The following is a 71,199-nucleotide window of genomic DNA, read 5'->3' on the forward strand; positions in this document are numbered from 1 at the left end:
TCTCCCCATGACTGCACACAGCTAGCTCAGGTCCCACTAATGGAGAAAACAGCATTGGTCCTGGACGAGCCAAAAGACCCACACCCTTTTCCTTTGAACAGTGTGCAATCAAGGTATTTCCAGCATTTTTCCATGTTTAGTACAATCTCCAAGACAGAGGAAAGTGTCTGTACTATATCAGGTATCCTGATCCCTTCTGTTGCTGTTAAACCATCACTTGGCTCTAGTTCCTTACTTTTTATGTTCAGCATAGCTCAAGGCTTCACTTTGCAGTTCTTGAAGTTTGTTCAGCTGTTTGTCATCCACAGTCTCCTCCCCTTCTGACAAGCAACCATCTATCTTTCCTTCCTTATTGAGAAAAACCCTGTACTTTCCTTTCTTACTTACGATCTTTTACTATCTTTAGCAGTAATGACTTACAAGCAGGAAAATTATTCAAAGCTGCAATATTTATGAAGTCAGAGACAGTCTGAAATTTTGAGATAATTTGAATGAAAGTTAGATTTTATATTCAACACACCCGGGAGGAATAACCATTATCCATTTTTTGCTGCATCAGAACCAACTGCAGATTTGTCCTCACCACACAAAAAAGCAGATGATGGATGGCACGATTCCTTGTGATCAGTGTCACCCCAATGGATGCCCCAGACAGTGCAATAGTTGTTCTGCAAGGGAATTTTGAGGACAGCCTTATTAATTTGTACCAGCATAAATGGAAGTGACATAGCTATTTTTCTTTCTTTGGAGATGAGGTATACTAAAGAACATGCATGAAGATGAGTTCACTTCATTACATCACTAAAAGTGTTTTCAAATGTTTTGTGAAAGGTGTGCAAGCATCCAGGGGACACTGCACACAGCAGCAACTCACATGTATTTCAAGATGTTCAGTAAGCTTTGCTACCTTGCCTGGGATGAGTGGAAGGGAGCCTGAGACTGTTTTCTCCCCCAAAAGGATGCCAGCTCTAAAGGTGGACAAGCTCTAAAGGTGGGACAAGCAGAAGCTGTTTGGTATGTGTATGTGTATGTGTATGTTCTGTGCACAGGCAGGAGAACTCAGTCCTCTGATGGGAGCTGCTGGACTGTGGACCTTCCCTTGCTGAAACAGGTGTCTCAGAAATGCCACCTAGCCAGATGCCAGCTGAATAATGCCTGGTGCCTCTCTTCCCTCCTGTCTGCCACTGCTGAGAAGCTCCTTGTTTCAGCCTGGGATGGCAAAGAATGGGAGAAACTGCTTTCGAACTGTTTAGTACCAGTGATGGTAACCTTTGACCTTACTGAATAGCAGAGCTTTTGACCTTTCATTTGTTAAATAATGCAACCACTTACTTCCCGATCCTTATCAGTGTTTAGTAATTGGGGTCAAGACAAAGGGGAGCAGAGTTACCCACCAGACTTTACTGAACCAGGAAGAATTTCCTTAAGCTATAGATATTCTTTTTGATAATCTTCTGTCAGGGCAGGTAAAGACTAGAGACTAGGTGGCTTGGAAGATCCATAACAGGCTAAAGAGCCTCTCAGCTGTTAGCATCTGGTTTGAATCCAGCTGTGGTTGACAGTGGCAGAAATTCATTATGGTCTTGGGTTGCCTCTCTGACTCATGTGAAATGAGTCTGGCTTGCAGTTCCGCTGCTCACTGGACAGTCGCGGCCCTAACGTAAAATACTAACACACACTTCTAGAGAAATCAGTGATTAAATGAGTCTACAAAGCCTGAAAATTCCTATTCCATTGAGCAAAACAGGCACAGGTAGGTGGCAGCATGGACAAAAATTCTGCGGTCACTCCTGTGTGTTCTGCCTGATTCCCGTCAAAGAGAAGGTGGTTAATCTTCAGGAATCTGAGTTGCCTTTTGTACAGGGTAAGCAAAGCTAATGGGTCAGTTTGTGTGCTGTACAGCCCATTAAACGTCTCACTTGACAAAAAATCAGGTGACAACTGTTACAGGCAGCAGTCCCAGGATCAGTGTTTTCCTTACAAGTGAACAGGAAACGGATGAAAAAGAAAGAATTTATTACTTTACAATGGATTTAAATGTAAGTGCATGCACATATTTATTTATATAACACACATATATAAAGGCTTAAATTTCCTGAAGACGTCAAACAGAAATTCTATTTGTCTAAGCAGCTGCACAATCTCATTACTATTTATTGTATTTTGTGTTAAGCCAGACAGCAAGATTTTTAGGGCAGGAGCTGTTTCCTGGATGTCTGTGATTCAGCAAAATAAGCTGCCAAAGAGCAATCCAAATGCTGTAATTTATAAATAAGCCATTTATTTATAGAGGTACATGAGCTAGATAAGAGCACAGAATCATGGAATGTTAAGGGATTGGAATGGACCTTAAAGATCATTTCGTCCCAGCACCCCCTGCTATGGGCAGGGGCACCTCCCACTAGACCAGGTTGCTCAAGGCCTTACCCAACCTGGCTTTGAACATTGTCAGGAGTGGGGGATCCACAGCCTCCCTGGGCAACCTGTTCCAGTGTCTCACCATGCTCACAGTAAAGAATTTCTTCCTAATATCTAACATAAATTCCTTCTCTTTCACTTTGTACCTGACACTCCTTATCTTATCATTATGGTTCCAGATGAAGAGTCCCTCTCTGGCTTCCCTGTTAGTAGAAGGTTAGTAGAAGGTTGCTATGAAGTCTCCATAAAAGTCTCCTTCTCCAAGCTGAAGATCCCAACTTTCTCAGCCTGTCTTCATCAGGGAGATGCTTCAGCCCTCATCAATTTCATGGCCCTCCCCAGGATGACCAAGAGTGACATTATAAGCAGTGAGCTTCAGAAGGATTTTTCTCCTGTTGTCCATGTAAGAAATAAAGCAAATGGAGCCCTTTGTGATATCCTGGTGAAGGCGCAATGCAATTGTATGCCCGCCTGCGTTTTGGACTTTGGATTTAGGCCTCTCGAAACTGAGGAACACAGCGCAGGCAGACACGCATAACCGCATCCTTATTGGGCTGCTGCTCGTCAGCGTCTCTGCGCCCCGGGCGGGGTGGGCTGAGCACGGCACCTCCGGCGCCGCCCGCCTCGTCCGTCGCTGCTGCGGCGGAAGCGCGGGGTGACCCCGGGCGGGCCGCGGTCTCCCGGCAACGGGGACGCGGAGCGCGATGGAGGCGCTGTCGCTGCCCGCGGCGCTGGCGCTGGTGGCCGGCGGCGGCGCGGGGCTCAGCCCGGAGCGGCGGGCGGCGCTGGGCGCCTCGCTGCCGCTGGTGCAGCGCGACTACCGCTTCGAGCGGGTCTGGTTCTGGGGCTGCATCCAGGGCGTGCGCGGCGCCTACTACATCGCCGAGGGGCTGGGCCCCGACCGCGCCGCGCCCCGCAGCCGCCTGTACAGGTGCGGGGGCCGCCCCGGGCGGCAGGGACCGGCCGGGCCTAGCTGGGGCTGTGCGAGTCGGGGGGTGCTGTCCGGATCTGGGGAGGGAGTCTCAGGGAATGCCCTCGGGGGCCTGGCGAAGTTGCTTCGAGCCCCGTTCTTTACCGGGCTCGGCCCTGATTCGTGCTTGTCATTGGCAGCTTGAACTGCTTGGACTGGAGCCTCCTGACGCCAGCCACCAAGGAGATGCTTGCACTGGCTGAGCAGCTGAAGGGCCGCTTTCAGGGGGATCCTTCTTTTGAGTACAGCTTGGCTGAGATAAACGCAGAAGCTGCTGCAAGACTGGTTCAAAGTGGTAAGGAGGTAAATCCAGCAAAACGTTTTCGAACTCTGTTTGCAACATTTGTTCCACTCACACTGCACAGGTGGTGGCTTCTCCTCACTTGTAATGAACAGCATGAGCGTGTGGTCAGGCAAAGGATACACAATTTCCTCTTGGTTAGAGCACACGGCTTATAACACCAAGGTTGCAGTTTCAATCACTGTATGGGCTGTTAACTTAAGAGTTGAATTTGATGATACTTATGGGTCCCTTCCAATTCAGAATATTCTGTAACTCTGTAATCCCTTGCTGTCATTGTGTAGCAACAGCTTTTTGATTGAACTCTTCAGTTTTTTTCAGTTCAATAGGCCTCAGAAATAGTAAATATCCCTTATGCTTTATTATGCACAACTAGTACAGATCCTCACTGCAGTTTCTGAAGCTTTAATAGTAACTGCAGGCAGCATTTTTTATAAATGAATAAGTAAGTAGGTGAATAGAGGAGGGAGGAAAGAACAGATGAAGGGATGGATAGTTAGATCTCTGGAAAGTCTAAACTGTCTGCTCCTAACCATGTTTTCTGTCCTATCTTATTAAATGTCTTTTGAGATCCTCTTAGTGCCATTGGACTCCAAGACGATAAGTCTATTGTATCACTTCAAGTTTATTTTCAGAAATGAAAACAAGAAAAGCCCTGCCTTTAAAATTTCCCTATTTTTCTTCAAAGCCTGTGATCAAGGAGGAGGCCCGCCTCATAGCTACGATAGAACAGATAGACAGAGCAGTTGGTATTGTCCCCCGGGGGGCATTTGTGAAGACTCCTCTTGGGTCTGTGCATGAAAACAGGCACTTTGAAGGTAAATTCTGATTGTCTTTATCAGGATCAACTGTACTTTGATCATAAAGGCTTTAAATTAAGATGACTTTCTCTAACTGATGTTTTGATTTCAGTTGGGGTTTTTTTCCCCCCTTGGATAAGATGAACAGGCAGGAGAGAATCCAGTGCAACTAATGTTCAGGTGTATGATTCATCTCTGGAAGGTGGGAAGTCAATAATAGTTCTGAGTCATTAAACTGAGTAATTTGTCTGTATAAACTGTAGTTTATGGTGTGTTTAGCAATTGTAGAAGTAGTGAATTGTCCATTTAGATATAAGATATGACCAAATGGGCACAGAAAGCTGTCCTCAAGTCAGTACCCATTGGTCATCTGGGGCTGCAGTCAGTATGGTCTGCAATCCACAGCATCAAGGAGTGCTGACACCTGTTTCTGACAAGCCTTCTGTGGAGTCTATTGGAGAAAGATTGTGATTTTGTTCTGGGCTGTGGGCATTAGAGGCACTCGACAGTATAATGAATGTTACCCTTGTTCCTTCATGTATGTATTAATGTTCACCAATGGCTGTTTGCAGGTCTGTCTTTGGTGGAGGCAAAAAAGTTAAGTTCCTATTTCCATTTCACTGAGCCTGCTAACCTGAAGAATAAAACCCTGCTGGAAAAGGCTGACCTGGACCCATCCACCGACTTTCTAGATTCTCTGGAGCATGATATCCCACGAGGTAAAGGTAGCAAAATCGAGAGATGCAATGAGAGGGAAGGCAATAGGGAAGTTTGAGTAGCCTTGGAAACACTGAGGGGTTTGTTGTGGGTTACTGTAGAGGTAGTATGAGAAGCTTCTGTGAATCTGTAAATGAACTTTATCCTTTACTAAATATTGTAGTTACTTTCTGTTTTAAGCAATTCTAAATGCTTAAAACGGAAAGATGTAAGTGCACCAGGGCTTTCACATGCTCTTAACAGGTCTGGCCACACTCTGCCTCAGTGCCATATTCCCTCCTGACTTCTGTAAAGCCTGTGACAACTGGTGACCCTAGGGGGAGAGATAACTCCACCAGTGATAGAGAGAATTTATGTGGTTTGAAGTATTTCACACCTCTTGTTCCACCCAGTATTTCTCTTCTTTATCTAAATGGGCTCTCATTAACACCAAGCTGATAACTCGAAGAGGCTGAATTCAAATGTTGCTTGGATAAACTGCGTTGGAATAGTCTGTACTGTGGCAGGATTATACATCGTGAAAGGAGAAAAAAATACAGGCATACTGGATTGTATCTTCGGTTTACATCTCTACTGTTCTGCTGAACAACTGCAAATATATTTAAAGTCTCTTCTAGCGATCCCTCTGGCAAGATATTTCTCTAAAGAGATGGAAGCAGCTTGTTATTTGTTTCTATCTGGTCTTGCTGATTTGCTGCATTTTTTTTTTTTTTTTTTTTTTTTTATTGGACCAAGTGTTTTCATGTCCTCTGTCTAGGGAGATTCTAGGGAAACAATTCAAACTTAGATTTTTTATTTTATTCCTGTCCAGGAGTAGTAGGATAGGATACTAGGTGACCTGTGTCAGATGGAATTGAGTGGATGGGCAGTGAATTGCCAGTGCTGTAAATAGCTTTTCAGATTCTCTCTCCCTCCCTTCCTCTCTCTTCTTACCCCCTCCTCCCAATCGTCCCTTGGGCAAAAAAAAGAACTGGGAATGTGAGCTCCTGCCTGAATTCTGAACATTTTTAACAGAGCATAAACCGCTAAAATCTAAACCACTCTTCAACTTACTGGGAGTGTCCTTATGCAGTCGTTTTCCAGAGGTGTAGTCTGGAACAGACTGCACATTTTTACATACCCTGGCTCACTGAGGTGGCCCTTTTGACTCAAAGCAGAATTGCAAGAGGGATTAGATCCTAGATATCTCCTAAGAAAATTTTAGCTGCATTTTTGTATGGTAGTTTGGGTTGTGCTACTGTTTGCCTTCCCACTGGTCCCCCCTCTTTTATCCTCCCTCCCTCGTGGTAGGGAGACACACCATGTGTTAGACATGAAGATGGTGACTTTGTTAAAATCTTCAAATGAAGTTCCACTTGTAGCTGTATTTTACCTGGTATCAAATAGAAAGTGAGGCTCAACTGTGCCATTGTTGTGATTGTGTTCCTGTGGCATATTGATGTCTGTGTAAGCATGAATCTTTACCCCCTTCCCAGGTGGATGTTGCTATTAGTGTAGATTTCAGTACCCTTAAAAAAGTTGCCTCTGAAAGACTACCTGAGCTAAAGTGCAGCTGAGTGCTTCTTAATGTGAGAGAAAATTCTTCATGGTCTTGTGCAGCTCTGCCTGCTTTGTCCTGAATTCGGGGATGAGGTGAAGGAGGTGAGGGAGGTAAGACAGGAATTGGTTACAGGATCAGCAAGGCATGAAGCCTCTCTAATTGCATTCTATCACATGCAGATAGGAGCTATGACATTAAAGGAAGATCAACCCAGGCTCCTTTAACAAGCCTCAGTTTGCCTAAAAGTAGTGGTTGCTTGTGAAAATGTGCAGAAAAAAAACAGGACACACACAGGCTTTCTGCTGATTTTATCAGCATGGCTTTGCCAGAGTCACTCCTGGTTGTGAGATATTCAGACTCTGGTTCTCAGATTACTTTCCTTGAGCTCTGACAGTGCATGTTGGTCCTGACAGAGCAGAAAAAGTAGACAGTGCTTTTTCTATTTACTGACATGTTCATAGCTCTGTCAAATCCCCTCATTTTGACCCAAAGGTTTTCTTCCCTTTCCTGGTTAGATCCTGTATTGTCAGAGCAGAAGTAGGAATTCTCAAATTTATTGCATCTAGAATTGTGACTGAAGCTAGAATTGTCTCTTTTCTCAATAAATAAATAAGAAGTGATCTGGGGGTAAGTGACATTGGAGTGAAGCTCCCAGCTTGCATTGGCTAAATTCCCCAATCATCTTAAAAGACCTAAAGAACAGAACTGAGAGATTAAGGGCTGATTTTAACCTGTCTAAAAGTAACAACTCTGTTGGAATAGTTTTCTCTATTAATTGGATACTTAGCATCTGTGATGGCTGTCAAGGGGGTAACTGTCATAAGATATATGGTGTGTCATTATAGGAGAGCAGAGGTGTCTTACAGAATGGAAAGTTGGAGGCAGAGAGAACATTTTATATGACAGCTGAGAGGTGGGAAGAAAGGAAGTTAAAACTGGGTTGAATAAAGGCAACAATGGTAAAAGCAGAGTTTAGTGCAAAATTGAAAAACTTGGAGTTTTGTAGCAAAACTGTCTGCCATTCTTATCTTTACCAGTGATATCTGTGGTGTTTGCAGGTTCCAGATTCTGTCTGTGTGTCTATCAGGTTATCTGTGCACTTTAAAAGTTCAGAATATGTTGCTGTTCCTCCTTTAATCATTCTGGTGTCTCAGCTCCCACAGACAAGTGACTGACTTAGTTTTTTTTTTTTTTTTTTTTTTTTTTTTTTTTTTTTTTTTTTTATTATGCATTTTTAAAAATTATTCTAGAGAAAAGTGGGAAATGAGAACCTTGTCTCGACAGCGTGAACACGGAGGGGTTGTGATACAGATCTTCTGTCACCACAGTATCAGATCATGTAATGCTTCATCCTGATCCAAATGGCCAGCTGGCCAGAACGTTGCATGCTGGGATCTGTAGGTTTTGCTGGCCATATGTCTGCATTAAAGATAAGCTTGTTTGCTCTAGTCTAAGCAGACAATCTGCTCAACTTTATGCAGAATTAGATGTGGCCTTTCAGCTGCTGGCACATTGCCAGTGTTGTCCTTTCTGCTGCATGGAGTTTGGAACCCTGGACATAGTATTTCAGGAGCTAGGGCTGTGGTAACTACATCTGCTTGTAGATAATGGAATGGCAAAGCAAATAGCAATAATTCCTAGCATGCCTACAGTATTTTCACTTAATGACTTATGTTGTGAAGATATGAAATAATAGACACATTTCAGGCATGGGGAATAATGGGGGAAGTGAAAATGGAGGGGGAAAGTTGATTTCACTGTGACCCTGGTATCAGATCAGACTATGCTCCATTCTGCAAGGATAAGGAAAGAGGATGAGTGAAAACCTGAGGTAGGAGTGTAGAATGGAAAGCTTGGAAGGAAGTGAGACAAGGGATGGAGAATTCAGTTCTTTGCCACTTTCAAACTGCAATTCAGAAAAGCAATAGCTTGACTCTCAGGGTTTGTTACAGATTACTGAATCAGATCACTTTGAAATGTAGATAAGGGATACCAACAGAACATTGCTAAAAACTGATGTAGGCAGGGAGGTATGTCTAGATAGGAAAAGATATGAGTGGAAATAGGATTTATATGAGAAGACTCTTCAAAAGTCATGACCCCCAGTCATTAAATAGCTGCCTTTAGCTGAAAACCTACCACAGTTCACTTGTAGATTAAGAGTAGAAATTAGAATTTTAAAAAGGACATATAAAAGGAAATGCAGAAGGTTTGGAATGATTAATGATTGATACAAATTGGAATTTATAATGAGTAGAGAGTGACATAGGGAGGCAGAATAACTGGAGTAGTCCGTGACAATGGTAAGGCAGATATTTTTTTAAACTATATTGAGGAGAAAAGAAAGTATAGTAAAGGTACTGGAAACTGTCACTAAATGGTAATGGTAAAAAGGCTGATAAGCATGTGGAAGGGCAGAAGAGCTCAATTTTTTTTCTGGTTTCTTTTTGGAAAGAATATGGACTTGCATCAAGCAAAGACAATAAAATACTGTTTCAGGCAGTTTTCAGACTGTTTGCTAAGAGAGGGTAGAGTTAAACAACATTTACCATGGATCAAAAACATTAAAATGGTGGAGTCAGATAAGTTATTTCTGAAATTATTATCTCAGGAGACTTGTGGCATAATAATCTTTAATAAATCCTGGCATTGCAGAATTATTCTCCTAAATTTAATCTTCCTTAGCAGTTATGATTCAGAATTCAGTGAAGTGGGTGTATTTCTGGGAGAGGTCAGAAAGGGACCAGTGCCAATATTGATATTCTTCAACTTATTTATAAATGATATAAAAATAAAGGGTTGGTGGAGAGACAAATAATGACAAGGGCAGGATAGATACAGACAACTGGAAAACTGGGCTTACTTAAATACAGTACATTTTGGTGTACATACCTGCAAAGTCACATGAGGAAAGTAAGGACTGTAAGTCAGACTTTGGGAATTGTATTCTAGAAACTGTGGCTTTGAAAGGAAATCCAGGCACAACTCACTGAACATCAGCTCCCAGGCTGATTCTGAGACTTAAAAGGGTGACTTGATCTGCAGATACATAAACAAGGGTGTAGCAACTAGGAACAGGGGGGTGATTTTACTTTTGCATATACTGCTAGTGGAATCATAATTGGATTACTGCACACTGAAAAACTGGAGAGTTGCAGAAAAGAGTCAAAAAATTATTCAAAGGCTGGTGAGAGACATAAACAGTTCAATCTGTTTATCTTGAGGAAAAGCCTGTGAGAATGGCTGTATTACACTGTGTAAATACTCTGTGGAGTTTAAGTATTAGGTACTGAAGATCTATTTATTATAGTAGAGAAAGGCAGAACAGGAATCAGCAGCTAAAAATTATATGCAGAACTAAAATGAACAATGAGATAAAATTTCTAAGAGTGAAAAGATTACCAGTTAGCAAGGGTAATGGATGAGCCTATGTCTCTTGGTATCTTAATATCATGCTGGATGTCTTCCTGGGAATTGTGTTTCAGTCAAATGCAAATACAAGTTGATAGTTCCAGATATGCGTAAGTGACTTCAGTTTAATGCCAGTGGTATGCAGGAGTCCAGATTCCTGGTATGCCTGGCCATAAACTTGATGGCAGCCATGGAGGGTGATGTTCAGCTTGGACTTCTTCATTGTCAATGACAGTAACACAAAGGTGACAAAGGGTTCCAAGAGTAAGTCAGCTCATTTCAGCTGGCATTGCTTTCTGAACTATGATATGTGAGGACTCAAAAGAGGGCTGAGGAGATTCCTGGCTTACTGCTATTGTGGATCTTTATTGCTGGGAGATTTTATAGCATCAGTCCAAATGGGTATACAGTGGCAGGGTGAATCAGTGAGTCTTGTCTACTTTCCATTTCAAGATGAAAATAAGGGTAGAAGAAATGCCTAGACCAAAGATCATTCCAGCTCTTTTACCATTTGACTGTGGAGAAATTAACAGCCACTTGGATTGTAGCTTTTTCTTCACCCAAAAGTGCAGTGGTTTTGGAGCACTCCCTATACAGCATTACAGACAAAGGGATTTGTGGCCATTTCTTTGGCTGAAAAAACTTGGAGCACGAGCTTTTCTGTAAGCTCGCTGAACAGTAGCCTCGGTTAGAACACTAACCTCCTGTCATCTGAGGTTCATTAGCACGGTCTTTATCGGTTTAGCAAAAGCTGGTGCCTAATGGGTCCTTGAAGATGGAGGGGCTGCATTTCTAAGTGGAAGATAGTTTCCGTGGCTGTTCTCAAGGGCCATTTTGGTAGCCCCATCATGGCTGTCCCAAAAGTCAGGGTGCAGGAAGGAAGAAGGCCAGGAGGCACGACCCTGTTTTATCTCCATACATTAACACAGCTAATTAACTTGCTTTCGATCCCCCTCCCCCCTCCCTCCTCCCTTCAAGGCGATTAATCCCCTATCAGCCTCCGTCTCCAGCCATTTGAAGAGTCTGTGTCTGCAGAGGTATTTACAGCCCCCAGCCAGCCACCAGAGGCAAGGGCCCTTTATCAGGACTCTAAGACAAATGGCTGCCTATCTCCCTAGTGGCCTTGCAAAATCCACCGAAGTGCTATGCTGTGCTGGCCACCTACTTTCACCCAGCCTCCCTTCTCCACTAACATTTCACAGATGTGACCTGAGCCCTCCCCTTTCATTGCTTAACAATAAGCAGCACCTCCCCAGCTCTGTGAAAGCCGAGAGCAAGAGCACTTTACTCCTTAGCCTGCCAAGAGCCACACGGGGACAAGGCTTTTCAAGCTGTCTCACTGAAATCCAAACTAAAAGACCCATAATAAATGAGAAGGCAGTACTTGATGTTTGCAAGGATAAAAAGAGAGTGAAAATATAGACTGAAATACCTAGCATGGCTCACAGCTATCCTCATTCCTTGTTATAGGAGATGTGATCCTTAGACTTGGTGAATGTGTGAAACTGAGCTACAGAATCCCATGGAGTTGCCTGACATTAATACAAGTCATTTTGACAAACAAGCTTTAAAATACAGTGGTAGAGAATGAGAAAACCAGATGAGTGTGCATCAGAACAGTAGGATTTCTGATCTGAAAAGCGAACCCAGTAGCTGGCTTAGTGGATTTTTGGTAAAAGCATTGGTACCTGAATTTCTCTGTTCAAACTGAAGTCGGCCATCCTTAGGAGTAATTCCAGGATGACTCTAGCTGCTGCCTTCCAGCAGGGTGCACTATGGTGCCAGCATTGTCAGTGCTGAGCACAGAAAAGGAAACCACAAAAAAGTAAAATGGGAAAAAAATCACCAGGAGAAGCATCAAATCAAGGCAAAGGTATGTCCTGAGTTTCCAGAGTGTGTGTGGCATACTGGCCTCCTGAACTGTAGGTATAGAGAAGATATTCTCTCCCTTTCAAGCTTAGCCAATATCTGGAATGGTCACTAGGCTTTTCAATGGCTTTCTCAGCATCCGTACAGATCACACGCATGCGAATGGACATAGACAATATATAAGCATGTCCCCTACATTCTTTAAAAGTAGGGTCACTCTTATTTTTTACCAGTGATGTGTAGAGGCTGTTAAGGCCATTCCTGCAGTGACCCAAGAAAGTTGCCTAGGAGCAAGATAAGATGCTGTCCCTTCTACAAACTGGGGTGCTGCCAGCTCAGGAGTTCGAGATCAGACTGGAACCTCTCTTGTGGCAGCATGGCAGGAGGACTCCCGGGCCAGCTAGTATTAGAGCTTATGACTGGCTGATCATGGTCTGCTTGGATTACTGGAAAGGAGCCTGTTTTCCTTGGGCTTTGTGTCTATGGGTAATAAAGCAGTGCATTCACTGCTTTTGGGTCCTGGGTCTATATCACCTCAGAGTTTTGTTTAGTCAGACCTCAGATGAGTTTATACTGGAACAGGGCTGCCCATCAACTGAGAGCTGTGGTGGAGTCCTTCACTTTCCAGACTGCTGTAGGGAAAGAATGAGGACAGAAGCAGAGTCTTCGTAGTAACTTTCCAGGGTTGAAAAGGGTTTTATTTAAAGGCTTTTTTCCTCCTCAGTGAAAGAAATCATGACCCACCCTGTCTCCATTTAAGCTTCTGGTTCCTTGGACATAAAAAGGAGATGAACTTCTTGCTAAAATGATGGGAAATGCTGGTAAAACCTCACAGAACCAGAAGCTGCAGGTTTATCACCACATCAGTCTGCCTTGGCCTAACCTTTTCTCTAGGGAATGATGAAAAATTACTTGTGGGGGAAATCCTAGGACAGTTTGTGTTTTACTGAAGTCAGAACGAGGTCAGTTTTTGCTAGGAGTGATCTGTTTCTGAAGGGGCTCCAAGGAGTGGCAGCTCCTGCCTGTGCAGTCATTAGCATTGGTGCCAGCCCTGCATATAGCTTTGCTTTGCTATTTGCTGCCCATTTGGCTCCAGAGATTTTGATGGGAAGAAGCCAGTTAACATCATCTTGTTTTACTGTACACAAATATCATATGGATTGAAAATATGCATGCTGAAGGGATGTGTGGCAGTGAGTAAAGGGAAAAGGACAAGGGACAGTTCATCTTCGGGTATATTTGTACAGCAGTTATGCTGAGCAGAAATAGCTAGGCTATCACAGTCATTAAAAGATGCTTAGCCTTTAGTGTTCAGAATTAGCACTGCAGTGTGCTATGTGGAAATTCTCAGTGTGACATTATTCTCAAAAACTGGTAAACTCTTCGGATAATTTGGTCCAGAATTCGTATCTAGTTTAGTACAAAAACATCAACAGTTTATAATCCGTGCCATCTGTTCCTCATCCCAAGATCTTTTAACTAGCCTTGCTAATTTGATGATGAGGTAAGAACTACAACTGGGGGACTGACGGGGCTTGTGGACTTGCCCCTCCTGCAGGAGAGTGAACTGGATGTGCTCTAAGCATTTGGTGGGTTTTGAATCCCAGCATCGACTCCTTTGTGTTTTCTCAGAATTCAGAGATCAATGTGAGGTTCTTTGCCCCTAATCCAGCCCCTGTTCATCATTATCACCTCCTCAAAGTGGCCAGTGCTTTGTTACCAGGAGAGGAAAAATCTTACAAGGTGGCCATAATCTCCTCTGAGAGTCAGACAGATATTCTCCCGTGGGTAAGAAAGTGACAGTGACCAAAAGCTCTAGGGGAAGCAGGCTAGAACAAAGCTGCCCATTGCATCCTTTCATCAAACTGTTAATCTTTCTTTCAAAGACATCACATTTGTTTGGTGACAAAAGCCCCAAAGAAGCTGAATTGAGCCTGAAATCCTGTAGCAAGATTTAGAGGAAGCGTCTTTCATTCAGAGCAGGGAGGGGCGAGAGACTCCTTTTTCTTCCCACCAACCAATGGGCTCAGAGAAACCCACGAAGGTGACGGATTAATGCAGGGGCTCCCCAGGTAGATGCTACGTGACTCCTGGCACGCTCCAAAAACGTTTCCACAGCGACCAGCTGAACAAGAAATATGGAGTGTGATGAGACCCAGCATAAACTTGTGCTTTGGAAGGAGGTGATTTGCCATTCTGAGAGATTTCTAAATTTACTGCAGAAAACCCAAGATTCAGTGATCTGTACTGTAGTTGTCAGAATACAAATAGCATGGATTTTAATCAGTTTTCCCTACACCTTATAAGTTTTGATTGCATATGGTTTTGCTGTATCCTCTAGTGCACAGCCCTATTCCAAGTCTTTATTCTAATGCTGTGCAGTCTGCATCTTTCTCTTAATTAGAATCTTTTTGTTTTGTTTTGTTTTGTTTTATCAGGTGGATTTAGGACTAAAGGGCAAACTAACAGGGCTATAAAGGAGGCTCTAATTTGGTGTGTATTACTTCAGTGCTAGCTTTTTCAGTCCTTCCCATCCTCTGGTGCTCATTTATTTCTGTGTATTGTCCCTTCTTTTGTGTTGGCATTGCTGGCTGTGCAGATTCCAGCTGGAAAAATAATGTTGTTTCTCTCTAGTATATTTTCAGCCAGATTATTTCCCCTACCTGACTCACTAAGCAGTAAATAAACACTTTTGTGGTCTCTATGATGGAAAAATGATGAGGGTGGGAATAAGGATTTGAGGGCAGAGGCTGCTTCAGCTGGATTAAGCAGCACTATTGTCAAATGCCTAAATATGGCCTGAATTTCATTTTTACTTGGAGGTACCTGAATACTGTGTATCTGGGACAGCACTGCAATCCCTGGTTCTTCATTGTCAGCAGGAAACAGGTTCTTCATGTGTAAATAGAAGATCTGGACCTGTCAAAATAATTTCTACTGAAGAGGCATCCCCAGTGGGAGAGGATAATGGAGAGGAAAAGCCTCTAAAGTATGACCATTTTACTTTGGTTTTTGGGCATGGTGGTATTTGTATGTCAAGGACATGGCAAGCATTAGGACCATGCAAGAGCCACTTGGCAGCATCTGACTGTTAACTGTGCTTTCTTGGCTCTGGAGGCTTTTAAAAATAGTACTGAACCTGCAACCAGTCTGTGTTTTTATTTAATTATTATTAAATAGTTATATGGGGAATTGGAAATATTGACAGCAGTGTTAACATATGGGCTGCAGGTGGTGTGTCAAGCAAATGGAAGAGATTTAGTTTGCAGCCAGTAAGTGGCACGAAGGAGTTTGGGCCCCACATAGGACTGTTTGGATGTGTCCTTATGGCTGGTAGGCTATGCGTGAAATATCTGTGTGGCACAATTTATTGAGAGCCAAAGCATGGTGACCTTTCCTTACAGCTGCTCTGGTTTGCAATTTGTCTTTGTTCCCTACAGACAACAAATTAGAAGTAGGAAGCTCTTCCTTGTGTAGGATTTTCTGTTGGAGGGAAATGGCAGCTAAATCCCACGGGTGTCGTGCAGCTTTGTCAGCTCTAAGTGCTTGGGGTCACGCAGCCAAGCAGTGGCTGCTTTTGCAGAGGGAAATGGTTATGTTGCCCCTCTCTGGGTGTTAATATTTGTCCTATGACTCCATACTTGACTCTCACTCAGGACTAACTGCAGCAATAGATGTTGTAACCTGCTCTTGTGGCACCATAATGTGTTAATGGTAAGTACAACCACACTGTGGCTGCTTTTCCCTTGAGACATCTCCTCCTTTGAAGAAGAATTGATAATGTCACTTTTATGACCCTCTGTGAGCTTTTGTGATGTGGAGCCTCTCTATCAGGCTGTCTAGCTCTTAAAGCTGTTTCTTCTCAAGCTTGCACTGAAATGAGGCATTGCTGAATCACCTCCAAAGCAGCAGTGTTATGAGAGGTCATACTGCAAGTGGACCAGTTAAAGCAGGAAAGTTCTTCTGCAAACAGCCCTCTTGGAAGGGTTTTGTTTAAAAGCTCATGTCTCACGCACCCTATTGCTTTTGTGGATTACAAGATTCAGCCCATAGCTGAGGCAGACATGGGGGATAAGACAGGGATTTCTATTGGCGACTGGAAAGGAAGAAGAAGCTGAGAAGGAGGTTGACTTTTGAAATTCAGCCCTGGTGTTCTGGCAGCTGTTGAAGGGCCATAAAAAAGGCAGTGGTTTAACATGGGGTGAACATCAGGATCTTCAAAGCACTTTCTTGTTTGGGAAAGATGTAAGGGACTCCTTAGAATTCCTGCCTGTGTTTGGAGGGGTGGAGGCTGCAGCCTGATCCAAAGAGGGAATAGGAAGCTCCAGATCTTCATCCAGCGGATACTTTTCCCATGCTCTTTCCTCCCACACAGCAGCTCCCTCCCTTCCCTTCTGGAGCAGCAACAGGCAATAGTTTTAGCACAGAAAGCCTGCTTGGCTTTCTTAAGGTTGCTGGGTGCAGCTTAAATATTAACTTGCTCTTTTAAGAAATGTATTTTGAACTTTGGGAACCTCACCAGAGCAGTGTTACTGGTAGGAATCTCTCGTGTGAGGGCAATGACCACTTCCCTGGACTCAGTGAGCTTTACATGATGTGTGAAGTTAACTCTGCTGCCTGATTTAGAGACAGCACACACGGAGACGCAAGTTAAAATCAGTATTTAACTCTAGGAAATCCAACCTTAACTTGCTGTCTCCTAGTTTTAGTTGTATTCTCTCCAATGCAAATAATAATATTTTAAAATCTTTTTTTCTTGACAACTTTTATCTAGGAATCTTGGTGTACCTTACAAACTGATGCTTTGAGCTTCCCAGTCTCTCAGTAAGAGACATATTGTCTGACATAGGGACTGCCATGGAATATTCTCAGCCAGTGATGAAAAGGATTTGGACCCAGCAGTCTAATTCTACATTTTTATAGTAATACAGACCTGAAGCTATCTATGTGATGGCTTTACCCCAGCAACCATCTGTAATAGCACAAAAGTTTAAAAAACAAAAGAGAAAAAAAAAAGGATGAAAGTAGCATTTAATTTTCATAGTTCTCATTCCTTTTTATATTGCATTATTAAATGCATTTATAAGACTTTCTCTTAAGGAAAAAAAGGTGGCATATTTATTTTAAGCTATTAATGCATACTGTTCATTAGTTACTGTTTAAAGTACTTCTAGAGTGATTTATGACATCAATATTTCAAACTCCTACAAAAAAGGTGGGCCCTCCCAAAAAAAAGCATATTGTTTGAGTATAGTGAGGGTTGAGCTGTGATAGAAGGTAACACAAGTGTCCTGTATCTTTCTGAGAGAACAACTTTCTCCATGTCACACAAGTTCAAAATTTGTTTCATGCAGCATTTCCTCAAATACAGCTGATGTGGTGAGGTATGGGGAAAAAAAAAAGTAATGAGATAACAGGTTCTAATTTTTTCACTTTATTACAAAATCCAAAGAACCCAGAGACGTTCCAGAACTTCAATGCAATCTCTTCTTAGAAGATACACCTGCACTGTGTATCAAATGCAGTTTCTGAATGGGTTTTGTGTGTTGCAAAAGTCCGGTCTGGAAAAGTATATTGAAAAAATCACCTTTGATGATTAGGTTAGAAAAATGTCTCTAGTGATCCAGATAGTAGAAGGTGGAAGGTGGCACTGCTGCTACTCTTTGGCTCTGCAGCATAAAGAGCAGCTCTAGGACAAATCATCATTCTGGCTGAATACAGGATGCCAGTGAAAATGACATTACAGTTCCAGACAGCTTCTTGTAATTTTTTCCTGTTCTCAACCTATGTTGTGCCAGTCCAGATGCGACTTGTTTTTGTTCAGGCCTTCATTTCACAGGAAGGCTTATGCAGCATCAGCAAAACTTTACTGTTCATATTTGTGTAGAACTACATGCAGAATGAAGGGCCAGAGAAGAGCTGGAAAGTGTAACAATAATAATTAATATTCCCCAAAGGTCTCACATTTATGAAATGACAAATTCGAGCCCTTTGAGAGCTGGCAGCTTGGACAGATGATAGGGAAATGTAGAAACTGCACATCATAGCCTTCAGAGATGTAGCATGAAAGTGAATGGAGCCATCTTCAATTGTATCTGTCCATTTCTGCCAGGTGTGAAGGTGCATGGGAAGTTCCTTTAATCAGCAGAGTTAACTGCTGAATACTCTGCTAAGATTGATAAGCCTGTGTGTTGCGGGGTAAATGTTTTGAGGAGATCATGGATGCATGTACTCTATTGCCCCAGAGCACAGATATGGGGATTTAATTAAGTTGATTTACTCTACCTCCTCTGTGAATTTATCCAACAGAAAGATGTCTAAATCCAGATACAGTTCCTAACACGATTGAAAACCCTGTTTTCCCTCTTACCTTTCCCAGCAGTCATGCTCCAGGCATATTTTTTTTTGTTCTGTGTAAATGGTTTGGGTTAGAGGGTTCATCTGTGTAGGTGAACATATATAAACAAGCTATCACATGTACCCAGGTTGTTAGATGCCTCCAGTATGTTGAAAAGCATTAACAAATTAGATAATCCCTAAAGGTTTTCACCACCCAGCAAGGCAAGGCATAGTCCTATTCTTGATAATTTGCTTCTCAGAGGACTAGTCCTAAATCAAAAAAAAAAAAAAAAGAGTTCCTCATTGCATTACCTTTTTGTCAGAGAAACTTTACGAAAAGTTTACAGCATGTCACCATCCCCTTCCCCACAAACCAGTGTGTAAAGCTGCAGCAAGTACCATCAGTATTTGGAGGAAAGACTTGTAGGTTATTTATACAAATTCAAGCTGAAGAACCATGTGCTGGGAGCAGTCATTCAAAGGAGAAATTTAGAGTCACTATTACATTCAGACCTATTCGCCTGCTACTTGTTGATCAACACTCCTATGAATGGTCATGCTAATGTCACTAGCAAATGCTGAAAACTTTTAGAGACAAAGTTCAAGAAACTGAAAGCTTGTCCTTTGACAGCAAATGGCTGTAGTGCTTCAGTCACTGCATGATTTGCCTTCTAGCAAAGTCTTCCTCATCTGGGCTTCCTTGCTATCCAAGTGATGGAATTTCTTAAGAACATGCAGATCCCCTCAGTCAGGATTTATAATCCCAGTGGCTGAACCATAATAGGCATTTTTACTCCAGGTATGAAAAAGATCCAGGCCAGTTTGTGTCCATATGAGTGGCACTGGAGAGACTGGATGGGAGATGGGGTTGCCTTGTATGTGAAACCACTGCTTGTGAAGATATTAGCTCATGTTGTATGTAGGACTTGTGTAAAGAATGTCAGTGCAAGGAAGGTGAAAAGATGGCACACACCTGTATTGACCGTCCAATATTAACTAGTCCTCTGCTTTACTGCAACCCCAGTTGTTTGTCTTTAGTGGAAATGTGGAGGAGAGTGAGTCTGAAGTAAGTTCTCCAAAGCAGAAATCTCCCAAAAAAGACTGTGAATGTCTGTTTTGTACTTCTGTCCAGCAGCTCAAGTCAGTCTGTCAGAAAGGAGGTAGTTATTCTTGCTGTTCACTGAGTTCCACATTTGCACATGACTGAAGAGGGTACTTTGAAAGGTGGCAGATCAGAGATGACACAAGACTTGCATATTATAGTATAACAAACATGTAGAACTTGCTACTGAAAGAGGCAGAGGAAACAGTAGTGGCCAAGAAACTTTTGAGAAGTACAGAAATATTAAGAGTTAGGTAACAGGTGAGCAGCACAACTCAACACCTGGTTTTACAGGGTTTTGAACTGTATTGTTTCTTTCTGACTCTGCAGCCACCATATAAACATTTCCCCTCAACTTCCTTCCTTCCTTCAGTTACTGTAGTTTGCCATGAACTGCACATGAGACAACATCTACTGTGAAGGGAGCATACAAGAGCCCAAGGCTGCATGAACGTGGATTGCCCAGCTAGTTGCTGCTGCCTTGTAGCTGCCAGGCAGGCCTGACAGCCTGTGCTTCATTGCAGCTGCTAGCAGACCAAAGCTCCAGGAGCTTCAGTCAGCCCTTGGGCCACATCCCAGGGAGACCTGCTGTAGGAACCTGGGGTGTTAAAGCCCTTCAGCCCTTTGTCGGATGTGACTAAGATTGGCCAAGAGTCACGAGTGAGTGGGAGCGGGAGGACACGCAGCTGACAGCAATCACAGAAGTCCTTCCCCAGGCTAACCGTGACATGAGTAAGCATGAATCATAGCATAAATTGATGAGCCTAAAATTAATGAGCCTAAAATTATCTACACAGATGAATACTGCCTAAATAGCCCAACACATTATGTGCTTTCTGCTTATTCCGGAATTGGCAGATTTTGGCTTTGGGTACAGATAGGCTGACTGCTTGACTCTAGGCCAATTGTAACCTGACAGTTCCAACCACATTTTTTAAATTTGGGCCTGCTCCTGTTTTTTTTAGATGGAGATTCAGGAGGACCCTTCTTCCCTACATTGTAGCCTCTAGGTATTATTGATTTGGTGCCGAAGCTGGTATTTTCTTCTCCTGGCAGCTCCTTGCCCTCCAGCACTGAATCCAAGCTGATACTTCAGCCCCCTCCCTCTGGCACAATTCCCAAGCTGTCATGTCAGATGCAAAATAAATACTCAGAGGCTCTGAGATCCTTGTATCAAGAAGAAACTGCATTTTCACACTGGCTCTGAACTTCTTCTGTGGAGCCAAAACAAAATTAATGTGGAAACTAATCCCTTTGCCCCTACCACGCACATCCTCTTCAACAGTGGAGCCAAGAAAGACTGAAGAGAATTAACCTTTTCCATATATTTCTCAGATAGGAAATACCCTACTTTTCATTTTCTCTTTTTTTTTTCCAGTTGCTGCATCAGAGAAACCAGTCTTCCCTGAAGGAGGAAAGCACCTTCTTTCTCTTCCCACTACTAATGCTAGAAGTTTATTTTAAGGACAAATTTCATTCCTATGCAGGATTGCTATAGCTCATCTTGGCTCTCTATAGCTCTTAGCTACACCAAGTAGGTGGCAGAGCTTGTTGGAGTAACTGCTGCCCACTCAGATACAGCCAAGAATAGCTGCAGCCTCTCCTGGGGATCAGCTAAACCAGTCTGGAGTTTGAGGGTCCCTTCCTGTGATGCATGTGACATTACCACCATAGCCATGGGAATATGCTACTATGTGAACCCAGACAGACATCTGGAAATGAGGGCAACCTGCAGTGCTAAGCTGACAAAAGGAAAACAGGGCATCAAGGTTTATGTTCTCCACTCTTTTCAGGTGTCACAAACCCCAGTGCAGCCTCGTGCACTGTTAACTGGTCAGGCAGAACCCATGGCAGCCCTTCTCTCAGCTTAGGTTAACTTGCTGCAGGAGCCCTGCCTCTTTCTCTTTTCCAGTGATTCACTTGCACATCTCTCACACAGGCTCCTGGAGTATCCAGCTGGAGAAGGGAGGCACTGTGGTGGTGCTGCGGAGCCTGCTGTGGCTGGGACTGACATTCTATCATGTCCCAATGACCAAGCAATTTGGCTACGTCTACTTTGGCACTGGTGAGAAGAATCTCGATCTGCCCTTCATGCTGTGACTCTTGTGTCTGGGAGAAGGACTCAAGAACTAGAGAAGATCTACATTTTATACTTAGGAAATTTTGTTTACTGCTTGTTCTAATAAAAATGTGAAACCTCTGCACTTTGAGCAGGATTCTTTTGTGCCTGGATGTTGGCCCTGATTATTTTCCTAAGACTTCATTGTATGCAATCCTCCCTGAACTCCAGATGGAATTCGGAGAATCACAGAATATTCCGAGTTGGAAGGGACTCACAAGGCTCGTCGAGTCCAGCTCTTAAGTGAATGGCCCATATGGGGATTGAACACAACCTTGGCATTATTAGCACCAAGCTCTCCCTGTAATGTGTCACTGAGGATCTTTAGATAGTAACAAATGGCATTTTCTTCCCTGACAGGCAAGCTCTAGGTCAGAAATCAAACCTAGGCCATCTGTCTGGTTACAAAAGCACCTTGCTTACACAAGAACTAATTTGGAAACGTGAATGAATACCTGCTGTCATCCATGAATGACAAAAGCAGAGGGAGTCAGGGCAGAAAGCTGATGTATACTGTAAGAGATCTGTATTAAAACCTGAACTCTAGAAAGGCATATTGAAGAGAGTATTTTGCTTTTCAGATGTTAAGTTTTCACCAAAATTAGAGGGGTCTTTCCAGCTCATGTCACTAAACTATAGGAAAAAAAATAGCTGTAGGCATCACCTGGTCTTGAAAAATGTGCTTTTTTAGGTTCATCTCAAGACAATGGTTTAATCCAGTGACTTTTCCTTTAGCAAAGCTCACTGAGCAGAGCTACCTGAGCTAGAAGACAGAGTAACTTCTGTATGTATGAGAATAAAGAAAAATATTTTCCTTTCTGAAAGGCTGTAGCTTTCAAAGCTTTATAAAACAGATACAGTCAGCCAGAGATTTTATCTCAGTATGAAGTGTTGGCTATGTCTCCCAAAGCAAAAAATCTTGGCCAGCTCAAGGGACTGAATCTAGGGCTTTTATTTCACAAAATAAGGCTAAAAAGAACCATTTAAATCTAATTTGATTTCCTGGATAATACAGGTTTATCCTTACCTTTTTTTTCCTGTCCATGCTGATGGTATTAGCAGATGACTCTGATAAAAGCAATACAAGGTTAACTGGCATAGTAGTACATAAAAATTTTGTATTGATTTGTTGCCCCCCAAAAATACCAAAGAAATGGAGCCAAAACAATAATGACCACGATAAATTTAATGAGCCTTTCATACCAGGCCCATAATTAGCAATGATCAGTAGGTGGAAGATCTGTATGTGTACTACAGAGGGAGAGAAATGATGCCACCTTTTAGTTACAGGATGGATAATCAGTTCCAAACTATCCCAGGAAGCAATCATATCACTGACATAGAAGATTTATGAAAAATTTATTTGCCAGGGGAAAAAAGAACAGGCGGTCATCAAGGATGTCAACATTGTGTATTTGCCAGATTCAGGAGTGAAGCACAAGCCAGGAATTCTTAAGGGGACATGTAAGACACACACCTGTTTGCGGCTGCCACAGGTGTTCTGCTGAAAATTATGGATAGTACAGATGATAATAATAAAAAAATTAATTTCAGTAGTCAGTAACAATTTCTGTTACTGCTGAGAAAATACAGTGCTGCAGAAAATTTTTTCTTCCATCTGTGTCACAGGTACAAAAGCCCAAATGAGGCAAATCTGAGTGAAACACACATTTATGGGGAAACACCCCACTGCTGGGAGGAGAAGTAAACATCATTTTCCAAACCCATTTGTGGAACATAAAGAAACAAAAGCCTACAGATCCTTTCTGGCGTTGAGGTAAAAGTCTTTGACCCTTGCTTTCATCAAATCATCCTGCACACTTTGCTTTGATGGCTCTTGTATTCTCCTAGAGGAAAAGATCACAGCTGGACACAATATAGAGTACTAAAGACAATTTTGGAATAAGAAAATTGGAGATATTGACAAACTTGGAAAAAAACCCAGCAGAACAGTGGACAACATGTGCTTACTGACTATGCTAGTTCTGGCCACTAGTGGTTTAAACACAGAGGCTTTTGTGTATATTTGATATTATCCTTCAGCAAAGGGTGTCCAACTGGAAAGGGCTTTTTGCACCACTTAGGGCCCCTCTTCCAAATGGGCTTTGCAGATCTGATGGGCCAGCGGGTCAGGTACCTGTCAAAACAACACAAACACATTTCAGTTTGAGACTGATCACTGAGAAAATGTTCCAGCTGAAGCAGAAGCAGAGCACTATAGCCTTTGCCTCCCTAACATGCCTCTTTATAAAAGGAATAACCATGAGCAGAGCTCCCTCAATTCAGAAGGGACCACTGGAAAGAAATTTTTGTTTGTTTTGGAATTTCTAACTCATCTCTCTACTGAACCAACTGGCACCTGCTTGACTTCCAGTTTCACAAAACAAATCAGGTGTAATCTCCAGGCTGCTGGCAAATTGTCCACCTGCAGCTAAACTGGAGTGTCAAATCCCTTCATTGCAACTAAGTCCAAGACTGAATGCATCCAGCCTCTAGGGGAAGTGTTATTTCAACAGCTGGTCTCAATAAGGTAAACTAATTACAAAGGCAAAATTCTGTGAGAAAGCTTCTAAATACGAATAAATTTACTTTGGGAGGATAATTAGTTATTACTTCTGCATGCAATGGGTTTTTGGCCTAGTCTTGTATTTTTATACGTCCATATTTGCTCTAATGTTCTCTGTACAATACTATTAGAGCTTCCTTGTGCAGGAAGTCAGCACCTACAGTGTAAGAGGTATTAAAATGGAATTATCATTACAACTACAAATCTCTGTGAAGAGCAGAGTCTGGCAAATATCCTCTGCTTTTTACCATTTGAAGTTTTAGACTTGGCTTTGCAAACACACAGGGGATTTCAGATCCAGAATCAGTTACTGGAAATCTTACCCTGTGGCTGGGTGGCCTGGAGTTTTGTTAGGCTTTAAATCTTTTGCTACCAGTAGAGAGGGGAATAGAGGTCCTTAGAGAAAGAGGAGTCTTTTCAGACAATAAAGATCCAAAGTAAAACCTTAGCATAATCTGCACAAACAATGCTCCAACAAATTAGAATTTGGAACAGACTGATAAACTTTGTCCAGCGATGTTTGCACGCCTCTGTTGAGTAATCCCATGGTCTTAATGTAACCTCAATCACTCATCCTCCCCACAAAAAGCTTTGTTACCTTTTATTTACATCGTGCAAATTTGAGATATTAAGAACTTTGGACAGAGACATTTGTTTGAAGGCATTTGGCACATTCCTGAGAACTACAAAGAAAGCCTGCTATACCAGGCAGCTACAGACTGCAGAACAGCAGCCCATTTAGCACTTTTCTTCCTCAGTACTCCCTAACAGCACAAACTGAAAAATTAATCACATGTGGAGCTTTCTGCCTCTGAAATCAAGCCACTTTCAAAATACTTTGCTTTGAGGAGTTTATGACAGTTAAAACACCTAGAAGCACCAGCAGGAGGGGTCTGGATGATGACACATAGCAAGATTCAGCCACTTGTTTTCCTTTATGTGCATTAAACTCATCCCTTCTGACCAGTAATGCTATGCTAGTGCATTAGTGGAATCCCTTACATAACAGCCTCGGGACAGGAAGTAGGAGAGACTTTCCTGTCTCTAATTTCACATGCAAGGGGAGTTCAGAGAGACCAAATGCAGGTCCTCAGTGTGGAATCTGGCAAAGGACCATGGCAAGGCAGCTCCTCTGGGAGAAGATGTAGAGGAATTAGATGAGCACATGAGCTAGGTCCTCCTTTTCATATTCCCCTTGCGACAAGGGGGGTGCTGTAGCACAAATTTTGGTATTGCAAGACTACACTTACAGAAAAGGAGGGAAAAAATCCCAAATTGTTTTAATGCATCAATGTGCCAAGTGCAATTCTGGTCACGTGTCCACATGATTACGGGAAAGTGCTCCTGTGATAATAAATGATCTCACTGGGAGAGTAGTGAATGTGTGAATGTGAGATACACATCAATGCTGTATGCAGGTTTAGACAGACAGTGGCTTTTTAAGAAATCCCTCTGTTTCTGTGTGGGGGCTGGAAGTGCACACCCCAATTCTGCATAGGAAGGAGGATTTAGTAATGGCCTGATTTTAAAGCTTTTGTTATTTCTCTTTTGAGCAGGTCTAATCCAGCCCTCTGGTCCAGGCTTTTGGCTTCCTTTGGGGACTGCAGGCTGGGGCTTTTCATTGTTAGCTGAAACAGACATTTGGACGCTTTCCCTTCCTGGAGCACATTTGCGTTTAGGGCTTTTAATACTTGCTTTGTCCCAAACTCAAACTTGTCCTATTTTGTTTGCTGCTTTTTTTTTTTTTTTTTTTTTTTACCTTGATTCAGCAGTGCAAAAGCCTGATGCCTGAGAGCAGTCAGTCTACAAAGTTCCTTCTCCTCTTTGACTAACTCCATTTCCTACTGATTTCACAGATTTGGTTTTGTTTTTTTTTTTTTTTCCTGTGAGTAAAAACAATCCACAAAACTCACAGAGGAGAGCTTCAAAGCTCAGCACACAGGACTTTCTTGCAAACTCTGCCATCCATGTAAGGTAGGATACACCCTTTTCTTGCCAAGTGCCCCTACTTTTCATTGTATCAAATAAAGTTTGTCTTGGGGAGTTTTTATCACCTACAAACACACACTGGCAGAGTGTTTGAATTTTCTCAAGTGCTGAAGGTTGTCAAGACAGACTCTTCAGGTGGATGCCAAATATGGCTGATCCACAGTGTCCTAATGTGTCACTTCAGTGTGCAGAGCACCCACTCTAGGCAAAGGGGGACATAACTGCCAGTCTTGGGAATTGTGACTCACCTCAGGGCTCTGCTTGCCCCCTTGACTATGGTAGGGTCCTGAGCAAGAGCAAGAATTCATAGACTTCAAGTCCACAAATGAGTAATTTATGAAAAAAAAAAAAAAAAAAAAGTGATAGGAACCCTGGTGGGATTTCCCTGATGGGAAATGGCAAGATACAATCAGGATGGAAACAACGGTGGTTAATTGACCCGCAGTCATTTTAATAGCCTAAAATCTCTGTAGCATGTGGAAGTCTGTTTTCATGGACTCTATTCAGTGGGCAGGCCTTCCCACTTGGAGGTTGCCACTTTAGACCTAGGAGCAGGCACAAGGCTTTCATGTGCAGGATAAGGGAAATGGGAAAACCACACATACAGCTCAAGCAAAGGCCATGTTGGTACAGTTCAAGTCTGAACTTCTGAACCCACACTGAATTTTTTCAATATGGCTTTTGTTTGGATTAAGAGCAGAAGGCAGAGGGCTACAGACTGCAGGAAGCACTCGATCAAAGTGCTGGCAAGACTGCCTCCTCCCTGCCACATCCCTTCCCATGACACCTCTTGGCTTTGCTCACCTGCAGCCCCTCTGGCTCTTCGCTTTTGAATACACATGCTATGCACAACACAGTTCCCATGCAGATGAGAGGAACCACATGCTGCTGGAGCGAAATGCTGACAGTAGGGAAACCAGATTCTGCTCCCAGGGACTAGAGGTGTCCACAGAGCCTGAGAACTTTGTAATTCTTGAGGAATTTGTAGGGAGCCTCCCTCTTGCTTAACAGAACAACTCCTCCAGTTCAGGTGATGGAGGTGGGATTGACTTGGATACTATCTGTGCCAAGTTATGCTCTTCCAGTAGGAAGCTGGAAATGGAGTGGCAGCTGAGAACTCAAAATCAAGTACTCCATAATCTTACAGCACCTCTTGCTGACAGACCCCAGTCAGAGAACCTGTGATATCCCCTAGTCCTTTTGGATAGGGAACAACTTCACAGTGTTGTGTTTTAACCAATACTTTGGACCTGCCAGAAGAACATGAGTGCTATATTCATATTAAAAGAGCATCTAGATGCTGGCTTGAATTCAGGGACTGTTCTGGATAGACTATTAGTCCACATTTTCCATGCAAAAACTTCCATGCTGAAAAGAAAACTGCTGAGCTATTCAGGTTTCCATTACTGAAAGGAAGACGTTTGACCTACAGCTGAGCTTGACTGTTTCCCAAATGGTTCTGGTGTGTGGTGGCCTGCACACACATGACTCTGGAGTATGGGAACAGTCTGTCAGCCTACACAAGGCTGGTGAAATCCCTTAGAACTTCCTCAGCCTCGCATGCTAGTGAAAATATTTTGTTGCTGTAGCACTTAAGTGGAACATGCCAGGCTGGAGCATGAACAAATGCAGAAATAACAGCAGGAAATTTTGAAAGGGAGAATACAGGCTGAGGATGAGGGAACAATCCTTGGCTGCGTGACAAATTTGCTTGTGGAATGATCCCCTGGAAAGAGTGAAAGCCCCAGACTGGGCCAAACATGAGGAAAATGAACTGTAGAGAGTAATTCTGCATTGACAGGGCAATCTTCATTTGTTTTCAATGTCCAACTTCTGCAGACAAATGATACGTAAGAGGAGGTGAGGACACGAGACTCAAGAGTTCATGGATGATGTGGGTTACTCCCATGGCCATTTCTTCCAAAGAACCATAGCTAGTAAAGCAGTTAAGTGGTAACATTCATGAGCTATCACTGTCAAAAACAAATCAGGCAGAAAGCAAAAAGGCAAAGAACTGAATTCTAAGAAATGAGAAATATCATGGCAAGTCTCACCTGGACAGTGTCCCAACTGCAGGGGATAGAAGAGGGAGATTTGGAATGCTCCCCAGTTGAATTCTGACCACAAGGTGTTCTTATATATCTCCTACCACCCTCAGCTTAGCTGACCACAAAGCTTAGCATTTCACTTTCATCTTATGCCTTCTTCTGCAGTTCCCAATCTCCTCCTCTGTGTTACATTACATCATGGATGAATGTTCCATACTATGCTAGACAGCTGTATAACCAAGTACAAGACAGGATTTGCCTGTCAGATATTCTCAAAGCATTCTGCTCTTCTTGAATTCCAGTAGTGGAAACAGGATAAGGAGATGGAGTGGGTAGAGGAAGGCCAGCTGCCAAATGACCCAGTGCAAAGCAGGGAAATCCTTATCTCTTCGCAGAGAAATCTGGGGCATGTAGAAGGGAATGTCCAAAGTTTGTACAATTGAGATAGTACAACCAGTTCAGAAAACAGAACAGGAATTCTGCTTTTTGGAAAACATCACTGAATAAGCAACAGAAGAGCACCTTCTTGAGAGGCAGAGGGATTTTGCATGATAAATCCACACTTCACAACACTAAATCAATGGCATGTCAGCACCCCTGACCCTTGTTAAAACAAGGCAGTTTGCTGATAGTTCCATATGGTGGCATGATACCTTTTAATCCCAGCTAGGTGCTAGCCAGTGCATGCCAGACTCTTTGGATTTGAAGCAGGCTCACTTTAATCAGGGTGACAGTGACATGGGCCAAACATTCTGGCCAAGACAACCACAACCGCAGTAAAAATATAGCTGAGGAACAGCTTTTTTTTCAGTGCTTTCGAAAGTATACATTAATGCAGCTCCTCAGCTCTTTATGTACTTCCTTAGTACATTTGCCCAGGAGCTGTAGAGTTCCTCCTGTGTAGCTGGCCTGTACATTGTCTAAGGGACACATCAGTTTTTCATCAGGCTCATTCATCCCTCTTTCAGCAACAAATGAAGCTGCTCTCAAAAATACTGACACAGCCTTGGAAGAAGCCTGGCCAGCACTGACCAGAACTTTGCAAGACAGGAAAAAATGAAAGGGATTGCTCATCCAAATGAAGTAATCTGCCTTCAGCCAGACCAGAGTTGCTGCTCCGAGTCTACAATGCTCAGGTCTGTATTGTGGCAGAGGCACTGGGCTCTGAGTCTCAATTGACACTGAAGTGATGAATCTCCTTCAGTCTCAGGTGGTGTGAATGGAATCAGTCCCTAAGGCTATCTTAGGCTTTAGTCCTGTCATTCTAGCAGCTGATGGTGTAGTATGTCAAGAGCTCTACCATGAGCAAAACATTCTTCACCTCAGTGTAAGATGGCAGGCAGTTCCCAGACACTACAAATTCCCACAGAAGTGTGTGAGGTAACATCTAGAGTAAACAGTGACTTCTCAGAAGCCCCTCCTTTACAAAAGTGAAAACTTTCTCCATTCAGAGTAAAGAGATAGACAACAGATTACTTACATTACCTGTGTTTCTGTCTTAGAAAAGCTTTAACAAGGAACCCAAACATATTATGAGGCATCTCAGTTTCTCCCTGTTGACATTCCCAGGGCCATAGCCGCAGTGCAGAAAGGCACTGCTACCTCTCACCTAAGCAGAGTGGTAAAGATGGCCAGAACAGACAATACAGTGATCTCAAAAAGAGATGAAGCTTGAAGATTTGGAAAATACATCACTTAACTGTGTAATGCACTGCCTGCTATAATAGGCTCTCTTTAGATCCTGTTGATCTCTTCTTGAACTGGCACTTAACAATCCAGTAGACATAAACACAATGAAGGAACAAGCTAAGTCAGGTGAATAGCCCTGATATCCCATGTTTAAAGGATGATGCAGACATGTTCTGATGGCATTGAACAAGGCAGCTTGTTTGACTCCAAAGTTCAAGCCCCTTTCCTCCCCTGTCAGTTCACTTGCATTTGGCATCACCACAGATTGAGTGCTTCCCAAGTTACTGCAGACTTACAGGAAGTTTTGGAAACAAATACAGAGGCAAAGACAAGGTAAGCTTGGACAAGTCATTTATGTGGGAAACTTCTGATAAGAGCTCTGGCTTCATTCCCAAAATAAGTACCAGCTAAATGACTTCAGTCATTCAGCATGTGGGTGCACTTCAGGCTAAAGGAAGGAAGCAATTTGTAACTCCTGCCTTATGCCATGCCAGCTACTGCTCCAGAGAGCAACGAGGGAAGTACAGGCGGGGGTTCACATGGTCAAAATTCTTACAGAATGGCCAAGACTTTGCAAGGCTCCAACACACAGAGTTCTCCCGTTCCAACAGGCTGATGAGACAGTATCATGAGGGACTTCAGGAGAACACTCCTGAAGTACTCTTGCACTTTATCCTAGCTCTTGGGATAGTGTAAGCCTCACCACCAAAACTCTCAATCCCATTTCTTGATCTTATTCTCTTGTCTCCACTCAGACCCCAAAGTCTGCCTACTTCAATGCTACTCCATATCATCAGCAAACAGCTCTGCTCTCTTTTTCTAGACTCCTTCCACTGGGTCTGCTACATTCCCTCTCTGGGAAGAGAAAAACAACGGCAGTGTAGGGAGGGGCTAGCAATGCAGTAATCTCCAATTTAATTAATTTAGAGATGTAGCACACCTACTTGCATGCAGAATGTATCCGGAGGTATTCATTCCTTGTTCTTACTAAAGGTGTATAGAACAATTTGTAGGAGTCAGGGCATTAGATCTGGAGTCCTGGTGTGATTCCAGCAAGATACTGCATATACCATTTCCAGTCTCAACCTGCTACTCAGGGTTGCAATGTGAACGCTAACAAGATAATATGCTCCACCCTACAGCTGCCAGGTAAGACACAGGTACTAAAGAATCCTCAAGACTTGTAAGACACAAGGAAAAAGGTATTACAGTTGAAGTATCTGATGGCTACAGGGCTACATCAAACGTAGAGTCCTCTAATCTGACCCTCACTGATATCCATTATGCAGCCTGCCAGCATTTCCAGGAGCCTCTCACAAACCTCTACTGTAGAGCCAGACCTGAAATGCAGGAGTCTCCAGCTATCCTCAGCCTTGCAGTCTAAGCTCTCCCAGCGACAGCCCCATGGCCTCTGGTAACCCCACGGTTTGCTAATGCGAGGTTCGTACACTGCTCTGACATCCCCATGGAAACAAAGTGTGAGGTTATAAACAGGGGATTAGCACCTCCAAGCACCCAGCACAGAGCAGGAGGCGGCTGCAGGCTTTCCCTTTGCCCACCAAAGGCCAGGGGCCATTCCGGCTGGGGAGGGGGAAGAGCAGGCAGAGGGCAAATTGCTGACTGGAGGAAACTGGGATGGGGTGGAAGGTAACGGGCCTGTGATGGGCCCCTGCTGGCTGCTCAGCCCACCCTCCTCACTGCTGGTATCACTGCCTGGGCACCCTCCTGCTCTTGGGAGCTAAATCGGCTAAGAGAGAAGGGACTGCTCAGCCTGGAGAAAAGAAAGTTCAAGTGAGGTCTTACCAATGTTCCTAAATACCTGAAGGGAGGGTGTAAAGAAGAGAGGGGTGGGCTCTCCCCAGTCACTGGTGCTCAGTGACAGGACAAGAGGCAATGGGCACAAATTAAAAAAGAAATTCTGTCTGAATGTAAGAAACACTGTCTTGGATGAGGCTGGTTCTCTAGAACAAGCTGCCCTCAGAAGAATCTGGGGAAGGTCTATCCTAGGATATACTCAAAACCTGGCTGGACAGAGTTCTGAGTAAGCTGCTCTAGGTGACTTGGCTTAAGCAGGGAGCTTGGACTAGACAATCTTCAGAGGCTTCTTCCAACCTCAGCTACTCTGTGGTGCTGTGACGCCATCTGTGGCATCCTCCTGTGACTGCCTTACTGATTGTTAGTGATGAGGAGGTGAGCACAGCTGAGGAAGGGCCGGCAGACTCCAACATGTGTGGCAGTTTTAATCTTGTGTGAATAAATGGTTTATATGAGATACAACTTGTCCTTAAAAGACTGCCAAGAGAATATCATGACAGATCTTCTCCAAAATGCTGAGTACTCTTTATGAACCCTGCTGCCTGAGGCATTTCTCACCCAGTTGTAAGGAACTGCTTTTCTCTTTCCAATTTATTCCTGAATAAGAGAAATGTGGAAAGACAAGACTATTCACCTGTTCAGCTTGGGTTTCTTGGGAACGTGCCCTTCAGGAAGTGGAGGCCTGTGGTTTGGCAACAAACCTGAAACAGAAAAAGATGTGAGAATATTTTGCGGTGTCTCTTTTATTGCATTCAGAAGTCACCTCATAAGCCAGGCAACAGCACAACAAAAGCTCAAGTACATTAGAAAGGGTATTTTATCTTCAGTCACTGCTGAACCTACACCCTAGCCAGAGAAGCTGGTAAGTTGGGTATATGAAGGAAATGTACACCAACGACACTGTCACTTGGGCTCATCACTGAGGTTTTTACAGAGGACACAGGGAACTGGTGTCCAATCAGATTCCATCTCCAGGATGGAAAATCTGACTATTAAAATTCTCAGTCCATTTAACTTGGATACAACTCAGGTATCAGGCATAAAGATCAGCACAATACTCTTGACTGTGTCAACCTGGGTCCCACTCCCAGGGAAAAGTAAAAAAGTCATCACATGGCAGATGGCAGAGTTGTATGTTACTGATGGGGTAGGTCAAGCTTAGGTAAATCAAGTTATTTCAGAAGCAGGTGTTTAATCATTAGTTACTGGAGACTGAGCCACTTCGTAGATCTTTCTGCAACACTTGTCTCATCTACAGCAATAAATGTCTGCTGTCAAGGCAGGAGTCAGGACAGAGAAAGCAGAACAAGTAGTGTCTGTTCCATCACCTCCCAACACTTGGACCATAACAAGTTTGCTGGGTGACTGGACAATGACATCTCACTGATCTATACCAACTGGGCAGAAGACCCCTCTCAAGGGGTTCAGTAGGTACCCTACAGTCAGGGGTTATCTCTGGCAGAGTTATGTACCTGCACGGTGAGCCATCTGCACACAGACAGCAACCTTCTTGTGCTCCTCCAAGCAGAGGCCTGTGACCCTTCGTGGCAGCATCCCTCCATCTGAACGGATAAACTGACTCAGCAGCAAGACATCCTGAGGGAGAGAGAAAGGCAAAACCATCAGTGCCCGAGCTACCTCCACTGCTGTGACTGCAGGTGTTGTGCTGAGCCTTGCGTTGTGTACAGAACCCAAAACAATGTAAAACAAACAATGATTCCTCCCTACGCATTTTGTCTGCAGCTTGGCAACAAGTGGCTTTTGCTTGCTGTCACTGCCTGCCAGTTTAGCTTAGTAAGGTCACTCAGATGGTCTGAGTCTTCCCCTGACTTCACTAGTGTAAACACATGATGTCAGCTGCAATCCCTGCTCCTTCACTGTTTCACTACTTGCTCCAAGACTCTTGCTAAGATAATGTGTCCTAGGTACTCAGAGTTACACAAGACCTACAGATGGATATTGTTTACACAACTTGAAATGCCATCACAGCTGCTGTCCTAAAGTTCACAGATATGTTAGATCACCTCTGACTCCCTCCTTGCTCCCTCAGAGCAGGACTGTTTTCTGCTATCTACTCCTCAAACTTTTTATCTAGTTTCCCATGGTGGAGCTTCCCTCAGGTCTCTCTGGAGGGGTGGAGAGCAGGGAAATGGTCCAAGCTGTTGCATGAGGAAGCTTTATGTGCTGATGAATAAGGACTAATAGGATAAATTGCTGCACTCAGTCCTTCAACTGTGTGTGCATTAGGTGGGGCTGTGACAGCCATGGTGGATGAAAGGAGCACTTCAAACAAGCTGAGGGTTTGTCTGTGATTCAAGAACCATTTAGACTACACTGCTGTTGACCTTTACAATTAAAAACCCTAGAAATGTAAAGCAGCCTTTTTAATAAAAATAAAATTAAAGGGATCTCTAGGATCAGATAGTATCACAGGGCTGGAATGACAAATTTTTAAACACAGCAGCAACAGCTGTTGCACAAGTGTCCCATTAACTATACACAGTACAACAGCCCAGGATTCAGATCCATGCTCTCCATTTCCACACACGACACCAGTGCAAAGATACCCCTCAGACCAATATAAGCAGGCATTCTTGACATCCTGACATCAGCATAAGTTGGCCCAAATGGCCTCCAGAGACTTCCCACTTGTTTTTTCCCCTTCAACAGACTTGTTGCTGGTTGAGAGTTTACTTGTCCATGGCTGTTCTAAGTATGTTCCTAGTTGAGGCAGCAGGACCATGCAGGCGGAGGGGACCAGCCAGCGAGCGTCCGGACAGAGCGAGTTCAAATGAGGCATGGCAGAACTTTGCACCCCTCAGCCAGGACAACTGGCAAGAACGAAGAGTACTTGTTGCTTTTCATGTTGGGTGATCCTGACTGCCAGTTCACAGATTTACACACCTGCTCCTACCCCCCACCCTTGCTGCTCTACAAAGAGCTCCCTGGAGCATTCTTACCTTCATTTACTGGCCTTGCAAAAGCAAATGATCCCGAGTAATATAAAGTGAATATTCAGAAATCTATCTGACTAGAAATTATTCACCTACCCCCACTGCGCAAGACCAGCTCAGCTGTCAAGGAAGCTGCTGGAATTTAGGATGCCTTTCTGGTAATCATGGATTCTGACAGATGCTGTCATAGAATCGTAGAATAGTTTGGGTTGGAAGAGACCTTAAAGATCATTGAGTTCATACCCTCATTTGCCCTGCTGGGCACTCTTTCTTTGAGGCAGCTCAGGATAGAACTGGGTTTCTAGCCTGTGACTGTACATTGCTGGGTCAGGTCCAGCCTCTCATCCACCAGCACCCTCAAGTCCTTCCCAGGGCTGCTCTCCATCTGTTCATTCCCAGCCTGTCTTGATACCAGGGGCTGCACTGACCCAGGTGCAGCACTTTGCACATGTTCTTGTTAAACTGCATGAATTCCCACAGGCCTACTTCTTGAACTTGTCCAGGTTCCTCTGGATTGCATCCCACCTCTCAGTTGTGACATCTGCAAACCTGACAAAGGTGCACTGAATCCCTTTGCATATGTCATTAATGAAAGTACTAAATAGAACTGGTCCCAGTAAGGACCCCTGAGGTACACCACTTGTCACTGATTTCTATCAGACTCTGAGCAGTTGACCACTACTCTTTGGATGTGAATATCCAACCAACTCCTTATGCATCTAACAGTACAGCCATTGAGTCTATCTCCTCCCAATTTAGAAAGAAAGATACTGTGAAGCCCATGTCAAAGGCTTTAGAGAAGTCCAGATAAATGACATCTGAAGCCATTCCCTTGTTCACTGATGGGAGTCACTCCATCACTGAAGGTCACTGGGTTTGTCAGGCAGGACTTGCCCTTGGGGAAGCCTTGTTGGCTGTATGAAATCTTCTTCCTGTCGTCCATGTGTCTTAGCACAGCTTCTAGGAGGATGTTCTGTGATCTTCCTAGGCACAGAGGTGAGGCTGGTAAGTCAGTAGTTCTCAAGTTCCTCCTTTCTACCCTTTTTAAAAATGGATTCCAGTCACCTGGGACAAAATGCTGGTTACAAGTATTATAGACAAAATGTTGAGGGTTTTTATTTGTTTGGGGATTTTGTGGTTTGTATTTGTCCTTCCCACCCCCAATCAATACCATCCTCACTAATATCATCATGACACACGGTTTCCCTCTTCCCAGAACTGGCTTTCTTTCTGCATCCACTTGTCTACAGTGAACACGTTCAGACTGATTTTCAGATTCAGCTCCTTTGAAAACATGGCATGTCATGTAGGCCCACTGACATTTAGACACTGACTATAGTATCTCACTGCTACAAAATTATTTATCAGGCACCCTACAGAACGATGCTGTATCCAAAGAACAAGAAAAGCCTAGCTGAGCAACTAGCAGCAGGCCCCTGGGAGGCCATCCATGGTTAAAGGGAAGCAGAGTATCCCTCAGCCCAGCTAAAACATGGCCCTGCCAAGGAGAACAGTAACCAGGGCACCAGATGGTGCCAGCTGCACTAGTAGAAACTGGATGGAGGCCAACCAAAATGTCCAAAGGCATTGACTTTTGACTGCTCCTGAAATACACTAGATTGGATTCAGGAAAACAGAGCAGGACTCCATCCTCCTTTTCCCTCTTCTTTAGCTGTCTGCATCTTCAAATCACCAACAGCTCAATCTGCCTGCCATTTAGCACATAACACTAACACTTCCCAAGTGAAAAAGGACTGTTCAGCTTCAAGTGCCTAGAAAGATAAAAACTTGCAAGACTTTGCTACCAGCCTGCTGCATTACTCTGTGGAGAAGAGGAAGAAGAGAGCTGATGGCAAATTGGAGGCAGTTTCAGTCTTTGCAGCCATGAAAGCGTAAGTAGGCCACACACTCTTGTGAAGGGTATGTGTGTGGTCCAAATGATGTCTCATATTACCACCACACCTCATGGAGTCACAGGCCTGTTATCAAGTGTTTCCATGCAAAGGGGGGTGGTGGGAAGCAAATGGTGATAATATTTTTTTTTCTCCCTGTGGGGAAAAAGAAATCAAGAGAATCTGTTCTCTATTATCATCTCTGACCACCAGTGTCACCAACTGACCAACACCCTGGTGTGGCAGTCATTTCTTGACTGAAATCATCAGTCATGTCCCAGCTGCTACAGCTCCAAATCACAGTCACGCTGCTTGGCTTAAAATGCTGCACACTTGACCAAAAGCTTGTCCATTTCTGAAGATTCCCCACAGTTAACAGGCCAGGTGCCTCTCCCAGAGTATTCACACAGATGTATCTCACCACTGGGACAAGGCAGACAGGTACAGCCAACTTCATGGGGCAGCTGTGGAGGGAAGTGAACAAGTACATGGAGCAGTCAAATTAAAAAATATGTCTGGCAAGTTCTCATGGTGCCGTCATGTTCCATGAAATTCACATTTTGTGCTAGTGGACAGCCAAGCCTGTAACCACTGATTTGCTTTAATCACTGGACAGCTCCCATGAGGCTGGACCCAGATTCCCACCCCTGTAATCTGCAGCATTTGATGAAAACAACTTGGACTGAATTAATCTAGGGCTAATAGGCAAAGCTTGCAGTTTGGTTTCCCCTAACTATTGCCAAAGCAAGATGACATATTTACTGCCTTCTCAAACTAATGATGTTTGAAGTGGATAAGGGGAAGAAACGAAAAACAAGCTTAGCCTCCACTTCTAAAAGGGCTGGACAAACTTGCTAGATGGAGCACTATATACTGCATATTCTTGTGAATAGATGGTAACCAAAATGCAGAGGCACCTGCATTTTAATGTCTGCAGACACTTTGAAAAGCAGGATTCTTGACTGACACGTGATTCATTAAAACTTTTATTTACCACAAGAACAGTTCTATCTGTGCAGCCAAATTACTACTGGGCTGTATCAGACAAGTCTGCCAGTCATTATTTCCAGTTATACAAGAGTCTAGTTTTTCCTTTCTCCCTTACTCCTGGGAGCTGTACACCACTCTCCACGCATTTTGTAAAAGAATTGCAGGTTTCAATCCAGTTGCATCCATACGATGACCAAAATAATTTTTTTATCTCCGATGGATATGAAAAAAAATCAACTGAGATCTCAGTTTCACTGGACAGACAGACACATGCAGACCACAAACTGTGGGAATTTATATATTAAGCTCTGTTATCCTGAGCCACAGCAGAGGATCAGGATTGAACTGGGAAAGACAACTGCAGCCCTCTACACCACAGCTGAGGCAGGTTGGAATCATGACCTGCTAGTGCTCACAATGCCTGTTCAATTGATTAATGACTTTGGAGACACTGGTCCCCCAGTTCTCAGACAGCCAGAGTAACTCATTATGCCACTACTTTAGACTGTGCTAGTTGCACATGACAAAAGGAAAGTCCTGTGAGGTCATATTACTCAACTCCCTCAGGGGCTAATTCAACACTTCCCTTTTCATAGTGCCTCATTCAGTCCAATTACAAGCGTCCCAAGCAAAAAAGCTCACACTTTCCTTTCTGTGCAACCAACTGATCTCAGCTTATCAATCTCAAAGGAACCACCATCCAATCTCTCACCAAGCTCATCTTTTCGGTTATGCTGTATGAACTAGGATATATCTTTAACAAAAATAGCTGCTCTCAATTTACAGACAATTAGGACAATTAACCGTCATTGAGAAAAATGTCCCATTGTTTAATTGCTCACAGAGTTAAATGCCTGCACTTCACTACTTCAGCATCTCAAGATTCTCCTGCTCACGACAGCTGCAGCAGAGAATAAAATAGCAGAAAGTACTTTAGTGCAGAAAAGGGAGATTTTAGTTCACCTTTTTATTCACTTTAGTACAGAAAAGGGAGATTTTAACATTTGAAAATCCCGAAAATATGTGACTAGTACAAGGCATTCAAAAAATAAGGGACAAGTAGAGAAATGGTCTACTCCGGAACTCAGATTTCTCCTAGTTCTAATCAGCCCCACAGAGGGATGCTTCTAAATATGAGGTAGGAAACATCCGCAATTTCAAAATACCAGTTCACAGTGCTCTCTTTAGCTCTTTGTCCAGAAGGAGCACTGCATATACACACTAGATGCACATGCATTCAAAATCTATGTGACAGCTGAGATGGACACATTCGTAGACTGTCTCTCAGCATCACAATTTCTTAGCAATCATCTTAGCAATAATTAGTTACAGAATCTTAGCTACAGAATCTCTCTTCACATTTAGTTTTCTCTTGTCTCCTTAATGCACAGTAGAAATCAGGATCTAAGAATCAAAGTGAAGTGTGGAAGAAAACTCATAACTTAGCTCACCCTACAAACACGTGTAAAAATCTATGTTTCACACTGTCTGTTGTGATCAATTTCTAATCCTGGAACTCAGACTCTACAGAATCATATTGTCTGAAACTTCTTTGGTTCTTCATGGCATTATCTCTCCAGATACTCAGTGGAGTCTTCTACCACACATGGCAGCAGGAACTGAATCTATGTAAGTCTACATATAAATTTCCAAGATGTAATCCACTGCTATAACTTATTTCATCCCTGAACATCAGTTTATAGTTTCTCAAGGGCTGTTAATGTGTGACTCATGGAATGCTTTCTGTAAATCTCTAGAATTACTGAGTTTAATGATGCTGTTTACTTCTTGCATTTAAAAGTCACATAAAATGATACGAACCTTAAAGTATTTTCCAGAGTAAGTAACAAGTTGTTTTTGATTATTACACAATTCAGCAACCATGAAAAAGAATTGCAAGGAATCTCTGCATTCGAACACGGGCAACACAAAACAGACATGATCCAGTTTTGTAGTACTTTATAAAGCTTAATGGTATTTGTCATTTAACCTAATTTATTATGATCTGCAAACTCATTGCATATCCAAGTTTCTCATGTTACTGAGAAACCAAGCCAGGAAACATGAAATATTCCCTTTCCCCCAACTTATTTCACTGTTTAATATTGCACCCAGCATGAGTAAGAATCACTGACAACATTAGATTCTAAATGCCTCCATTTCTGCAACACAGGCTTTGAAAGACACTAAATGTATTTCATTTACACCTCACATCTGTTGTTTCACCTGTTTGGAGTAATTAGAAGTATTTTGTCTGGTACTGTTGCCATATTCATATTATCCATAATTCATGAGTCTTAATTAGTCCTATCCAACAGGTTATTTGCTTTTACTCCTAACTGACACCTTTTATTTGGAATTTGCAACATTTTATTTACCAAACAGTAATCATCAGCATCATTCTCCTTCCTCTCTTATCTGCTTAGTATGTCACTTGCAGTTTTCAAACCATTTGGTGATTCGCTAGGATAATTTTTTATGCTTTAAAAAAATCCTGTGAGTGAAGTAATGTATTTGTTAGCTAATTCCTTCAAGACCTCGAGGCAACATGCAATACAGGCCTGCTGGTCTGTACCTAATTCAATGCTTAAGTTATTTGTGTATTTGTTTTTTCCTGTTGTTTTACATTTGTAGATTGCCATCAATATACAGATACAAAAACATGTGTGCACTAGGACTACACACAAACAGCACAGTCATTTTGCAACCAAAGTGGCATCCAGTCCCCTTCTCCTCTCAATAATGAACTTTCTCACAAACATTTCTTTTTCTCCAATGTATTTGTATCCCCCTCTCTAATCCTATTGACATTAGCTTATTCTGAGTTTTCTGTTGCCTTATCTTAATAACAGCATGTTCCTGTCTATTTTTCTTCTTTTCTAATTCCAGTGCTGGGTTTTAAGTATGCAAGGGGGTAATTTAGTCCTTTTGTAAACTCTGTGTCTGAGTGACCTCTTGTAAAGTTACATTCTGCATTTGCTATATCATGCTTCTTATTCTGAAGTGTCCGTGACTATTGTACTTTTGTTTTAAAGCACTACAGGATTTCCTTCCCATATTCTATGTTTAGTGTTAGTTATCCCCTCATTAGTTAATAAACTTCTCATTAGCATTTCCTACAAAATGCTTGAATAAAACCTGTTTTTTCTTTTGCAAGGTAAGTAAAAATGTATGCTCCTTTATACTCAGGAAGAGTTTTAAAAGCTGTATGAAACAGTTACTAACTTAATGAATAATGACAAATGAGAAATCATAGTGCTTGAAGTCATGTAATTGACCTAATCAAGACTTCTGGCCTCTCTGGAGCTAGGCCTGTATCCACTGACTAAATGCTATAATCCAGTTTGATTCTCTGCAAAGCGCAATGGTGAAACGCAGGTGGGCACAGAAGAGCTGTATGGCCTTTTTCAGATCAGATGGCCATGTGAGTAATTCCAAATCTCCTCTTTGATACAAGCTCATCCTTTTTCCCAGGAACACCATCAGCTAAGGCAGACAATTACTGTGTAGGAGGCTCTTGCTGCACCCAAGAGAAGCAGAGCTGGAGTTAAGCATCTTTACTACACCCAGGAAAACACAAGAGGGGCAGTTTGTGGGGTATGTAGATCTGAGAGCAATACTTGTCTAGGGATGAGGGTTGGGGGAACTCCCTCATTAAACTTACCACATAATCGTACTTATGCTTCAGGTTCCAGCGGCAGATGGGACACTGGCCAGATGGGTTTGGAGGAGGTGGTGCTTCAGCATCCTCTATAATTCTCCCTTCAATCTAGGAAACAATTCAGAGCATGTAATGATCAGGCACAGCTTACAGCTCTCCCTGTGACTCAAGGAATGCTTTTCATCAAGTCCACAGTACATTGACCAGTTCTGTGACGATGTAAGGGGGACAGTATTTGCATCATTCAACTCACTTTTATAGAAATATAACAAGCTCTTTGGTATGCTTATGCCACAGACTATAGGGAGAAGGAAAAATTCAAAGGGCACAGAAAACCCTTTGGCAAATTCTTGTGTATGTTTTTCTAAATGTAAACTAGTTGACAGTCAGTGTGCAGTTCTCATAGTCACCTGAATTCCACTTATTGCAGTACTCTTTTAAACCACCATGCCTTGAAAGTGGAGAGGCCCTTTAGCCAAAAGCTTTAAAACAACTTTTTTTCTGGGTATATGAGAATGTCACAGAATAGTAGATGCATGTTATAGCTGCAAACATGTAGGGGCTTGCTAGATTATAAATCACCAGCACGGGAAACTCTGAGCAAAATTTAAATTTAAGAAAGGATAATTAGGAAATGTCTGTGGGGCTTGAAATTTATTTTATAATACTGAAATTTCATCCAGTTTAATTCTCTGAACAATTTTTTTCACAAGATTATAAAATTATCTTTTCTACGTCACTATAAACTGGTGACATTTAATACTCAAATTTTCTCACAAGTAACATACAGAGAGATATACGAGGTGTGTAAAGGAAGAACTTGACAAATTTGTTTCCTAATCGTAGATGTGTTAGAAATACAAAGTCTATCTACATGTGCACTTGTCTTCTTTTTCTTTTTTGAGGAATTACTAATGGAAACAAGAGCTATCTCAAGTTGCACCCAAAAGAACAGAAGACACAATAAAACTAAGCTATTTTTTTCTCCAGGATATTTTGGAGTTTCCTCTGGTCAAATTAAGATTAAAAGCAGATTCTGAACACCAACTGTCCGCCTCAAAGTATGCAAACACTAGAGTTTGAAAAGAAAACCTGGGTGGGATGCAAAATTACTTTTAAGAAAACATCAGGTTCTGTGCCTAAAAACCTGGGAAGAGAAAAGCATGACCTTTCCTGTAAGTGTGCACTGGAAACTGGCATCCAGCTGAACTCACAGAACTATTTCATATGCCAGATTTCTGCCTTTCTGATGATAAAATAGAAACAGGTAAGTTACTTGTAGTTTAAGCATCTCAGCACCTCAGACAGAATAGTCAATTTTTAAGTAAGATTCCTTCCCCCACAAGTACAACAGCCAGTTTTACAAAAACAAATACTTAACTATGAACATAAGATGTAGGTCAGTACCTAATTTTCTATTAATCAGTAAAGTTATTTTCAGGGAAGCGGGTGTATCTAGTCTTGATTCTTGCCAGTCTGGCTTCAGACTGTATTATGGCTGTAATTCCATCTTGGAAATAAAGATTCAGAATGCTATGTCAACATCAATTTTTCTTGAGATAAATTTCAGTGTACAAGTTTTGGCAATGATTTTCCAACTGCTGAGGACTTCTATACCGTTAATCCACTCAGTTGCTATTTTTCTGTTAAACATCTAAGAGGGAGTGTAGGGGCTTTACATTCTCAGTATGCTGATGAAATCTGTATTTCTCTGGGATTTATTAACTGGTTGACATCAAATACTTCCGTCAATACTGATTGAAAACAAGGACACAGAAAGATGAACAGGGAAATATGGATTCAAAGAAGACTGATGTAGAATTGGCAGGATAAATGGAGTGACCAATGGATACATTGAGAAACATATCAGCACTTTAGTTTGTCAATTTACACCATTTTTTTACATTTTTCTCATCTAGGGGCACTGATGGATTCCAGACTGATGCTAGGATATTATACAGCAAATATATCCAGACCTTCAGGAAGATTTCTTTTCATAAAGGGCTCTGCTAATGTAATGCTTACTTTTTCTACTTCAAGCCTGAGTTAATGTTTTGGACTTTTGAGAATATAATTTACATCCCCTTTGAAATTGAATGAGTGCAAACTACAGCAATCCACCGAGTGTGTTTTGTTGCTGTGCATACCCCCCTCTTGTTTTAGTTAAAACAACCTCAGGTCACACTTGCAAGCTCTTCTCTTCTGGGCAAAGATTAGTAATTTGGCACTTGAAGGCAAGAAATAGATACTTTCCATCATACCTACTGTCACACTTTAAACTTGTTTTTTGTTGACAGTCTTATGACATCTTGCTAACTGCCATATATTTTAGATATGTAATATCAAATAAACTAAGTTATCTCCTCCATGCAGGTTTCAGACATGACAATGTCTGCTAACACAAATACAACAAAACTTTCAACAAAATATATTTCTGACAAAAATACTTAAGAGTTTCAGAGGCATGAACAAGCAAGTTTTTTCTGTTTCATTAGCAAGCAAAATAGCCCATCCCCTTTTTATTATTTATGTATCTATAGATTGACACTTAAGTACACTCTCTTCTAGCTATTCCCAAATTCCTCTTTAACTCTCCTCATCTTTTATATATATATATATATATATATATATATATATAAGGATATAGTGCTACTGCCATATGCAACGTGAGCAGAATAATGCAATCTCCTTTCCCCTTCAGTAATTTCAGTGCTTCTAGAAAATGACAATTCTCTTGATAAAAGTATAACAGATTAGATGGTGCTAACTACACAATGTTCTAATTCTACAGCTTTAATCTTTTCCTTCCTGCCTTAAACTGTAGCTAAGAAGATGCTCTTTATCAGTTACTTCAGAACTTCTGTTTCATTTTCAGGAGCAGTTTACCTTTAGTATTTAAGGTCTTCCTTTGAAAACAACCCTTTCACTTTATTTTTTTTTTTACCGCTGTGTTGTAAGATGGAAGCCTTGTATCACCTGAAGTCAGAATGGCACACGCTGCAGTTAACAAACCCAGCACAGATCAAAGGCATGAGATGTGTGTGGCATGTAAGCGGTACAGACACGTCCTGCAATGCCACATCGCACTGCCAGCTCAGGATGAAGTGACAAAGCCACTGGCAATCCTCCCCAGTGCCTGTCCACACTCAAGACAATGCCAAATTGCACCAGCTTAGGAAATGAACTGAAAAATGGCCTCTAGTGTTTTAGATCCTGAATGCCTCTGGTCAGGGATTCCAACTTTAGCCAGGCTGCAGCGAGGGGTTTGTCATGAGTGTTTCTGACTGGAGGTACCTGTCACCAGCAACAGGGTGATGATCCTGTCTCCTTCAGCAGCCAAACCCTCCACTGCTTACCTGCACTCGCAGCAAATCCCCACCTTGGCTCTGCCTTCACACCCTGAGAGGTCTTTCAAGCAGAAAACCGTCCCCTTTTTTCCTTTACTTGTGGTGGGGTAGGGCACGGGCACACACACGGCGGAAAGAGGGAGAAGCCACGGCAGAGGTAGCTACCAAGGAAAAGAGGTGCAGGGACTTACTATGGTCGTGTTGCCTTCAGTCACCTCCACGACTGCAAAAGAAAAAAGAGACGGGAAGCCACAATGAGACCCATGCAGCCTGAAAGAAGTAGCATTTGGGAGGGGGCGGGAGAAGAGGGCAAATTACAGTGACCGCAACCATCTCTCAAGGACAGCGGCGAGGCAACGGGGCCAGGGCCGTGCAGAGCTCCCTGAGGACTTACCCTGGCGGAGGGCTCGGGCCGGCGGCGCGGCCCAGCCGCTCCCCAGGAGCCCGGAGAAGATCCGCCGCAGCCCCCCGCGGAACAGACTGGGCGCCGCCATCTTGCCGGGGCCGGCGCTGCCGTCACGCCGCTTCCGGCGGCGGGAGGGGGGGGGCGGCGCTGCCGCCGCCATTTCGGGGCACGTCCCGCCCGCCCCGGCGGCCGAGGGGCAGAGCTGGGGGGAGAGGAGGCGTCTCTTGCTCTGCTCAGGGTCTTCTCCGCGGGGTGGTCCTTCTCATTGTTTTCGTTTGTTTCTTTTAAGTTTGTTGTGGTTGGTACTGGGCTTGAGTTTTCCTGGTTTTTTTTTTTTTTCTTTGTTTGTTTGGTTTGGTTTGGTTGGTTGTTTATTTGGGAGCTTGGGTGTTTTGGCAGTCGTATCAGCTTGGGACCACAGCATCGCAGATTCAGCTAGGTTGGAAAAGACCTCTGAGGTCTGAACGCCAGGCAATGGGAGTGCCACCTCCAGTCTTTCTTTGAACACCTCCAGGGATGGTGACTCCACCACCTCCCCAGGTGGCACATTCCAATGTCGAATCACCCTTTCTGGAGAGGAATTCCAGCTGTCCAACCTGAACCTCCCCAGCGCAGCCTGAGGTTGTGTCCTTTTGTCCTGGCAGTGCTTGCCGGGGGGAAAAGGCTGATCCCTGCCTGGCTACGACCTCCTTCTGGGAGTTGTAGAGAGAGATAAGGTCACCCCTGAGCCTCCTCCAGCCTAAACATCCTCAGCTCCCTCAGCCATCCCTTACAGGACTTGTGCTCCAGACCCTTCACCAGCTCTGTTGCCCTTCTCTGCACCCTCTCCAGCACCTCAATGTCCTTCTTGTAGTGTGGGGCCCAGAACTGGACACAGCACTCAAGGTGTGGCCTCACCAATGCTGAGTACAGCGGGAAAATCACTGCCCTGGTCCTGCTGGCCACTCTTGCTGATAGAGGCCAGGATGCCATCAGCCTCCTTGACCACCTGGGCACACACCGGCTCATGTTTAGAAGGATGGAGGTAAAGCTAGTGGTACTAATGCCTTTGTGTTGTGGAAGCCTGAGCTTACACTCCTGCCACAGCTCCTGAATCTCCTAGCTCTCCAGTGAGGGAAGGCTGAGAGGTGGTTTTACTTCAACTATATGGCTCCTGTTTGGATGGGCTCTGGAGTGCCTCCCGCATCAAGGAGGGTTTCAGGCCAGCTGTGGGATTCAGGGAGGGCATTTGTTGCAAGTCACCATTATCACATCTGTATGTCCCAGGGATCCTGAGGTTCCTGCCCGTTCCTGAAGTGTTTTGTGCGTTTCAGCAGGTGACAATTTGAAGCAGTGTGTTGCCAGGCTGTAAATCTTGTAAACAGCCAGTCTAGTTTAAACACTTTCCATTTTTATTTTAATATCACTTGTCTTTGACAGCTTGAAGGCTGCTGAGAGATCACCTTTTCTATCATCTTTCTTAGCATACCTCATTGCTTGACTTCTTACACCTGCCTTTGGTGCAAGGTAGCCTAGAGGTGCTTGCTCAGACCCACATAGTCCATTGTGATTTCAGATGCCAACAAACAATTTGTCTTAAATAGTAATGCTGCATCTTCGTGAAGAGTGTACTTGAGTTGAACTGTACTTGAGAGCAAAGGTCATTCATGGAGTTTCTCCAAGTGCTTGTTTATTTTCTGTCATTTCAACTCTCAAAAAAAAAAATCCAGAAAGTGAAAACTAACAGAGTAAATTAAAATCAGTTGTGAGTCATGCATACTGATGGACATTCATGCCATTCTGTTTCTGGTGGTCAACAGCGCTCATCCAAGATGTTCTGTATGTTTTTCTGAGTTTGTATCTAAAATGTGGTGCAAAACTGCAACATAAATGTAAAATTTATTGTAAAATATAATTTGATCTTCCTGTCGCAGAAGGTCCTTCCATCTTGTTTCTCTTGTGTGTTACACTTGTTTCTTGTTACAGTCTACTTTGCAAATCTCTTTCTGTTGCACGTCTAAACTCTCAATTCTGGGACTTTCCAAAAAAGTGGGAATGAAGGCAGGGCTTCTCTCCAGACTCTTGTGCTTTATGCCAAGCAGTGAAAGCAGGGCCATCCCATTTATGCAGAGAACAAATTGAGTAAGAATGCTTGCCGGAAGAAAGCTCTTCCTCTCTCGCCGCTTTATGCTATGTAATGATTTCTAGAATCAGGGTGATTTTCAGCTTGTCCCAAAGTTTAAACATAAGAGCCAAACAAAATATTTACTGCCATCTATTCGGGGGATTATTTCCTTATGAGGAGAAGGAACATCGCTGGGCACAGTGGTGTAGTGAAGTAATTTTATGAGTTGGTTGTTGTTTTTTTTCTCTTTATAAAGTGAGTTTTATCCTAGGGGAAGAAACAACCTAACAGAAGAGTTTATTCAATGGCTTAAAATAAATGCAGTTTCTTCTGCTGGCTTTGTTGCCTCTTGTGATTGGGAAAACTTAATTTGTGGGATGGAAATCAACAGTTGATAAGTGTGGTACTGGCTCACCACAGTAAAGTTATGTAAACAGAGCATTAGTGGCTGTTCAAAAACTTCTCCATGCCATGGTACTTTTGAAGCAGATACTTAAGCAGTAGTGTGTCTTTTGGTCAGACAGAGACCAGCAACATGGTGGTAGTTCAAATGCAGTAAGTACTTCACTTCCTTGCCTCACCTTCAAACAACTGCTGATTCTAAAGGAGTTTAAGTGTCAAACAGTTTAATGTAAAGAAGGAAGATCGTTGCATTCTTAAAAACCTGCATGCTTGGGTTGAGCAATTTGTCTTTTCTCCTGAGAATTTTTTTTTGTCTTGTGAATATTTCTACAACTGTTAGCAGTGCAGACCATCAAGTCCCAAGGAGAAAAACAATGTATGTGCCAATTTGAGTTGAAGCCCATAATCTATTTCCAAATTTGGTAATTTGACATATTTCTGATTTCTTGCAGATAATTTTTGAATGTGTTTATTTCGTCAAGCACTTGTGTTCAGGGAAGAAGAAATATAGCCCTGAATACGATGTCCCTGTACATGAGAGAAAATAAAGTGATTTTCTTTCTGTAAGCTGGTTCATCTGTGATTTGTCAGCACTGTTGTGGGTCATACAGTTTAGATAGAACTGGACGTTTCCAAGGAGCAGAACAGGATGTCACTGGCAGTTGAAGAATTAGTCCTTTTCCTTTTGAATAAAAATTAAACCTGTGCTCCCAGATATGGGTTTGGTCAGGAGCAAGGAAGTACCGTATTTTAGTTGAGAAACTTATGCCCTAACTGCTCACAGCCTCCAGAGATTTTATGGGACTGTTCTCAAAGAAATTGTGTTCTCTTCTTTGAACTGCTTTGGGATTACACATTGTCAATGTTCTGTAAGGCTCCATTTTTCTTTTCATACTAATTTGTGTTATGTTCTTGTCTGAAAATGGATTATGTTTTGTTATTTTTCTTGTTTCTTGTATTGTATTAGTGCATCTGCTTCCATCTACAAAGAAACTTTTCTGGTCTTGTGAGCCTTTTCTGGTCCGCTGGACGTTAAAGGATGACATGTATATTTGCTCCAGAGCCTTACCCATGCAAATAGCTTCTGAAGGCTGAGGCTGTTCCAACCAAACATGATTAAAAGTCATAGGAATCAAGATGGAAAAAGCTATTAGGTCAAGTAGTTCCCACACGCACCCCCAGGACCAGTGCAGGTTTGTTTCCAATGGTACATTCTTGGTGCTTTCCAGAAGGGGTCAGTGCAGGTCAGCGCTCACTTTGCATCCAACAGCCCTTCCCCTTTCTTGAAAAATTAGGAAACCTGAATCTGGTTACAAGTAGGTTGCAAAACATGTAGAATTTATGTTAAAGTCTATAATTTGATATTGGGTGATCAAAAGCTGAAGAAATGGAAATTTGTTGTTGGAATTCAACAACTGATCATCCAAGATTTTAAATGAGGAAAATCAGTAAACTCTTCAAAATTACTTGTTAGATATGTACATACATTAGATGTTACAGATCCTAAGAACTGTTCTGGGGATGCTCAGCTGTAATGAGAGGGATACAGATTCACAGGTTTATCCTGGTGAGTTGTCCATACTTAGAAAACACATATTACTATAGTATTTTATAGTTACATAAACAAAAGCCTGGATAATTTAAAGTTGTGATCATAAAAGACAAACATGACAAAACCTCTCGTAAGTCTAAATAAGGGAAGAGAATAACAATCATCCTGCACCACAATACAGTTCATCCTATTTGATCCCTGAGATACAGGAATGTCCTTGAAGATTGTCCAGTGTTGTGAGTCCTTTAGGGCATGGAGGCTCCTGCAGGGTTCATCACGTGTAAATCAGCTGTCAGGTCAAGAGTGCCCAGATCTCATCAGCTGGAAAGGCTGGCCCATTCCACACCACAATAGTGTATCCCAAATGCCTGTGTCCATGAAGAAGTGACAGCTAGCTTCTCACACTGACTTTAGAGGGTGCAGGAGAATGACATTGGGACAAAAATTAATAGTTGGAAGTGTGAAGGGAGATGAAAAGGTGGCTGGAGATGGTAAGAAGGAAATGCTGCAAAGAGAGCCGAGAGAGATGGCACTGGGATAGAAGAACGAGTGACTCACTTGAATATAACTTGTTTATGTTTTTAAGGTTTTCTTATTTTCCCAGTGGATATGGCTATTTTTCAAAGTAAAATAACCAAGGAATAATTTCATTACGTTTCCTTCCAAGATTTCAAGCTAAGTGTAAACAAGAAAAATCCAGTGGGAAAATTAATCCAACTTCCTTTTGTGAGAGCATTTCAGTTCTGTTTCTCCCCCCACCACACTCCTTATACATTTTCGCTGCTACTGTTACGTCCAGTATTTGTGGCATTGCTGACACCAGCTAAAATACCTCAGTGATGGCATTTATTAGAGGAAGACTTTAGGATCACTCAAAATTACTTCTGATATAGAAATGATAAGTTCTGAGCTTCTCAGTGCTTAAAAAATACTGATGACTTTTGATGCTTTGGGAATGTTCCACATGGGCAAGTTAAAATGATGGAAAACAAATGAACCACTTGCACTGGGTTTGATCTCTGGCAATTAATATTTGGGCTGCATGGAAGAATCATAAGGAACAAAAACTCTGTAACAACACCATGGCAATCAGACCGGCAAACTTCCAAAGCTTTAATTTTTCCAGATGTTAAGTGCCTTGATTTTCCAACCCAGGTAAAGGAGGGACTTCAGAAAAACAGGCAATAAAAAACCATTAAATTTGTAATGGTTAGCTGGTATAAAGACCACTGCATTGCTGAATTTTCAGATACCAGTGTTCTGAAACACAAGCAATCTTAATTTGCATTAAATGAAATCAGAGGCTTTATCTGAGACATAAATCAAGATACGTTTTATAAGTTTTAAAATACATTTGTATGTTTTTCTAATAAAAATATTACTTCTTCAGATGTTTCCAGGCTGCACTGTAACAAATGCTGCATATGCCTTCTACAACAGACATGCTTGTAAATGGCCAGGGTGAGCAGGAGGAGACCAGAGTCCTCTGGTTCGTTCACATTAGGAGAGCCCTGGGGTGGTCTTTCACTGGGGAGTCATGGATGCCTGAAGACAGCTGTTGGTGTCAGTGTTCTGTGCTGTTGCCTGCAGCACGTAGAGCCTTGACTCAGTTTCTCTCTTGTTGCCACCAAAGCTTGAGATTTATTGGAGAGGCCTTGGGACAATATACTTTGTGAAAAGAGTAGGGGCTACATCATAAGGATGAACTTTTCAATCCTTTTTTTGCTCATCTTCCCATATTTCACTCCATGAGATTGGAGTGGGGGAAGCCCGTGCTGTGCTCTGATGTTGGACCACGATGGGACGTGATGGGGAGATCTCCAGCAGGGTTTTACTCTTATGGCTCCTCCAGCCAGATGGCTTCAATCTACTGACCAATTCTGTGTGCTTTGTGTGAGGTCTGTATGCAATTTAAATGGAGCCTGTTCTCAGCTAGTTTTGCCTTTTCCTTGTCCCCCTCCCCCACATGCACATATATTCCCAACTGACCCCTTTCATGCTTCCCTTTTTCTTTAGACATTCGGGGAAATTATGCTGGCACCATATTACAAATATATCAGCTGGATTCGCCTCAAAGTTCTTTACATTTGGAGATTTTCAGTCATTTAACTCCTCCAAGTATTTCTGAAAAGAGTGCTCTCTTAGCCAACTGTGCTGTTGATGTAGTTTTCAGAGTGGTATTTCTTTGTGATGCTGCTGTTTTGCAGATGGATAGAAATTTTAAAACATGGCACTTCTTGTACACACCTATATGTGCTACCACTTTGAGTCTCAGGAGATTTCTTTAATCCACAGAGAACTGTTAATCTGAATCTTGATTTATCTTTGCATTCTGTAAATCTGGGAAGAATGCATTTGCTTTCTAGGTTTTTGGGGCTGATTTTTTTGGGGGGTTTTTTTGGGGGTTTGTTTGGGGTGGTTTTTTGTTTGTTTGTTGGGTATTTTTTGTTTTATTTTTCTTTTCTTTTTTTTTTTAATTTTCTGGTATTGTTCAGCATGAAAAGCCTCAAATATCACAACGAATAAAAGCAGGAAAAACAGGAAATGCTCTTCGCAATGCATTTTTATCATTTAGCATCAGAATTGCACTGAGTAGTAAATAATAGGGGACAATCTTATTAGACAGTCTTCTAAAGAGAAGACGATAGAAAACAATAGAAGAGTGATAACAGTGCAAGACAGTAGGACATCTCTGTTTTGTTTTGTTTCAGTCATCATCAAGCTTGCTTCCTGGATTGGCATGTTGGAAAAAAGAGTATATGAGCTGAAGTGATTATTAGTGGTCCATTAAAATCAGTTTTACTTCATCCCTAACTATATGAGCCTTCTGCTTTGCAATCTGTTGCATTGCATTTTTAGTGAATTCTTTACTTTTATTAATAATCAACTTGGAAGAGACCTGGAGACTGCTGGAAAACTGTAGTGATGTCCTCCTTGCCATCAAGTGAAAACACAATATGATCTTGCATTTCCCTTTGTCTTCTAGGGTGGATGGCTGGATGCCTCAATTGTTTAGAGACAGATAAGGGAAAAGAGAATTTCCAAAAGAGTACTTTTATGACACTTTCCAAATCTCCTGGTACATTGGACTGTAGGATCTACATGGGTCATGTTGTGCAGCTCAAAAAGCTATTCCACTGCTGAGGATTACTAAAATGTATTGCAGTGTGGTGCTTTTCATTTAATGTCTGTCAGTTTGTTTTTGGGAAAGACATTCTGTGCTTGTTTGTATGAGTGATAATGACAAACAATTCCCATTTTGACATCCAATACATGGAAATAAAATCCCCTCCTGGCATCAAAGATACTTGTTCCTGGTACCCTGCAGATCTAGTATATAAACTAGGAATTTTGTTTGTGTGTGTGTGTGTCTGTGTGTGTGTTTGTTTGTTTTTTTTTTCCAAACAACAAAACAAAACTATTCACTGTAATCTCACTGAGCGCATCAGAGAAGAATACGAGTTTGGCGTGCAGCAAGAAAGCTGAGGCAGTGCTCGGCAAAGATGAAAGTGAGATATTGATGGCCATAGTTTAATTGGGTTTTCATAAAACATGCTGTTCTTCACAATTTGGCTAGCACTTGATAGTTTATTTTTATGAGCCTGGCAAGACAATCAAACTTCAAACCATTTGCTTTGCAACTGGAAAAATTAACCAGAGAGATATTCAGAAGAGCACTAGGACTCCTTGTCTCTTGTATTAAGAAGAAGCAATTCAGCAGCAAGGGAATGAGAGCCTCCTGCAAACATACAAGCACAGTTTAGCAGTAAATCAGCTCAGCTGCAGTCCTTACCATGTGATATTCTGTAGTTGCCACTGGGGGGAATTCGGCTAATCTCCAGACAAGATAGTGACTTGAGTTTGATATTTATTTCCGTTTTTACAGATGTGCTGTCCAGTGATGGATGGGGTGTGTTAACCTACTTTTTCACACCTGGTCCACACCTGTTTGGGATCTCATTCTGTGTCCTACTGGGCAGCAGCTCTTGAACTTTGTTGGATCCTGGATCTCAGGCCTGTTGAGGGTGATGACCAGCTTTGAAACTCTTGGCCAGAGGGCTTTTTGTTTTTAAAGTCAGAGAGGTTGGTAGGTTTTGTTTTGTTCTTGACTGAATATTCATTCTCATTACAAAAACATTTCACAATAAGCTGTTTCCATTTGACAGCTCTTTGGCAGTAAATGTGTCAAATAAGTTGGGTTTTTTGTAGTCCAGATACCAGCGAGCAAGAATATTCCTTTTTCTAAAAGGCCTTGGACTTTCATTGCACTTATTGACTGTTTAATCAAAAAAGTTGTGGACTAAATGTTACTCGGAGTCTAAACTCACTAGGGAGTGTAGAAGTTGATTCTCCAGCACACTGTGAAGAATCTTGTCTTGCCTGTGCAGCTCCTTTTGAGTTAAGAAGGGGACTTTGGTCTCCAGGCCTGTGGATTCAATAGCATGAAATTCAATACCAAAATCTTAAAATAAAAAACAAATAGTATTGTTTTGAATCCTTTTATAGCATGTTTTTTTCATTTGCACTGCGTGAGCTTTAAACATTACTATGTGAGCACTAGCCAAATTTAGGTTGATCAAGACTTGAGAAGAGTTCAGAGAGACCCAGCCAAACTTAATGAAGAGGAGGCTCCATGGCAAATGAAGTTCCCTGAGAATGCCAGGAGACAGTGCATGGTTTGAGAGAAAACTCATTTGTTCAGACATCTTTAATTGCTCTAATTTAATTCTATTAGTTTAGGAAAAGACCTGAGTAGCGCTACTCAGTGCACTTATAGTATTACTGTTTACTTGGTTGGGCAGCGTATGAATGACAAGTATGTGGAGAATCACTGTAGTTATTAACAACATAATTGAAAGCCAGAATAAACATGATGTTTCAGGCTTCTAAGCTAATGTCAGTTCAAATTCAGATGGTAGACAGGCTAAGTGGATTTTAAACCCTCCCCTCTCTAGTCTGGTAGCTTTTTCAGGAGGAAAAATACTGGACTATGGAGACCTTGGGGCTGATACAGCAGAAGGACTCACATGTTCCATATCTGCTGGCTTCTGTCTGTATGGGCTAAAGAAGGTGGTGAATTGGGACTGAAGTGCATGGAAGGAACTGTGCTGTGAATGAGGGACAAGAGCAGTTGGGATGTCATGAGCAAAGGCCCAGGCATACAGCAGAGATGAGTTGTGGGATCCCAGAGCTGAGCTGTGATTAATTTTTGAGTAGACCAGCATGTCACTGGCTGCTGATCAAGGCTCAAAGACAACTACTGGGGAATATACTGTGGTCCCAGGGCTGAAACAATAGGGAGACCTGCAGGTCAGCACAGGTTTTGTGGTGACATCAGAGAGCAACAGAGAGAGGAGGAGAGTTGCCAGTCAGGAATGAGAAATGTTAGCAGAGCTCAGTATTTGGACTAACTGGTTAGTGCTGAGGTGCTTTCTTCTTCCTTGGATGCCATTATGTGTCAGTTTTTTCAGGTTTTGGGGTTTTTTTTCAATTTTCCTTTAAGAATGTGAATCTTCTTGAGCAGCAGGTGATCTTAACTATAAGGTAGAAGAATAAGCTTGGGAAAGTTTTGTTAAAAGAGAGTGGGTTATAAAAACAACCATCTCTGCATGGCTTGAACCTGTCAGCGTGACGCTGCCGACGCTGCAGCTGGAGGGGAACGCGACAGGCTCCACAGCCCTGAAACAGAGCAGCCCACACAGCCTGCAAATGTTATGGGCCCGACGTGGGTTTGGGGGAGGTGTGCCTGCTTTGCCAGGTGGGCCATGCATGGAAGTCAGATGCTTAAGTAGCTATAAGCATCTAATTAAAGCAATAATTTTGAATCACAGTTCTGCCAAGAGTTTGAGAGGGGTGAGAAAAGTGCCTGAAAGTCCTGTTGGGCTCATCTCCATAGTACAAGGTGCTTTTGAATGTCTGTTTTGGGCCTAATCTTTTGGCCCCTTGCTAGATGAAAGAACTCTTTTCAATGATAGTTCTTGCTGCAAATTGCTGCAGCATGTGGGTTGTGCCAGTGTCCAGGCCTTGGGTAATCAAATAAAGCTAGAAAGAAAGTGGGCAGGGGCTGGGAAGGCTTGTGTCTCTGTGGCATGGGATGCTGGTCTGCCCAGGATGTCTTGGTGTCCAGCTCAAATGCAGTAGCCTTAGAGCAGGGGTTGCTGCAAACATTTTCATCCAGACAAATTGACTCTGTTTGTTCCTGTTGGCTTTGTTCCTGTCTCCTCTGTGTTCCAAAAAGGGAGAATTTACCCTCTGCAAATGCAAGGCTTATACACAGTTTTCCTGGAGCTCAGTCAGTCAGCCAAATCAGCAGGAACTTTTTGGAAATGACAGGAGCCAACTGAGGTCAGTTTTGATCTAGTGGGAACTTTACTAAATCAGTATTGCTTAGGAGTCACTTTCATTAGGCCAAATCAGTAGGAACTGCAGAGAGCTGGCTGAAAAGGTGTAATTCCTGGTGAGGAGCTCTTGGATGAAAATCACCTCCTAGATGAAGAAGTCAGGGCCGTGCTGAATTATTTGCTGCTAGGAGGGTCTGTGTTCTCAACCAGCTGAGCTAGGCTAGTCTCTTCAGGACTTTTTTTTCAACTTTCCTCATTGTACACTAAGACTCTTTCCAAACAGGCAGCAATGGCCCTGTAACTGTTGTGTAAGGAGCATCAGAAGTTACTATGCCCTTTGTGGGTGCCCAGAGGCCAGTCTGGAACCTTCTCTGCTCCCAGCTGCTGTCTCAATCCCAGTGTGTGGTCCTCATTCCAGTTGTGTGAAGGCTTCTCTTGATCTTCAGGGATACTGCAGGAAACTATTTGCTCTCACTGTCCTTAGAGCTGTCTATTTGGAGAGGAGGTGTCATAGCCTAGCATGACACTCCAATGTAGGTAGTGCTATCCTGTGGAATATTCAGCAAGCCTTGCAGCACCATGTGTGAGCATGCCCTGGGGCCTGTTGGTTGAGGTAGCTCATCCTTTCTCCCAGGATTATTTTGTGTTCTGTTTTCTGGGTTGTTACATTCTGATGATGGCACAAATTTTCTCAGTGTGCTTCTAGGCTCTACTGCTTCTCACACCTCATCTGATTCATGTGTGACTAGATGGGGACACAGACCACCTGGCCTCAATTCTCTGCTTTTCTACATACTTTCTGTGTGACCTTGAAAACTCATGAGGTGATTTTTCCAGCATGTTTTTCTTGTGAGCAATTAAGGGACACATTTTTAGAAGCCAAAGTCAAACTCCAAGAGAATGGCAAGAATAAACTTTTGCATTTATGAAGAAGAGAGTACTTTAAAAAGTGTATTTTTAGTGGAGGAGTAATAAGTTAATTACTGTATCATCAGGTGTATAACATTGGCTGAGATACATAGGGGGAATATGGTCTGCATGTCTAGAAGCTGGACTGGGCATTATTTACTGCCTTCTTTTCCCAGCCTTGGGCCATTTCCTTGTTTATCCTGTGGCAGAAATGAGGACAGTATAGTGTTGCACCAGTTTGAAGACATCTACATGAGAGGTTTTGTTGGCACAGTTACATCAGCAGCCCTCTTTGGCTGAATGACCTTTGCAGTGTGGGACAAGCCTTAGTCTTTCAGTCTGCTGGGGACTTAGCCATACTTGGGACATAAATGTGCCTCTCTCCTGTAGGTCTGTATGAAGATGAACACATTAAAATTAAGAGTTGCACAAGCTGTAGCTGAAGGGACCATTGAAAAACTTGGATAGGTACAGTATCATTCAACCAAGACTTGCAAAAATGTACAATTCATAAGATGACTTGAAACACGTGCACTTGATAAGTGGAAGTAAAAACAGGCAGAAGGTAGAAAGGTAGATTAGTTCAAACATTTCCCTAATTATAAATATCCTTTGCAATGCTGCTAAGACCCTTATGTTTATATACAAGTAAGGAAAATGTAAAACAGAAGAACAGTAAAATGTAAAATGTAAAACAGAAGGTGATCTGTTTACTTCTAGCTACTCACCTGGCTTTCACATTGTTTTGGTTGTTGGTGCTCCGTCTTGTCTCTCAACCAGTAAAATCATTGAATTGGGGATTATCAAGGGGCAAGTGTGGATAATGCCACTTTATTGCAAATTTGAGGCTTTTCAGCTAATCTTTACTAGTCTCTGCTACAGGACTAGTAGTTGTGAGACTTAGTAAGCAATTAGGTTTTTTCCAAAATAAAATTGTGAAATGGATCCAGCTTTATGCTTGAAAGCTACTGCTGGAGGAAGTTCTGTGACCGGATCCATTTCTCCACAGAAATGGAGACCAGACTCTGTTATAGGAGCTTTTCCCAGCATGGTCTGTAAAAGCAGCTCTTTCTCATCAGCCTAAAAACTGATGGTCCAATTGACCTACCACTTTTGGCTTCAGGGAAAGGCCCTGATCCCTTTTTTTTTTTTTTTTTTTTTCTTTCCCTTCCAGATACTTGGGAACAGGAGGTTCAGAATATTTGGTGATGCAAGAGCAAGGTGATGACAGGGGCTGTATTGCTGGCACCATAAACACCCTTGATGCTGCCAAATGAAGTTCTTAGAAAGCCATGGAAAGACTATATGGAAAATCAACAAAGGTGTAACATGCAAATTAGCCACCTTCCTTTTTGTAGCTCTCAAAACAAATCCTTCTTCTGCAAGGTGGTTTGGGCCTTTTAGGAAGTGATAAGTGAGCCACACCTCTTCTTCCAAATTCTTCTTACCATCACTGTCCCACCATTAGGCCTGCATTCTGCCAAGCAAAAGTCTTCTAAAGTTCAATGTCAACAGACAAGTGTTGTCTGTTCTCTGTAGAGACAACATGTATCAGTGATCAAAAAATACCATTCAGTGTTGAGAATAAGAAAATCTGTGTTCTTTATAGGGACCCAAGTTACACAGAGTAAGTGAAATACAAAAATTATTTTTTTGGTCTAATAATTAATTGCTGGTAGCATGTGAGGACCGTTTTCAGGAAAGACCAGTTTTCATTCTTGGTTTCCTGAACTGATTTAGTGGAACTGTCTGTCTACTTACCTGCCTACCTCTGCTGGACATGCATGAGATTATGGTGAAGAATACAGACCTGAGTTAGATTCTGAGTTAAATTCTTTTCATATCAGCTGTGCCAGGCACAGACAGCTGGGGGAGATCAGGAAGCCAAATGCAACTTTCTTGTCATATGGGACAATCACAGTGTGAGTGAGTATGCTATGGGCAGTTCTCTCGTATACTACTGAAGGTTAAACTCCATGGACTCTTATTCTGATGAAGAATCATGTAATAAAACAGAATCTGTGAAAACTTCTGCCCTGTTAAAGCATCTCTTCACTGTCCCTTTACACTCAGAGTCCTGAAAATATGCATTGAGTTAGGCAGAATGACAGGGATGGAAAAAAGACTGATGAGTGGTATGTAGTTTCCAGGCCATTTATCCCAACCCAGAAGTCTTTCCATCCCACCTCACTCCCTCTGTTTTTATAAATGGCTCTAAGGAACTGGACTGTAGCATAGAAATCATGTTACTTTTTGTTGGTTTTTCTATTAGTATACCTTGTACATTGAATTGTGACATAAACTGCAAATGTTCTGTAAAGGGCTTTTTTGCCTTTCAATACAAAGATTTCAGTCTGTGCCCTGAAAGTACAGCTCTGCCTCTCTCTTTTAATGGGAGGCCTCAACACGGGGAAAACACATCCTAAGAAAGCAGAACAACAGGGCGGGAATTAGTCAGATGCAGTGGAGAGCAGCTCGATACTAATGGCCAAATAGGCTCTGACAGCCTCACACCAACAAGCCACTCTCTTCTATGGGGAGTTTATGAGGCCTTGGCTTGTGTGGCCACCTCCACTTATGAATTAAAATCAAAACCAGATTGATGCCCCCCTCCCAACAGCAGCTGCCTGTTTTTTTGCATAAATCATGCTCCCCGGCCCCTCTCCAGGGGAGCTCCATAAAATAAATGGATTCATTACATGCGGATTTCCTTTTCCTTCTTCTCTGGAGAAACAAAGAGCCTATTAGACACAATATGGAAATGCACATACGCATGCACACACGTGCAGACAACATGAAAATGTGCACGTGCACATGCACTATATAAGCTCCCTCCCATCTCCCTACATGGGCAGTGCCATAAAAAACACAGGCAAAACCCCTTCTCCTTTAAGTGCACAGCTCTGCCGAACACACAAGCCTGTATTTGTTCATGCAGACCTGCAAGTTGAATTCTAAACTAACAAGGACAGGAAAGCCCAGGGCAAGTTGCCTCCTCCCAAAAGGTGAAGGACTGTGGGTACGCTGAGTGAGGGTTGCTTCCTTTTGCCAAAGCCTCCCTCAGTGTGCAGGAGCTGTGTTTTTACCAAGAGTGTAAGGGCCCCATCCTTCGCAGAGCAAGGCTTGCAACAGGCTGCACTCATGGGATATTGTAACCACAGAAGCTGGGAGGCTGCCAGCTCTCCCTCCAGATGAAATAGAGGAGGATGCTTTGTGGCTGAGAAAAGGGAGAGGGATGAAGGTAAGGAAATGGCTGGGAGCCCTTCATTCCTCTCATCTCCAGGTGGCGGCAATACTGGCACAGAAAAGAGCTGGAAAACACACCTTTCCTGGAAAGCTGCGGCTGTGTGCAGCAGCCTCAGATGCAAATCTCACACACCTGGTACCGGGGTGAGGGAGGCACTGGAAACCCCTCACTGAGCAGGTTACACAAATTTAGGAGATGTGTACGTTCACCTTCAAGATGCTGCTGTAAGAAGTTGGCCCCAGGACAAGACTGTAGTATGTGGGCTTGTTCACACTGTATGCTAAACCTGGGTCAGAGCCTGAGCTTGAGCATTAACTTGTTTCCCATGTGTTGTGATGTGTTTTCTTTTTTATTGTTGTTTTCAACAGTTGGTTTTGTACCCCCCTCCTCCCGTGAGGCATTGGTTCAGTCCCTGCTGTCAGTCCTCCCTCATACCTACCCCTTGTTCCAGAGGATTCCTTGTCATTTATGTATCCCTTGCTGCCCCATTGGTTTAGTTAGACTGTTCCCTTCCCCAGGAACTCCCTGTTGGTTAGATCATTGTAATCCCTGCCTTATGTTCCTCCCCTGCCACTCTGCTATTGGTTCCTAGTCCCAAGCTCCACCCTAGTCCTGTCCCTTAAAACCCACTGCCCTGGGTGTGTCTTGGTCCTTGCCTCTGCTGTGTGTTCAAGTTATGGATGCTTTTTGTTTTGCCCTTTTGGCATAATAAATGATCCTCGGATAAGCAAGCAAGGCCCATCTCGTCATTTCTATGTTGATCGCTCGGCGACTGCTCAGGAGGTTCAGGGTCCCAGGGGAGGTGTTGCACCCTCTTCTGTTGCTCACGCCTGGCACGCTGCTGCGCCACAGCACCCATGCAAATTGTGAATGCCCCAACCCTCAGGTCCAACAACAGTCAGAAACCCTTTGGGGTTCCAGAAGCCCATCCCCAAAAGCGTGCTGTGCTGTAGAAACAAGAGTCAAATTACAACAGCAGTGGAAGACTGGTCATAATCTTTACCAGCTCATGGCTACCTCTGCTAACCTGACAGGGGAGCCAGGAATGGAGTGTAGGAGGAACGGGAAAGCTGCTTTTGCTGCCTGGCCAGGGGATGCTGTGCCCTGAAAAGAGGGAGAGAGATACATAGCTCAGCTGGAGGCAGACACAACAGTGACATTTGCTGGGACAAAGCTCACGACTCTACTAAGGACATACTACTAATGCCTGAGCTAGACTGAGTTTCGGTGTTCAAGGGAACATCAATCTCCTTCTTTTATCCAGAATCCATACTGCTGTGGAGCACTTTTTAGCCTTTTGGCCTTTTTAGGAAGCAGCAGTGTAAATTTAGAATGGCAAATGGCATAACAGCAGGCTGGAGGCAAGAGAGACCCATTCAAAATCGAGGACTGGGGACAGCAATGTTGCCAGCAGAAGGAGTTCAGATACATGATCCAAGACTTGAATCTCTCAAATCGTAAACACCTCAGTAGTGTAAGAAGATACTGGTGTTTTTCTCAGAACTTCAGTATTGGGCTTTTGGGTTACAGTAGAGCTCTGTTGCTAGCTTTTCCTGGCAGCTATAAGGAGCAGGAACTTTTGCTTGTATGATGTAAGTTTTCACATAATTGAGTGAGTCTGAGAGCTGGAGCTTTAAGAAAAACAGTGACTTCAACAAGATATCTGATAAAATCTAGGAAGTCAGCAGCATGGGGGGAGGCAGACACTGCAGAGGAGGACTTCTGAAGAGCTGCTGAGCTGCCCTGCGACTGAGAGAAGCTAGAAAGAGCTGAGATATGAGGGAGCTTACAGCAGGTTACATTGCCTTAAATTCAGTATTTTAAGCCCCAAAGGGTTCTGATGTTTTAAGCTGGGCCACAAAAATTTGTGATAACTGTAAAATCATGAGCTTTGATAAAAGAATAAATGCAACATGTTATTTCTTTGCCTTGGTTTCTGACCCTTAGAGTTGCCTTTAAATAGCATTTTTTAGTTTTTACTCACAGTGAGGACTATGAGAAACTTTCTTGTGTAGAAAACATGTTGCATTAGTATCACAATATTCGGTTTTCCTCACACACAAGCAGACTAGAAACTTGTCTTATGCAGATAATGTGTTTCTTACCTAATCATCTGTCATCAGGTTCTGAAGCTTTAAGGAAAAACAGGAACAGTATAATGAGATCCACAATCTATCACAAACACTGGCAAATCTACTTCAAATGGCTTCACTTCCTTGGTGTCTGCAAGGACTTTGTATATGCAGATATGGTGATTGCAATCTTTACCCTGGAAACTTTGGAACTTTGAAATGGTCAAACTGGGTGAGCCCCAAAATCCATTTATTTCCAGATCCTGTCACTGATTATCTGATGCTTTCTCTGATGCCTTTGCCAGATGCTTCAGGTGAAAGTGCAAGAATGTTGCAGTAGGCAGATGTAACATAATCTTAAGATGTTAACTGATGTAACTTAACATCACTTTCTGCTTTCTTTCTGTTGACATGGGATTGGGACCAGGAGGATAAATTTTAGCATATTTTACAAAAGTGTTGTTAGCTATCATTAGTGTGCTTTTTTGTTTCTTCTCATTCACACCATTGTCCAATCTTTTTGTAAGGTTTGCTAAATTCTTGTGTTCCGCATCTTCTTGTGCTCGGGATGGCTGGTTAGTCCAGATGAGTGAAGGAAACCAGTTACTTTGATGAAGTTTGGACTGGTTGCTTCCTCATCTAATTGTATATCTGTCTGCCCTTGTGTGTGCAAGGACAGCAGCAACACCCAGTTGCCTTTCTCTCTGTGAGTATTTTGTACACTTTCATCAGGATGCCTTCTGGTTGCAAGAATAAATGGTGCTGGGGATTTGTGCCAGGGAATCTCTTTGCTCAAGTCTGCCATGTACTTTACCTGCTTTCTTTTACAGACCCTGCTTCCCCTCAGTGTTTTTCTCTCCCTACTTGTGTTACCCTATAGCTGAGCACTCAGGTTGGACTGAGACAGCCTCTGATGTTTCCTGCTGGGACCTTTTGTGTCAGCATCTGGTTCTCCTTATAGTCTGTAAGCTCTGAGGCGGGGATGAGCTTCTCTGTATGTGTCTCTGCCTGCAAACCATGATTTCCACTGGAGCTCCTCTGTTCTGCTGCAGTGCTCACAGCAATTAGTAACAATACACACCTAAATAAACCCTGCTCTGCAGTTCACAGGGTTAAGTTGCAAGTTCCTTCTTCATGACCTGGTGTCCAGGCTTGGTGGTGGGGCTCATGGGCTCATCCCTGGAGTACAAGGAGGCCAGTGTCTTGGAAGGGATAAAGGATGTTCCTGATTCTTCTTGGGAAAACAGAGGGCATGCTATTCTCTCTAGAAACTATCCTGCTTCTGGTCTCCCTCCTTTGCCCCTTATCTCCAAGGAGATTTATATGCAAATAGAGTCAAAAGCTCAGAGATGTGACACAGACTGAATATTCAAGTGAACAGGGAGGAAGGAGAGAGGCAGGGAATCAATCCATGGCCCTTCTCTGACAGTCACCCTTCTTTCTTACACTTGGGAGGCACTTGCTGCCAATTCTGGAACCAATGCCTTCCCTGTGAATGGAAAATCCAGCTGGAGATGTGCCTGTGATATCTGACACTTGCAATTCATGGTATGTTGGTCAGTTCTGCAAATTGGATTGGGAGCACAAACATCCCCTCATGACTTGCCAGCCACGTGTGGAATTCAGCAGTCACACCGTGTGTGGGCTCCTTGGAGGGGAAAAACCTTCCCAAGCACCAGTGGACTGTAGTGAGTATGATAAGTTGGGAGGGGTGATGACTCCCCAGTTTGGATCTGAGCAAAAAGGCAGGTGAGTGTTGATAACTTGAAGATTTGCTCAGGTCCAGGAGCTGGTGAGGATTTGGAGATGAGGAGCTGAGCAGCTAGCAAAGGAGACAATCTAATGGAAAGAGGAATGAAGATTTTATCTGTGCTTGTGTGGGGCTTTTTTGTCTTCCTTCTTACTGCAGTCTGCCTCTAGAATCTGGAACTGCAACTGCCACCACAGAGTTCAGACTGGGCTTCTTCTTGAAGAATAACTTGTGGCTTTGATCAGCCATGGCCATGTGCCTCCATCCCTGCCTGCTCCCTGAGCATGGAATTCAGCTGTTCAGACAAGTGGCACCTTGGCTGGAGGGGGACATGGGCCCTGCTGTGTGACAGCCCTGCCAGAGCCAGCACTTGCTCTCAGGGCAAAGAGAAAGGTGCTGGCCAGCCCAATTGCCTCTGGTGTGCAATGGGTGTTCAGCATCAGTATACCAACTCTGCTGCCCAGACCACCCCACAAATCCCCACACAGGAGGAAAGGGCCAAAGTAGCCTTGGAGACATCATTATCATGGTTCTTAAGGGAGACTGGGATGGTTTGTAGGGGTGGGACAGTGCAAAAAATGACCAAGGCAGCTAGGGGGGACCGTGCTGCTTCTGCCAGCCTCTGTCTTCTATGCCTGGCCTACTGAAGGCACCAGAAGGCTCCTCTTGTGTGTATGCCATCTCCTGGCAAATTACCCGTGTATAGTCATTCCTCCTTCAGCAGCTGGGGCATGCAGTGATAAAATCTGTCTGCGTTTCAGACAGCGCTGTTTTCAGGTTCATCTATTCCCTGTTCCAGCCGGTGATCCCTGGAGAAGAAGGATATAGTAATGAAGTGAGGGTAATAAATATCCAGGCTGTTTACAGTCTATGAAGATCTTTCCTGCACCTTCACACCCATCATGTACACTATACCATGACACATTGGAAACCACCCTGACTTGTGTTCTATGGGCTGCAGTGATACTTGGGTGCTACTCAAATTGTTGAAGGCCTGAAACCTCAAAGTTTAGCATCAAAGTTTAGAGCTCTTACTGGCTTCTGGATGTACCCACTGGCCCAGCCCACATCCAGACACAAAGCCACATCTATCCTCTGGTTTGCAGACAGGATGTTTTTTTTCTCTGTAGTTTGAAGGTAGACTCAGGTCTGGCAGCCTGCACAGCCTATTAAAAACCAGCCTTATAAAATATGAGCTAGGAAGCAAAACTCAGTGCTGTAAGAGAAAGAGGAGGAAACCACCAATTAGGAACTGCTCCTGAGGGGATGTTTTCTTAGGAGCCAAGAGGCACTCTGCCAACAGGGCTTTTGGAACGGCGTGGGGCTGGCTGGGGAGGGCAGAACCAGGGGGTACCTGCCTTGAACAGAGCTTTACTAACTCAGGAGGGCTGGTCCTACAGCCCAGGAGCTTCTGCCCCTGAAGCTAAGCAGCAAGGGATTGCACCCTGGCTGGGCAAGGACTAGCACCCAGGGGTAGGGAGGAAAAGAAGAAAAAGGAGGAACACCGGGAAGGTACAACCCTCCTTAGCCTATGGCAACCATCTAGCAATGAGGAATTCCTTTTGCCAAGAAAGCAGCTTTGCCAAGGCGCAACTGGGAGCAGCGTTCAAAGCTCTCCTGACAGCCAAGCTTCCCACACAATGGCAAACACGTGCCTGGCCACAGGGTGCCTGCAGGCAGACAGAGGCTCTGTGGCCCTGCAGTGAGCAGAGAGGTCCCCTCATGAAAAATAAACCCACAGCTGATGTCCAGCTTCAGAGGGGGGCTCTTACACCACCAGGCATAGGTTGGTAGAGAAAAAGTACATGAGGTCTGAGCTTCATAGTCAGTGCATCCTTCTGGCAGTTTGGTGAATGCTGGGGGATTACTGTTTATGTCTTGGCCTGCAGGGCTGTGGTGGCAGTGGGAGTCAGGGTTATTGTCTGTTGGCAGTGTCAGAGCATGGTTGATGCTGGGGGCTGCACTCGCTGCACTCATGTTGAGACACCAAGGACTGAACAACCAGGATGTGGCCTGTGGACTGTGTGCTTTCTGATAGAGAGGAGTGGGTGTGCAGTGTAGCTTCTATCTGCTCCAGTCTATCTTGTTCTTCAGTTTCTGTGGAAAAGACAGCTGTTTACCAGCTTAGGAACCTGCTTAGGCAATAGGATCTAGGGGATGATGAAGTAAAATACTTGCTTGGGGCCACAGGGTGCTGCCTACAGGGACCGTCCATGGCCTGTGAGAAGGGCTTCCAGTGGGATGCCTGAAGCACCTGAAATCCCATCTGCTTTTTGGGATGCCAGTGGAAGCCTTTTAGGAGATTTAGGCCCTATTGTTTTCTCAGCAATGATGTGGCTCATTAACTGACTTCCCAACAGTTTTTAATATCTGTGGTCACCATTCACTACTCTGTAGGTGTTCAGCACTTTGCTTCAACTCTTTAACAACTGGTTATGTGCTTTGGGAGCAGCTCAGCTGTCCTTACTAATCCCCTGAGTGAAAGGATACATGAGCAGGGCTTCAGGTCAGACCTGCCAGGCACGGGTCACTGCAGTGGCCACCCAGAGCACTGTGGGCAATGTGGCACAAAGTATTTTGAAGATGCTGAGTGAGAGCTGCTTAAATATTTGCTTGGATTGAAGCAGGGACTGAGATCTCAGTCTTTAGTGTCCAGACATTTTTCCCATCCCACAAGTTTCTGTGTGGAAGTGGTGTCCCTCTTCCCAAGGAGCTTTTTCATGTTGTGTAAGGGATTCACTATTCATTAGGTGAGGGATCCTGCCAGAGGAACTACAGCAGTGTCATGAATCAGTCTCTCTGGCCCATTTGATGCAGACTGTGAATCTGGATCTCCTGCATCCCTCTTGCAGACCTAACCTTGACCCATGTGGTCTGTCAGCCTTGATAAACTTCCACAAAGCTGTTAATTTCCAGTAAATTGATTTTTTTTTTCAATTAAAAAACCAGCAAGAAAACTTGCTGAGAAATATCAGGTAAGATCCAGTCCAGACACGTCAGTCTCCCACACAGAAAAGAATCTATACCAGAAATCATCTTGCACCAGATGAATCTCATAGAGAAAATATGCACTGCAAAGTTACTTAGTAAGCCTTTTGCCTACTAGTACACGCAAGTGAAATAAAAAAAAAAAAAAAACAAAAAATGGATCTTTAGTTTGACACACCAGGTAAAAGAAATCAGGCTGTGTAATATTTTCTGCCTGACTACCCCTATCTAATATGAACAGCATGGTGAAAAGGGAAAGAAGAAGTGGATAGAATTTAGAAATATATCTTCTGAGTCACTGTGGAGTGAACAGGAAGTCCTGATGATTCAAGATTTGGCACTTTCCCTTGCTGAACCCAATGGCACATCCTAGTACTAGGAAAAACTAGGGTGTAGGAAGTGCAATCTTTTGGCTGAGGTAACAGACCTGTGATCTTCCTCTTCATCAATAATGACTCCAGTGGTATTTTTCATAACAAAACAAAGCCCTATTCATAGTACCCTGACTGAGACTGTGTGTGTAAGTCTTCATCCTCTCACTTTCCAAAATGTCATGAAATCTTTCCTCATTTCAAGCATATCTTGCTCTGTGATAATGTGCACATAGATCAATGTGTTAGTCTATTGGAGGAGCTAGTTATTCATTAGCACAGGTTACATTTATCCTCTTTATTTTATTATGTATAGCTTTCATTTTTCTCATTTTTCAAGTGTTGAGATGCAGAGCCACTCTCATTGCCTATTTGTGGACAACACCATTGTTTAGTGTGTGCATTTTGCTCCAGATAAAGTCAAACCTGTGCTCATTTTAACTTCCTTTTGGAAAGCAACATTACTGGGAGAAAGAGTCTTGTGGCCTCTTGTCTGCTTAATGGATTCTGTGGACCAGTGTGGGATGTAATAATGTAAATTTATATTGGCAACCCTTATTCTTTCTCTGCTGTTCATTGTTTGAGCAGTGCTCTGCTATTATGCTTATCCAGCTGTCTCTCCTCTGTCTCTTTCTCCTTCTCCTCCTTTCCCTTTCTTCTCTGCCCATCCCACTTGCCTACTGTCCAGGTACATTTGGGGAAGCCCAGATGTGTGCACATCCAAAATCCTGCTGTGAGTTGTTGGTAGTATTCCAGCAGTGGTGAAAACCTTATATTTCATAGCAAACTCAACAAAAAGGATGGACTCTGCATGGATGACTGATTTAATTTCCCTGTGCCTATAGCAGAATCAGCTGAAGAATTTCCAGCTGGTTGCTCCTTTAGCCAGGGTGTCTTGGTGTAAGTATGTTGAAATTGCATACGTAGCAGCAGTCACGGTTATTGCACTGGTGAGCTAAAGAGGGCACTTGAGGCTTTTGAGCAGCAAAGATGGACTTCTGAGGAAGAACTAACATGTGGAAACCATGCCGACCATCCCCAGGCTGCTGGCTGGTCTGGGCCTCATCCCCATTGCCTCTGCCAAACCCGCCCATAGCAATGATGTCAGTGAGTCGCTCTGTGGGGTTCTGGAGAGCAGTGAAATGCACCCAGTGAAGTCAATGATGACATTTCCAGTCTTGGGGGTTACATGACCATGGGTTGCCCCTGTGCATGTTCTGTTGGATGCAGATCTGGCAGCAGGACCCCTCAGGTCCTTGAATACAACTCATTATATCTGGGAGCAGAGCCAAGAGGGAAAGAGGGAGACTTCAACTAGTGTCAATCCCAGCTGCATCTCTGCTTAGCAACAGAGGTCTTTGTAAAATACATTGTCCATGGCTTTGCAATCTCTGCTTATTTTTTTGCTTCAAGAGGCCCATGTGGGAGCTGAGGCCACCCCTAGGACCACTGACCCACTGTGGCAAAGAAAGTTTTGGAAATGCTAAATCTATCAGCCACTGAGCACTAGCAGCCATCTCCCAGGTGCTGCTCCTCATGACAGAACAGCAGTGATTGCCATGGGTCCTGCAGCAAGAAGTGCAACAAGTCTCTGCTCATCTTCCTAAGCAGCCACCCAGTGTCTGCTGCACTCTGGCTGCATCTGCTGCAGTGTGTAAATGCCAGATGGAGAAGGCTTTAAGGTCAGACAAATATTTGAGGAGAAAAAACCTTCATATTAGAGACAATGTTACTTTCTCTTTCAGTTTGGGTCAAAGATTCTTCCTCTATCCTTCTAGGATGGAGTTGCTCGACCTCAAATCCTGCTGACATCAAGCTGGGCATGAGCTGAGGACCCTGTGTCCATGTTTGAAGGAGTCATGTGCATGGACAAAGTTAGTGCCATTTTTTGCGTTATCCCTAGGTGCCTCCACAGCCCCTGCAGGGTTCAGTGGGTGGAACAAAAGCTCTTCCAAATACTAATGCCAAACCACCAGAGCAGGACTCCAGAGCTTCCCTCCCAGCATTAGGAGATGAATTGACCTAAGAGGTGAAGCAGGCCCCTGGAAGGCAGGACTGCTGAAATCATGTCCTAGCAGCAGGAGGGGTTTAGGTTGGCCAGGACAGGGGATGAGGAGCCAGGATTTCTAGGCTGTAGCTTTACCCTTACTTAATGAAGTCTTTTTCTGATTGTGGTGGCAGAGAACTTGGGTTGGGACTGATCAGTATTATGGACAAGCCACCCAAAAGTTTTGTTTGTCTTTGATTCTTGTCTGGGTTCATTCAACTTTTGTCTGATGCCAGATCCGGTCCCACTCCTTTCCCTTTGAAATGGTTTTCCGTTACTTGGTGTAAAGAAGAAAAAAATGACTCAATCATCTCACTGAGTAAACAGTTCCCACTCCATCCTCTGAAAACAAAAGCTGAAGATTGATTTTCCTCAGGACCTACGGCAGATGAATCAGAAGGGTAGGCTTTTTGTGTGTGTGTCTGAGTGGGCTGACAAGAACAAGAGCCAAATGGGTACAGCAGAAATGGCATCAGAAGGTGGCACCTCTGTGCACTGAGAAAGCACCGTATGCTGGATGTGAGCACAGCTGAGGAGGAGGGACACTTCCAGCTCCTGGCCTCTGGATAGTTCAGCTGTTGAGGCTTTACAAAACAGTGAGGGGGCAAGGGTGAGCAAAAAGCCAAGAGCATGAGTGTGCAAGGAAGACATTTCAGCTCTGGCATCAGGCCGAAGGAGCAATCGCTGCAGCCCTTGGAGACGCGCTTGCACACACACATGCTGGCTTGCACAAACACGCTCTCGCTCACACACACTACCACTAACAGCACAGGGAGGCTGCTCCCAGAGGCCAGCCCTGCTTCACACTGGTCCCTGTTAATGACCAACATCTGGTGAGATAGCTGGGGTGGAGAGGCAGCTGGGGCCCCAGCAAGCCCTTTCGCTGGCGAGGAGTGAAGGGGAGGGCTGAGGGCTGGGCTGGGGAGGGCTGAGGGCTGGGCTTGGGTGGGCTTCTCTTCTCTAAAAGCAGCCTGCAAACACTCACTTCTGCTTCCTCTGTGGAGAGAAGAGCTTGAGCAGCTCTCTACCTTCATGTTTTGTGTGTACAAGAGCTGCTGAAAGACAATCATGTGAAACCCCCAAAGGTCCCTAGCTGTGCCAAGCCATAATAGCCAGGGCAAGTTTTGCCAGGCCAGCCTGATTTTACCTGGTTTTAGCTTTGATGCACAGCACAGGAGCAGATATCCTCAATATATCCTTTTAGGAAGGATGAAAGGATTTTTCAAAATGGATGTAGTCTGTTTACAGATTTGGGTTTCTCTGACCTTACTGTTGGCAAAACAAGGAGGACACAGCATGTATCCCATGGCCCTGCAGCAGGCCGCCCCACAAAAAAAGCAGTGGTGTTTTGGCAACCAGGGAAATCCTTCACTGGTGTGAACTGGTGGGTGATGGTGATACTGCCAGAGGGTGTGTGGGTTTGCCCTGCTGCTGCCTGTCCTGTGCCTTGTGTGCTCCCCAGGGTCTGCCTTTAACTGAGGTGGAATTGACAATGCACTGGTAGGAAAATACAGGAAAACTTTGCATTTTTTAAACTACAGCCATTCTTCATCTAGAAGGATTGCCCTGCCAAGCTGGGAGGTCGCTCCCTCCCTGCTCCTTAGCAGCTGCACCCCATCTCACCCCTGGAATTTATCTGCAGGGGCCCAGTCTGCTCACACCTTGCCCAGTCTGGAGATTCCAAATCCTCCCCACCAGAGCCCCAGGCAGCAGAAACCCTCCCCCGTGTGTCAGCCTGCCTGAGCATGGACTGCAGCTTCCCCAAGACAGCACTTAGCAAACATACCAAAGGCTTTCTGGGCATCAGAGAGGTGATATTATCCAGCTCTGCTGTTATCATTGCCTCCTCCTTGGGAGTACAGAAGGGTTGTCAGAGGTGGGGAGAGAGAGATGGAGGGTATGGAAAGGCAAAGGAAAGAGAAAAGGTCTTCTATGAGCAAATTTTGGAGGATTTAATCTCTGCCTGTCCAGCATGGGACTCCTGAGGAATGAGGTCTCATATCCTGTAGCTGAGCATGAACTGGCTATACCTGCTGGAATATGCCCTGCCTGACATGCCACTGAGCTGAGGATCTGGGGAGAATGATGGGGGCAGTTGGGGCTGGGAATGGTGTGCCCTGGGGACATGCACCACATGGTCTGGTGCTGGGCTTTGGGAGCTGAGCCTCACCAGCATCCTTCCCCCTCTCATCATCTCATCATCTCACCAACATTCACGGTGCCTGTAAGGCACTGGTTGAAAAGGGCTAAAATGAACGTCAGAGTATCTTGTGGCCCAGGAATGTCCTCGAACTGGAGGTCTCCCTCACCTGGGGTCAGCAAGGCCAGACTATGCCCTCAGTCTCTGGTTTCCAGGTTGAGTATGGGACCACAGAGGAAGGCTGAGGTTAGAGTTTGGCCACAGATCTAATTACTCCCCCAGATGTGTGTATGCATGTCACAACATCACCAGACACAATCCGCACGTCCCCAG

General features: G+C 43.5%; 2 protein-coding genes across 3 annotated transcripts; one reads left to right on the forward strand and one right to left on the reverse strand.

The window, feature by feature from the left end:
- Window positions 1–3,107: 3,107 nt before the first annotated feature.
- On the forward strand, window positions 3,108–21,677 carry RSPH9 (radial spoke head component 9). 2 transcript variants are annotated; one of them, XM_053973878.1, is made up of 5 exons: window positions 3,108–3,349; window positions 3,529–3,691; window positions 4,378–4,507; window positions 5,062–5,214; window positions 21,407–21,677. In XM_053973878.1, the coding sequence occupies exons 1-5, from the start codon at window positions 3,123–3,125 to the stop codon at window positions 21,565–21,567; spliced, it is 834 nt and encodes a 277-aa protein (XP_053829853.1). In that variant the 5' UTR covers window positions 3,108–3,122; the 3' UTR covers window positions 21,568–21,677. The 2 variants fall into 2 exon arrangements, with proteins under 2 accessions (XP_053829853.1, XP_053829854.1); XM_053973879.1 differs by having other exon boundaries at window positions 5,062–5,208.
- A 1,251-nt stretch (window positions 21,678–22,928) lies between these two features.
- Window positions 22,929–45,062, reverse strand: MRPS18A (mitochondrial ribosomal protein S18A). Its single transcript, XM_053973880.1, has 6 exons — window positions 44,932–45,062; window positions 44,729–44,760; window positions 41,194–41,298; window positions 33,166–33,289; window positions 32,328–32,394; window positions 22,929–23,723 (listed from the first exon to the last, which is right to left on the reverse strand). The coding sequence occupies exons 1-6, from the start codon at window positions 45,029–45,031 to the stop codon at window positions 23,579–23,581; spliced, it is 573 nt and encodes a 190-aa protein (XP_053829855.1). The 5' UTR covers window positions 45,032–45,062; the 3' UTR covers window positions 22,929–23,578.
- Window positions 45,063–71,199: the final 26,137 nt, after the last annotated feature.

Source organism: Vidua macroura, chromosome 3, assembly GCF_024509145.1.
Source record: "Vidua macroura isolate BioBank_ID:100142 chromosome 3, ASM2450914v1, whole genome shotgun sequence".
NCBI classification, from domain to species: Eukaryota; Metazoa; Chordata; class Aves; order Passeriformes; family Viduidae; genus Vidua; species Vidua macroura.

Bases quoted from the DNA above. Each gene is read 5' to 3' on its own strand.
- RSPH9 (XM_053973878.1), top strand. From the start codon at position 3,123: ATGGAGGCGCTGTCGCTGCCCGCGGCGCTGGCGCTGGTGGCCGGCGGC. The intron at 3,350-3,528 runs GTGCGGGGGCCG...TGTCATTGGCAG, and splicing joins CCCCGCAGCCGCCTGTACAG to CTTGAACTGCTTGGACTGGA. The intron at 5,215-21,406 runs GTAGCAAAATCG...TCTCTCACACAG, and splicing joins TGATATCCCACGAGGTAAAG to GCTCCTGGAGTATCCAGCTG.
- MRPS18A (XM_053973880.1), bottom strand. From the start codon at position 45,031: ATGGCGGCGCCCAGTCTGTTCCGCGGGGGGCTGCGGCGGATCTTCTCC. The intron at 41,299-44,728 runs GTAAGTCCCTGC...ATTGTTTCCTAG, and splicing joins CTGAAGGCAACACGACCATA to ATTGAAGGGAGAATTATAGA. The intron at 33,290-41,193 runs GTAAGTTTAATG...TCTCTCCCTCAG, and splicing joins AGCATAAGTACGATTATGTG to GATGTCTTGCTGCTGAGTCA.